This window comes from Callospermophilus lateralis, chromosome 1 (assembly GCF_048772815.1).
Source record: "Callospermophilus lateralis isolate mCalLat2 chromosome 1, mCalLat2.hap1, whole genome shotgun sequence".
Classification (NCBI taxonomy): domain Eukaryota; kingdom Metazoa; phylum Chordata; class Mammalia; order Rodentia; family Sciuridae; genus Callospermophilus; species Callospermophilus lateralis.
In genome coordinates, this window is record NC_135305.1 from 170,463,341 (window position 1) to 170,524,288 (window position 60,948).

At 43.7% G+C, this 60,948-nt stretch overlaps 1 protein-coding gene across 1 annotated transcript; it reads right to left on the reverse strand.

Moving 5' to 3' along the window:
- Nucleotides 1-46,419: 46,419 nt before the first annotated feature.
- Sntn (sentan, cilia apical structure protein) lies at nt 46,420-60,671 on the reverse strand. The gene is given in 5 exon segments (XM_076856229.1): nt 46,420-46,578; nt 50,643-50,782; nt 57,277-57,311; nt 60,495-60,508; nt 60,510-60,671. Coding segments are annotated over 5 exon segments (510 nt in total).
- Nucleotides 60,672-60,948: the final 277 nt, after the last annotated feature.

Consider the following 60,948-nt stretch of genomic DNA (forward strand, 5'->3'; position numbering starts at 1 on the left):
TATCTAGAGCAAGAAACAACAGATGTGGTTTCCTCTGGCCAGTTCATTTCTAGTGAGCTGGTCGGCTTCTGTGGACTGGAAACCTGGGTGTTTTTCTCACCTCATTACTTTCATTCATTCTCCACGACCAGCCGTGTCCAAGTTCTAACAGTTTCATCCCATAAATTCCTCTTGGATCTTTTTTTTTTTTTTTTTTGTCTTCTCCATCACCTCTGTCCTATCTAGATCATGTCTTTGTAGCTCATCAGAATTATTGAAGCAACTTCTATCTGACCCCCTAATCTTCAATCCCCCTGCCCCGGCTGCCAGGGAACCACCAACACAGTAACTAAAAACTAAAACTCTCCAAAGTCTCCCCATTATCATCTGGATATGGTTCAAATTTCTTAAAGAGATTTTCAGTGACCCTAGAGTGACTCCTTTCCCTCCTAAAGTACCCCTGGCTTGGGAATTAATTCCCCCTCCCTCTCCCCCAGCAGGGACTATATTGTCCTGGGTTGATGTCCTGGCTTTCACTGACCAGAAGGGGCTCTTCCTCCCTCTGCCCGCCTGTGTTCCTGCCCCCCTCCCAAAGCATGTCCTCACGTGCATTACTTGGCTCCTCCAAGGGCAGGATTAAATTTCCAAGAAATATTCTTTTTTTTTTTCAGCACAAGGCATTGAACTCAAGGGTGCTAAACCACTCAGCCACAGCCCCAACCCATTTTATTTTTCTTTTTCCTGAGGCTGGCTTTGAATTCGCTATCCTCCTGCCTCAGCCTCCTGAGCTACTGGGATTACAAACCTGCGCCATTGGGCCCTGGACAATTTCCAAGAATTTTTCGAAGGGAAGTGCCTGTGCAGAAGGAAACTGGGAGGGATCTGGTGAAGTTTGCAGGGACCCCAGGCTGCAATGCAAAATCTGATCCCTAGGGCAGGAGACAGGGAGCGGGTGTCGAGAGGCTGGGAGCACCCTGCCTGCCTAGCAGCCTCAGAAGTTTCAGATCAGACCTTAAGGAGGTGCTGAGCCAGTGGGCTTGCAGGAAGGGCCTGCCTTAATATCCCTAGCTACTGGGTCACCTGAAGGGAGCGGCTTGGGGGCGTGGCCTCGGTGTGATTGCCAGAGCGGACTTGAGAGCTGTCGCTTTCCGCAGCTCGGGAGGCTGAGGCAGGAGGATCAAGGCTACCAGGGATCTCTGTAACAGGAGGTCTGCAAGACCACCGCATAGACCAGGTTGTGTCTCCTCCTTTAGATGTCCTCTCCCCCATCCCCAGTCCCTCCTACTGGCCTCTTAGTCTTTCATGATTGCCTTTTGGTTGGTTTGTTAATGTAACAATGAGCACATTTAATGGGAAGGATGACATCAGAGATGACAGAGGTGCTACCACATATGTCAACCCGGGTGTTGCTGGGTGGGTTTGCAACTGGAGATAGTTGAGAGATTGTGTGAAGCGACCTTTATAAATACTGAAGAGCATGTTGAAAACCTCTGAGACAATCAAATTTGGGGATTTTATTTAATGTGAATATGACTGATATGAAATGAAAGAGTTTATTCTTTGTATTAACAGGTCACATTTATGTTTTGGATGGACAGAAAGACATTTTGTGGAAATGGCTCAGATCAGGGTAAGGAACACTTTTTTTTTTTTTTTTTTTTTTTAAAGAAAAGATGTAGAATCTTTTGAAAAGAAAGAAAGAAAAAAATGAAAAGCAAGGAAAAATACTCATGATTGACTTTTGATAGCACTGTTTTCATTGAATTAAGATTTTTTTGGCTTATTGGCCTTTTAGGAGGTCTTTAAAACTAAGGATCAGCTGGGCACCATGGCACATGCCTGGAATCCCAGCAGCTCAGGAGGCTGAGGCAGGAAGATGACGAGTTCAAAGCCAGCCTCAGCAACATAGCAAGGCCCTAAGCAACTTAGTAAAATCCTGTCTCTAAATAAAGTATAAAAAAGGGCCTGGGACGGGGCTCAGTGGTCGAGTGCCCCTGAGTTCAATCCCTGGTACCCTCCCACCAAAAAAGTGCTTCTTCCTTTCCCAGAATTCTGTTCTTATTGCAAAGTTGTAGCGGATGTTGTTGGTACCCTGCCCATAACTTCTCCACACTTGACTTCACAAAAAGATCCTTCCTGTGACATTCTGCAAATCTCTGCCTGAGGCTTTCCCTGGCTGGGAGAGCATGCCCAGAATAAGCCAATAGCAAGGAGGGGCTGCAAGCAAGGATGAATGGGGAGCTGGTGAATAAATACCCCAGCTCCCTGGCTTCTGAGTTTGGGGAGCTGGAAGGCATGTTTTACCTTGTGTCTTTTGAGCCCCAGTAGCCCATGCTTGATAATATACCCCTAGTGCTTTCCTTTACCACTCCCCACCCACATTTCTGGGGCTACCTCCCAAGTAAACCACTGCACTTGAATCTTTGTCTCTGGGCTTGTTTCTGGGAACACAAACCAAGATGAAACTCTGCTTCAAGCGTCACCATATTTCATCTACATGTCTCATTTGTCTAAGTTCCCTTTTGAATCTGAAGGGTAGAAGGAGTAGAAGGTAGAAGTGAAGAAAAAAAAATGAAGGTCAAGCAGGCTAAGTAACTAGCCCAAGGTCACTGTGCTCCTAAGTGGGGGGCTGGAGTCAGGGTGCTGCTCAGCTTGGCTTCGGATTTCACGTTCTTAACCCCTTTGCGTCATATGGACAAAGTCCTTACCTAGACCCAGATTGAACCAGGCATTGACTTTGGGCTTATTGCTATAGCTTTCTCACAGGGCTTCTTTTATTTATTTTTATTTTTTGAGGGGTACTGGGGATTGAACTCAGGGGCACTTGACTTCTGAGCCACATCCCCAGCCCTATTTTGTATTTTATTTAGAGACAGGGTCTCACTGAGTTGCTTAGGATCTCGCCATTGCTGAGGCTGGTTTTGAACTCGTGATCCTCCTGCCTCAGCCTCCAGAGCCCCTGGGATGACAGGCATGTGCCACTGCACCCAGGTACAGGGCTTCTTTTAGTTGGAAGATGCACATGTCTATTAAGTGGCAAGTGGTTTGAAGTGGTAAGTTCACTTGCCATGTAGGAGTAATGCAGTAAATGGCTCCATTCTATAATTGCAAAATATTAGAATTTCAAAATAATATAATTGCAAATAAATTATAATTAATAAAACTCCTCATGAAATTTGGTAAGTTCCAGAGTGTCCCGTTTTATGTGTTTTGCCATCACTTTGCACATGACGCAGATGCATCATCTTGAGTTGTTGATTGCTGTGGCTGGATCATCACTGACCCCCTCACTCTTGAAAATGTATTTAGTTCTCAGAAAGGAAAGAAGCCAGGTGCAGTGACCCACACCTGTGATCCCAGAAGCTCAGGAGGCTGAGGCAGGAGGATCTCGAGTTCAAAGTCAACCTCAGCAACTTAGTGAGGCCCTAAGTAACTCAGCAAGGCCCTGTCTCTAAATAAAATATTAAAAAAGGCAGGGGATATGGCTCAGTGGTTGAGCATCCCTGGGTTCAATCCCTGGTACAAAAAAACACAAACAAACAAAAAACAAAACTAAAAACAAAACAAAGCAAAACAAAAAAACCAATTAAAGAAAAAACAAACAAACAAACAAAAAACCCCAAAAGCAGATCATTTATCACTTGGAAGCCTACTTATATCATGTATTTTTTTCTTCTTCTGATTTTTCTGAGGCACCCTCAATAAGCCAGAAGGCTTACCTTTAATTCAAGTGGCCAATCTGGAGATCTCCCAAGGTGAGATTCATACACCAACACATCTCACCTATGAAACCTCCTGTCTCAGAGTTCTCTGCAAACAACCCTCTTGACAGTACTGGTTCACTGTCCTAGAGGATGGGAGTTTGTTCTCTTTTAGGAGGGTTACCATGTTCAGGTTGCCATGTTTACTGACTTAAGGTTGTTCATAATATTCTCTAATTATTGTTTCCATATTTATTTTCTGGATCCTGTTGGTTGCCCACATGGACAAAACTGTGTTTTCTCTCTTACTCTTGATGAGACTTGCTAAGGGTTTATCAGTTTTGTTGACATTTTTGGAGAATCAACTATTAGCTTTATTTCTTTCCTATCATTTGTCAAATTTCCTTTTCACTCATGTCCAAAATTTTCTTTGTTTCTTTTCTAGTTCCTCCTTTTTATTTACTTTGCATTTTTTTGCTAGAGTCTTCAGGTAGAATATTAGGTCATCGATTTCATAACATTTTTGCTTTTCTCATAAAAACATAAGGCAACAAATTTCTTCATAAGCACTCTTTTAACTGCATCTAACAAATTTTGATATATTGTATTTTTGTTTCCTTCCAATTTGAAATATTTTCTAACTTCTCTTGTGATTTCTTGTTTTGACTCATGCATTATTTAGAAGAATGTTATCTATTTTCCAAATATTTCTATTGACTTCTAATTTAATTCTGTTGTAGTGAGAGAACGTGTTTGTAGGAGTTGAGTCATTTTAAATTTATTGAAACCCTTTATATTCTATTTTCATAAGTGTACAATATACTCTTGCAAAGGATTTCTATCACGCTATTTTAAGAAATATATTTTTTTGGCACCAGGGATTGAACCCAGGGGCCCTTAACCACTGAGCCACATCCCAGCCCTTTTTTATATTTTATTTAGAGTCAGGGTCTTGCTAAGTTGTCTAAGGCCTTCTAATTGCTGAGGTTGGCTTTGAACATGAGATCCTCCTGCCTCAGCCTCCTGAGCTTCTGGGATTACAGGCATGAGCCACTGTGTTTAGCTCCTGCTAATTTTGGATGGAGTCCATAAATATCAATTAGGCCCAGATGGTCAAAGATGTTGTGCAGATCATCTATGTCTTTACTGATCCTTTGCTTAATTGTTTATCAAGTGTCGGGAGAGAAGCATTAACATCTCCTTCCATGTTATAAAATGATGGACTCTTACACATAATTCTATCTTCTTTTTTTCGATAATAAGCATTTACTTCTCACGGATCTGCATGAGAGGTCTGGGAGGTGTCTGCTGACCTCAGCTGGACTTGCTCGAGTCCTGGTGCAGAGACCGGCTGATGGAAACTCAACGGGCCTTGGCTCCCTGACGGCTCTTCACGCACTTCTCTTTGAACTTGGACCTGAGCACAGTCAGGTCAGGTTCTTCTCCTGGGGAGGGCACAGGTACCAGAAAGTGAGTGGACATCTACTGTGAGCCTAAAAGCTTGGGGATGGATCAGCACGCTGTCTCCTCCACTGCTGGTTACTGACCCAAGCAAGTGGCGCGGCCGCATCGAGGGGTGGGACACAGCGCTCAAGTCACAACAGGGCCGGAGGGAAAGTGCGCGCAGAGGTGCTGTCACTCCTCCTTCTGTCTCATTTGTCTGGAGGCTTGTTGTTCACACCTCAGTGTTATCATCTGGTGATCGCTGTTTCTTCCTAATGCATTGATCCTTTTAAAAATTTATTTACTTATTTTTGTTCTTTTTGGTTATACCTGGCAGGAGAGTGACATGTTTTGACCTATCACACACACATGGAGTCTACCTTCCCATTCTTGTGGTTGGACATGACGTGGAGTTTCCCTGGTCGTGTGTTCACATATAAACATGGGAAAGTTCTGCCCATTCATTCCACTGTCTTTCCCATTCCCATCCCCTCCCTTCCCTTCATTCCCCTTTGTCTCATCCAATGAACTTGTATTCTTCCCCTCCCTGCTTTTATTGTGGTTTAGCTTCTACATATTAGAGAGAACATTCTGCCTTTTTTTGGGGAGGGGGGATTGGCTTATTTTACTTAGTATGAGAGTCTCTGTCCATTTCCATGAAAATGCCATAATCTCGTTCTTCTTTAATGCTGAATAATATTCCACTGTGTAGATGTACCACATTTTCTTTATCCATTCATCTATTGAAGGGCACCTAGGTAGTCCATAGTTCAGCTATTGTGAATTGAGCTACTATCAACATTGATATGGCTGCATCACTGTAGTGAGCTGATTTTAAGTCCTTTGGGTATATGCTGAGGAGTGGCTAACTGAGACAAATAGTGGTTCCATTCCAAGTGTTTTGAGGAATCTCCAGACTGCTTTCCAGAGTAGTTGCACCAATTTGCAGTCCCACCAGCAGTGTGTGAGTGAGCCTTTTCCCCACATCCTTTACAATATTTATTGGCATTGATCCTTTCATATTATGCAGTGCAACTTTTTGTCTCTGACAATACTTTTTGTCTTAAAGTCTGTGTTACCTGATAAAGCTACCCTAGCCTTCATATGCCACCATTAGCATTGTCTATATTTTCCCATCTCTGTAGTTTAACCTATATGTGTCTTAGTATTTGAAGTGCATCCCTTGCCAGATGTGGGGATGCATATCTATCATCCCAATGACTTGGGAGGCTGAGGAAGGAGGATTGCAAGTTTGAGGCCAGCCTCTGTAATTTACCAAGGCTCTAAGCAACTTAGTGAGGTTCTGTCTCAAAATCAAAAGTGAAAAGAGCTGAGGATGTGACTCAGTGGTTAAGTGCCCATGGGTTCAATCCCTGCGTATCAAAAAAAAAAAAAAAAAAAAAAAAAAAAGGTACATCTCATGGAGACCACATATACTTGGTTCCATTCTGACAACTCTGCCTCTTCATTGTAGTTAATATTTAGGTCATTAAGTTTTTATTAAAGGTATTTAAAGGACTCAATGTGGGTTAGGTATAGAACCCAGTAAATGTGAGCACTTGTACTTATTACAAAAAATTCAGTAAGCTTTGATAACTATATCTTTAGAACTTTTTTTTATCCTAAACAATAACTCTTCATTTTTCTCCTCCTGATAACCATGATTCTACTTTTATCTCTATGAATTGACCAATCTTGGTGCCTCCTGTGAGGTGGAGCTTAAAATACCTGTACTTTTGTGACTCATTTATTCATTTTCTATGTATCTTGGATCTCAGTTGCTCATCAGCTGTGTGATTGGCAAATATTTTTTCCCATTGTGGGGGCTGACTTTTTAGTTGATTGCCAGTGTCCTTTGATGCACAGAAATAGGCCATGAACATTTAGAGTACTTATTAATATCATTTGACTTACATTTTTAATTTCAATATTAATTCCTGTGATTCCTTTTTATCTTTCATTCCTGTTTCTCCTTTTCTGTCTTTTAAAAAATGTATCTGAATATTTGTTAGAATTTGATTATAATTTATCTATTGGCTTTTTAGCTATATGTCTTTGAATTCTTTTCCTTCTTTTTATAATCATCATCATCATCATCATCATTTTGGGACTCAGGGATCCTTTATCACTGAGTTAGGTCACTAGCCCTTTCCGTATTTTAAAAAAAAATTTCATTTTGCAACAGGTCTCCCTAAGTCGCTGAGGCTGGCCTTGAACTTACAATCTCCAGCTTCAGCCTCCCAAGTTGCTAGGATTACAGTTGTGTGACTGATTTTTTTTTTTTTTTAGTGGTTCATCTGTGGATGAAAATATATATTATTAACTTTTCATGGTGTACTTAATGTTATGTCACTTTCAGTAAAATGTAGAAATCTTTTCATTATATAGTTTTACTTAATTTCTCCCACTACCTTATAAGCTATAATTGTCAGATTATTTCTCCATACACTGTGAACACCTCAAGGCATTATGTTTTTCTTTAATCACTTTTCCCCCACATTTTTTGTTGGTGCATTATAGATGTACATGATAATGGGATTTCTTGTCACATATTCATATACGCACACACTATAACAAAGTAATCTGCACAATATCACTCCCCAGCACGGTGTCCGTCCTTTAAAACCTCCTTGAGCATTTCTTATAGTGCAAGTATTTTAGGAGTGAATTCTGTGTTTTTTTTTTTTTTTTAATACCTGAATGCATCATTCTTTTGATCTTATAATAGCAAAATACTGTCCACACAGAATTCCTTGGTTTCGGTCTTTTTTCTTTCAGCCCTTTAAAATGTTCCATTTTCCCAGCCTCCACCATTCTTGTAAGGAAATCAGTGCAATTTTGCATTTTAGTTGCTCCTTTTCCCTTTTTTCCCTCATTCAAATGACTTTCCTTCCTGCATCTGTGGTATCAATGTTGTCTTCTTGCCCTGTAATATTCTAGCTTGTTCTTTTTAGTAGCCTCACAATGAAGGGTCTGAATCTAGTTGTCTTTGTATTCTTCCTGTTTGGAGTTCAATGAGCTTCTTCACTGTGCAGATTTATGTCATTGACTGTTTTGGGGGAAGTTTTGGTCAATATTCTTTTAAATGACATTTCTGGCCCATTTGTCTTCTCTATGAATCCAATGACACAATCACACCCTTTGATATTATCCCACAAGCCCCCGAGGCTCTGTTTATTTTTCTCTCTTTTATTTGGGTTGAGTCATTTCTGTCTTTCTTCGGATTCACCAAACCTTTCCTCTGTTGTGAACATGCTAACTGCTAATGTTAAGCCCATATGCAGTGATTCTTTTTTCAGATTTTATATATTTTCTTTCTAGAATTTTCATCTGGTTCTTTTTATTTCTTCTATGTCTCTGTGACAACTCCTAATGTTTTATTCATTTTGAGTATATTTCCCTTGTGTCATTGAACATGGTTATGAGAGCTGCTTTGAAAGTCCTTGTCTAATAATTCCAACATCTAGGCAATCATGAGATCGACCTGTGTGGTTCTCCTTTCCTTGAGAAGGGGTTATTTTATCCTAGTTCATTAGATGTCGTATGATTTTGGATTATATGCTGGACATTGTGGTAGGTGTTGTGGAAACACTGAATTCTATTATGCTCTTCTAAAAGGGTTACTATTTTTATTTTAGAAAGCCATTAACTTGGTTAGATCCGAACTCTAAATTCTCTCTACCCTTTTGTAGGTGTGGGAAGTTCAAGTCAAACCAGTTCTTTTAAAAAAGAATTTGGTACCAGGGATTGAACCCAGGGGCACTTAACCACTGAGCCCCGTCCCCAGCCCTATTTTGTATTTTATTTAGAGACAGGGTCTCACTGAGTTGCTTAGCGCCTCGCTTTTGCTGAGGCTGGCTTTGAACTCATGATCCTCCTGCCTCAGCCTCCCAAGCTGCTGGGATCAGTGGTGTGCACCACTGCATCCGGCTCAAACCAGTTCTTTTAGCTGTTTTTGGAACCTGCTTTTTGTTTGTCCCATGCATGTGTGGTTTATTGCTTTACCAGCAACTTGGGTAGAGTTTGCATGCAGGTTTCAAGACATCCTTCTTTGAATATCTCCTTTCCCAGCAGTTATTGTTGCCCTCTTATTCTTTAGTCCAGAAAGATAATTGGGTTTTCTATTTGCATTTTGACCACCCGTTAGTAAGCTTTGGTGACCCCGGGGGCTAAAGCCATAACAGAAGAATCTCACTCCATATCATTCTTCCAAGTTTTGACTTCCCCCCTGAGTCCGACATTTGGTTCCCTTTAGAGATTTCAAGTCACTGTGTTTCCTTTTTCTTTTTCGGCATTTTGCCAAAGGTTTACAGTTCTCATCTGTAGGACTTCGGTCTGCTCGGAGTTTACTCTGCCTTACCAGAAGTAGAATTCCAGATAACTCATCAGGATTCCTAATTTCAGAGGTTGCTGATCCAAGAAAGTGGCTATCTGATGCTTTGTCTGATCATTTCAGAGACACAGAGAGAAACAAATGTCAAATAAGCTCTTTGGGATGTCAGTGTGGGACATTAAGTTCATGGTAGAAGGTGGAGGTGTTTGCCCCAGGCAAAGAGGGTGCATTACGTGTGGGTCCACAGGGATGTTGGCACCCTGCACAGCCCCAAGAGATGTCACTCACCCTCTGGTCTGCGCGGAGTTGTGTGGGGACAGTCGGGTGGTTGTAGCAGCCATGAATGTCCTCTATTAACTATAAATAAATCAGAAGTGACTGTGGGGGGCACACCTGTCATCCCAGCATCTCAGGAGGCTGAGGCAGGAGGATCAGGAGTTCAAAGCCAGCCTCAGCAACTTAGTGAGGCCCTCAGCAACTCAGTGAGACCCTGTCTCTAAATCAAATACAAAAAAGGGCTGGAGATGGGGCTCAGTGGTCGAGTGCCCCTGGGTTCAATTCCTGGTACCAACCAACCAACCAACAAACAAAAACAAAAAGCGAGGGTCACTGAACACAGGTGCTCCTGATTATATGTAGAACGATGTCTGTGAAGTGCATACAAGGTCTCTGCTAACCTCAAGCCTCCTCCATCCTCCTAAATCCAGGATTATCCATGATGTCACACATCTACCATCATAATTGAGGTTTTTGACCTGTGGACCTCTATAATGGTAAAAACTTTCTCTTTGCATTTGTTTCTGATAATCCAAAGCGCTCATGTGTTTCTCAAAGATATTTGGAAACATCCCCTGACCCCTGCAACAAATCAGATGTTTATCATTACCTTTTGTTTAAATTCAAATTTCTTAAAAGATGTGATTATGCCTTAAGATGTTATGAACTATTAAAAAAAGACTTAAACAAATAGTTTTACAGTCATGTAATAGAAAAGCTGATTTGTATAAGTTCTGCCACATGAGTCTTAATTCTTATTTCTTTTAGTAACTAAGTCCTGAAAATCCCTTAGAAGATGTTGGGAGGAAAGATATGGAGGCATTTAATATCTGAAACCTCCTTGTTCAAATACAGGTTAGTTATTCACTAGCTGTGTTATGTCAGGAAAATTACCCAACCTTTCTGAAACCCAATTTGTTTTTCATTCTCTATTATTTACACTATTTAAATTATTTTTTCATTAAATTTTTTTTATATCAGAAATGTCTTTAGTAGAAAGCTCTTACATTTGTACTGTTTTTTTTTTAAATTGTCCCTTTTAGATATATATATATGACAGTAAAGTGTATTTTGGCATATTATATATACATGGAGTATAACTCATTGTAATTAGGATCCCATTCTTATGGTTGTACAAGATGTGGAGTTTCACAGGTTGTGAAACATAGGAAAATTACATCTGATTCATTCCACTGCCTTTCCTATTTTCATACTCCCTTCCCTTCATTTCCCTTTGCCTAATCCAATGAACTTCTATTATTCCCTCCCTTCTTATTATGTGTTGGCATCTGCATATCAGAGAGAACACTCAGCCTTTGGTTTTTGGGGATTGGCTTATTTCACTTAGCATGATATTCTCCAGTTCCATCCATTTGCCAGTAAATGCCATAATTTCATTCTTCTTTATGGCTGAGTAATATTCATTGTGTATATATACCACATTTTCTTTATCCGTTCATCTATTGAAGGGCACCTAGGTTGCTTCCACAGTTTAGCTATCGTGAGTTGAGCTTCTATAAACATTGATGTGGCTGTATCACTGTAGTATGCTGATTTTAAGTCCTTGGGGAATAGGCTGAGGAATGGGTCAAATGGTGGTTCCATTCCAAGTCCTCTAAGGAATCTTATTTTTCACCTATTTCTCCATTGTTACAAATAACATTTGCTTATTTGAGAAAAAATATGAAAAAAATAAAAATAAATGGGGGAATGGGAATAGGAAAGACAGTGGAGTAAATGGGACAGAACTTTCCCATGTTCATATGTGAACACACGACCAGGGAAATTCCACATCAGGTCCAACCACAAGACTGGGAAGTTATGCTCCAGGTATGTGTGTTATGTTAGAATACACAGTACTGCCAAGAATATCTAAAAAGAACAAAGAGAAGATAATAAAAAAGGAAACAACTATAGCTCTGAACCCTAGTGCTCATTATGGTTATCACTTGGCATCCTGTATGTCTATGCAAAGAGACCATGGTGGGACCCCTATACAAATAAAACTGACTTACAACTTACAGCAAGCCATCCAGAAAGTCAGAGCACAGCATTTGCAGCAATTGGCCCCAAGTGACTAAGACTCAGTCAATAACTCTCGGCTTCTCCAGTTTTTGTCTCTCTTTCCAGCTTAGGGCCAGATGGAGGAGACCAAATGTGCACTCCTAAGCAATTACAAGAGGATGGCCCATTTCTAGGCAGCCTGATTCCAGTTTCCCTGCCAACAGTCTCCAATGGGGGCCACACTCAAAGCCTTCCCGTGCCCCCGCCTGCCTTTACTGTCTGTCACATGCACAGGATGCTGGCTGACTCTCTGGTGCAGCAAGTGCTGAATAAATAGCCTTTGCTTGTTTTCTTTTGGGTGGTCTTCAGTTTTTGCCACAGTAATTTTTTTTTTTTTTTTGGTACCCTGGAGTAAACTCAGGGGTGCTTAACCACTGAGCCACATCCCAACCCTTTTAAAATTTTATTTAGAGACAGGGTCTTTGCTGAGTTGCTTAGGGCTAAGTTGCTGAGGCTGGCTTTGAACTTGTGACCCTCCTGTCTCAGCCTCATGCGTGGTTGGGATGGCAGGCCTGCACCACTGCGCCCGGCTATTTCTACAGATTGTTTCCATAATTGTGTTTCCATGGATAGTTATTCATCCCACTTGATCATTTGGACATGCCCCATTATGTAGTTTTGGCGTCCATCTGGTCTCCCTTAGTGAAATGCAAAAGCAAATATGTCCTGGAACACCTCCTAAACACTGGGTGATACCAGGCTGCCTCCTGATGCATCTTCTGCTCATCACCTTGCTCTGTTTGGTCCTGGACTTCTCTTTCCCACCTATAAAATGGATAGAGTAATAGCAGGAGTATAGGATGGTTGTGAAGAATTCCAGTTGGATCTGTATGGCTCCTAGCAGAATTCCAGACCCAGGATAGACACTCCGTGGGCGCTAGTCCTGTCTGCGCAATGCTCAGGGTGCTTGGTCTAATGGCTCCCATCATCCTCATCCTCCCCATCCCAGATCCGGGGGCTTTCTCAGGCTCCCCAATCTTTCCTGCTGGGGTCAGAACAGTCCCTGTGCCCCAGGAGGGAGTCCAGCAGGCAGGGATCAAGAGCTGCTCAGGCTGAGCACTTGGGGACCTGTAAACAAAACACCAATAGGGTCTCTCCTTGTTGACATGGCAACCCAACTCCCAACTCCCAGCTCCCAGCTGTCAGGCATTCAGGAGACTTTTACCACCTGTACCTGGTTAAGGACTCTCAGCTGGGGGAGGGGTGGTGGCCAGCTAAAAGCGCTTGTTCTAGAGGCTTCTTAGGCAAACCCAAAGGGCCCCTCTTTGAAGCTTGGTTTGGGTGCACTTTTTTATTTTCCTCTTCCAGCCTCAGCAGCTGCTTCCTGCAGGGCCGTAAACAATATCTGCCACAGACCTTTTGTCCTGAGCTTCCGCCTGGCTAGCTTTCAAAAGCTTTCTCAGCCTGGGCTTCAGCCCCTTCTGAGACACAACAGGTGAGTGACAGCCTTTTGTCCAAAACATAAGTGACCGGGAGATAGAAATCAGTTCTTAAGGAGCAATGTGATGCCCTGAGGTCAGAGACAAATAGTCTGGAGTCCAGTTACCCCCAACACAGAGCATGACTGCTGGCCGTCTGAAGCAACTAGATTCACCCTCTCTGTTATTCCTTCAATGTTAGAAAAAGGTTCTGATTTCTTTGTGCAAGGGCTAGACAGTTGTCTCAGGGTGACTCTGTTTGATGGTTGTATGGGAGTCAGCTCCCTGTTACTGTAACAAAATACCTGAGATCACTTATAAAGAGAAGAGGTTTTAGTTTGACTCACTGTTGGGGGTTCTAGTTCATGACCAAATGACCCATTTGCTTTGGTCTATAGTGAGGTAGCCCATGTGACAGAAGTGTCTGGCAGAGGAAACAGTTCCCTGATCAGCCAGGAGGCAAAGAGAACCGGACAAAGAAGGGGCTGAGCATCCCTAATCCCCTTTAAGATCACACATGCAGTGACTTAAGAATGCCCCACCTCTTAAAGGCCCACTACCCCTCCCAATAGTGCTCCACTGAGGACTCAATCTTGAATACATAAACTCTTGGGGGATATTTAGCATCCAAACTATAGCAGTGTTACAGGTTGTGCACTGCACACAGCTCCCGACACAGGGGTCAGATGGGGAGTGAGATCCTGCTGGTCCATCACATATCACTCTGGCATGTTGTCTTGTTCCAAAGTGGGATCTGTTTTCATGACCTTGAGTCTGCACGCTGAATCTCAGTGTTGCTGGCCTTGACCAACCCTAACATGGCCAGTCCCCAGCCCTGGATAAACACCAAAATGTAACATAGCTTGCTGGAAGTCTTGGCAGGGGAACCTAACCACAGTCATTTAGGGGCCCGCCCCTACACTGACCTTTGACCCTCCAGGAACTACTGCAAACCTGGCACCTCGTTGGCACTAAATAAATACTAAATGAGTGAGCAAATGTTTTCTTTTTTCCTTCTCGTCCTTCAACACCTGTTATAATCCAACACGGATAATTGGCAGGTTAGTGTGGATTTCAGTAAATTGCTCTGACCACCAGGTATTTGCAGCTAAACCTTAGCTATAAGAGTAGAACGGAAACAAACTGTTCCATTAAAGGGATTGAGCCATTAGCACATTAGCCTGTGACCCAGACCTTACCAAGAATTTTGAAAACAGCATCCTGTGAAAACGGCTACTAGCTACTGTGCAACTCGGGTTCTGAGATAAGCTCACTGCAGGAATTATTTGTGGTCTTCACAGTGATGCTCCAGGGGAGGTATTCTTACCCAATAGATGAAGACAATGAAGTTCAGAGAGGTTAAGAAACTAACTCCAAGTCACACAGTTACTTTTTATCTTTCTCAGCCTTCTAAGTCCCCATCAGTATGTGAATGTCTGCAAGAAAATAGCAGAGTCCCATTTTCCAGAAGAATAACATGTCCCTAGAACAAGTGTCCTAGTCTTTTTTTCCTCACATGTTGAATTTCTCCCCCACCTTTTTTTGGGGGGTACCAGATTGAACTCAGGGGCACTCAGCACTGAGCCACATCCCCAGCCCTATTCTGTATTTTACTTAGAGACAGGGTCTCCCTGAGTTGCTCAGGGCCTTGCTAAGTTGCTAAGGCTGCCTTTGAATTCTCCATCCTCCTGCCTCAGCCTCCCCAGCCACTGGGATTACAGGTGTGCACCACTGTGCCAGAACCACATGTTGAATTTCTGAATATCAGCAGTTACATGGCCGAAACAGATTCTCGTCTGTTAGAAATATATTAAGCTTTTCTCCCAAATGTTTTCCTAGTTGTACTCAACTGATTTTTCTTCCATCATCTAAAAAGAAACACAGACAAATTTCTGCTTCAATAGCTGCACCTGAAGCCTGAAGAAGTTTAGCAGGAGAGATGCATCCTTTTGACTAATCAGCCTGACATTTCCCCATGTATAAGAAAGGGACTGAATTAGACTCCTGGGTGCCTGCCTGGCCCCCTATTTATAAACATGAAAGTCTGTCTCCTGTGGAGTCCAGTCTGGCAATATTCCCAGCAAAGTAAGAAGGTGCAAATCGAGGATTAATTCCCAGCCCTGTTACTAGACCTATTACTGAATAGACTTTAAAATCCAATTATAAATTATAATGCAAAATAACATATTCCCAATTCTCACAGCACCTCAGGGACTGGAAGAGATAATTTACCTGGGAGTTATTTACATTTATTACTTCTTGTTTTCATAATACCAAATACTTCCAATTTGTTATTTAAGGATTCTTAATTTTTTTTTTTTTTTAATTTAAGTTTTGGAACCATGGATTGAACCCAAAGGTGCTTCACCACTGAGCTACATCCCCAGTCCCTTTTCTTTTTTATTTTGACACAGGGTTTTGCTAAATTGCTTAGGGCCTTGCTAAGTTGCTGTGCCTGGCCTCAAATTTGTTAGCCTCCTGCCTCAGCCTCCTGAGTTGCTGGGATTACAGTCATGGGCCACCATACCCTGATATAACACACACACATACACACCCCAAATCTATGCTCCATGAGGTATCAGCTTAAGGAAATGAGGAGTTTGCTTTCCATGTGAGAGACAGAGGGGTTCTCTAGCAAAGGTGCAGCGGGGCTCACTTATTGCTTTTACAGTGTCTTAATATTAGAGGAATAGTTAAAAGCCAGACTTTAAAAAAAAATGAACACTTTCCCCCTGCATATGAAAAGCAACCAACCAAACAACCATGAACAACTTAAAAAATTTTTCATTTGAACACTGAAATAAAAAAATTAAATATGTATAATTACACCAATAATTACAACCTTTAACATATTTGCCATGTTTATATGTGCAGTGTATTTTTTAAGTGCTAAGCATTAAGCTGTTTTGCACTGATTGATGCATATTAAGCCTTTTAGCCACCTCTGAAGATAAATTATATTATTATCCACAATTTATAGATGATAGACTGGCACCCACAAGGAGTGCCAGTGGGGGACTCAGATCCACCTTAGCAGTCTGGTGCTCAGTTTCTTTTGGTACTGGAGATTGAACCCAGGGGTGCCTAACCATGAGCAACATCCCCAGCCATTTTTATATTTTATTTAGAGACAGGGTCTTGCTAGGTAGCTCAGAGCCTCGCTAAGTTGCCAAGGCTGACCTCCAACTTGCAATCTTCCTGTCTCAACCTCCGGAGCTTCTGGGATTACAGGGTGTGCCACCATGGCTGGCTTGGCGTTCGGTCTCTGAGCTCAGTGTTTTCAACGTCATCCAGGGATACATTTCCATGTAGGCATATAATAGATGTCATGTTGATGGTATATATTGTAAATCAGATGCAATTACTCTGTGTATGCAGCTTAGTGTTCCTGTACTACTACATAATTTCTCAAGTGTACTTATTTCTTCACCCCATTAAATTGTTTAACAAAACTCAACTCCGTCATTTTAAACCATGACAGTTGGGTCTATTTTTATTTTGTATTTTATATATACATAATTTTGGGCACTGGGGATTGAACCCAGAGGTGCTTAGCCACTAAGTCACATCCCCAGCCTTTTTTTGTATTTTATTTAGAGACAGGATCTCCTGAGTTGCTTAGGGCCTGGCTAAGTTGCCAAGGCTGGTTTTGAACAGCAGCTGAGTTACTAGGATTATAGGCATGTGCCATCCAGCTAGATGTGTTTTTTAGAAAACAAAATACCAATATTGCACTTTCTATCATGCCCCCAAACAAATTCCAGATGAATTTAATTCTTTTTACCAGTTATAAACAAAATTAAGAAAATTATCAGTGAATCATCTCACCTGAGTTTGCATCACACTCCAAATATTTTGTAGCTCTGTTACCTGGGCAAGTTACCAACCCCTCTGAGTCCTTATAAAATGGAAATGAAATTGTTTTTAAGTTAGAGGGCTGTTAAAGGATTAAAAAAAAATTATCTCTGTTTCTCATTTAGCAAACGCTCAGTAAATTTTAGATATTGTTATATGTAGGAACAGAAAAAATTTGTCCATAATTTTAGGGGCTTAGGAGCACCTCCAACAGCAAAGACTGACTGTAACCCATTCTGCTTAACACTCAGATCTCAACCTCCACCCTATCTTTATGAGAGGTTTATTCTAATTGGTATCTGATGAGGAACTGCTTTTATTCCTACATGTGACTTGGGGTGAATTGAGCCAGCTTTAAATTAAGTTCAGAAATGAGAATATTGTCCTCTTCTCAACTTTTTTTTTTTCCTTATTATAGAATCATAAATGAGAGGTTTGGAGTATGAGTCTGCATATTAAGGAGAGGCAAAAATCTGATTTCCATAACCAGTTTTCAATCTCCAAGGAAAAAAGCTTGCATAATTGCTAAGTGGAACCGGTGGGTGAATTCTGTCCCAGAATCCCAGCCTAGATGCAGCCCAAATCACCTACCCAAATGAAGCTAGAGTTGAGATTCACTGAGGGTGGCAATACTCAGACGTTTGAAATTTGATCGGTATCCTGGATGGCATATCTGCATGTAAATCCTACTGTGTGTTTAGCTTGCTGAGATCTGAATGATAAACTCAAGACAGGAGCATCTCATCAAAGAAAAACAACATGTGGGAGGTTTTTCTTTTTTTTTTTTTTTGGGGGGGGGGGTACCAGGGATTGAACTCAGGGGCAGTTGCCACATCCCCAGCTCTTTTGTATATTTTCTTTAGAGACAGGGTCTTGGTGAGTTGCTTAGAGCATTGCTAAGTTGCTGAGGCTGGTTTTGAGCTTGCGATCCTCCTGCCTCAGCCTCCTAAGCCAGTGGGGGTCACAGGGGTGCCATGGTCCCCAGCAATATGTGGGAGATTAATGAAGTGATGGGCAGATCTGAGAAACTCTAGAGGGTTTTTCCCAGTAATTTTAAGCATGTATCCCAGGGTTAAAGGAAACTTTTGAGATGGCTAATGGTGGCAAACAATTCTTCATTTGCTTGTTTTTCCTCTGTGTGTCTTCTTTGGAGAAATATCTGCTCAAAGTGCTAGTCCTTTATTTTTTAGCGGGATAGCTTGTTTTTGTTATCACTCACTTTGAGTTCTTTGTATGTTATGGACACAAGTCCTCCATCAAATGTACCTGCGTATGGTGAGCATTTTCTGCAATTTGTTGTTTTGTTTGCACAGCAAACTTTTAAGGTTTGAGAAAGTTCGCTTTATCAATTTTGGAAAGAAAAAAAAACAAGAACTTTGAGATGTGTACAGTTTGAGGAAGAGCTGCTTCACCAATCTGCTGATAGCCTAAGAGTGCTATGCTTTGAATGTGCTACGGAAAAGTTAGTAAATTGGAAATTTCATCCCCAAATTCATGCTAATGGTATTTGGAGGTGGTGATTTGGGGAAGTAATTAGAATCAGATGAGGTCAAGAGGGTGGGGTTCCATGATGACATCAGTGGTTTTATATAAAGAGGGAGAGACACCCGAGCTGGCATGCCTGCTCATTCTCACCAGATGATGTCCTCTTCTGTGTTATGATGCAACTGGAAGGTCCCCCTGCAATGCCAGTGGCTTGCTTTCTAACTTCCCAGCCTTGAGAACCTGAAATCAAGTAAACCTCCATTCCTTTTGTTTGTTTGTTTTTTGGTACTGAGGATTGAACCCAGGGGCACTTAACCACTGAGCCTCATCCTCAGCCCTTTTTATGTTTTATTTTGACAGAGGGTCTCACTAAGTTGCTATGGCCTTAATAAGTTGATGAGGCTGACTTTGAACTCACGATCATCCTGCCTCAGCCTCCTGAGTTGCTGGGATTACAGGTGTGAGCCACTGTGCCTGGCCTAAAACTTAATGTTAATTCTTTAGCATCAGAGAATCTTAAAGTCACCTGTTAATTCAACTGTAACAGTTATTAGCTCCTAACACCAGGCATTTACAACATGCAAAGGAAAGACACTATATAGGAGAGGTGCAACACATGTTTTATGGTTTGGATGTGAGGTGTCCCCCAAAACCTCACGTGTGAGACAATGCAGGAAGGTTTACAGGTGAAATGGAGCTTTAACCCACTCAGTGAATGAATCCCTGATGGGATTAGCTGAGTGGTGGCTGGAGGCAGGTGGGTGTGGCTGGAGGAGGGGGCATTGGGGGCGTGGCTTTGGGGTCTCTATTTGTCTCTGGAGAGTGGAGTCTCTCTGCTTCCTGATCACCATGTGAGCTGCTTCCCTCCCCCACACTCTTCCTCCATGATGTCCTGCCTCCCCTCGAGCCCTGAGGAGTGGAGCCTGCTGTCTAGGGACTGAAACTGTGAGTCCTCTAATAAACTTTTCCTCCTTTACTGTTTTTCTTTTTCACAGTAGTGAAAAAGCTGACTAAAACGGCAGTCCATATTTTTACTTGGTAAATCAAGCGACTCTTAACATCACCGGAGAAGGAGAATCTAAGGGATTCCTGGAGAAGGAGATGAAATTGTAAAAAGCTGTCGACTTATAATGTGTGAAAGGTAATAATTGGTAGTAGAGTGTGGATCCTGGGGTTCTTTACTTCTTCTTCCCATGTCTCAAAGCGAATCTGGAGGCTTTCCATCTTCTAACTGCTCAAGAAAGTTGACATTTCAACTCAACTGTTGGAATATCTGCTTGGTGCCAGGTATCATTGGTTTATTACAATCAGTTGCGATTTTGTCCATGACTCAGCATTTCTCTGAGGTAGGTGTTTTCATTTTATGTACAAGGAAACAGAATTGGGAAGAGTTGATGTGATCTTCCAAAGTCCTCGTGATTGCCATAGAGTCAGAATCCAGACCCAGATGATTCGGACCTCAAAGCTCAAATACTGCTCTAGGTTACTTCCGAGTCCAAAGATGAGATGGATATTTTGGGGAATTCACTTGGAAGATTCTCAGTTGGAGTCAGCGTTTGTGTCTTCCTGAACTTCTGGGTTTGAACTCTGTGACCAGGGTGCTGCCATATTTCTCTGTCACCAAAGCGATGTTGAATTAAGAAGATGCTTCTTCTCTGATCAGCATGGCATGGGAAGGGGCCAGGGAAACAAGTTGAGTCCTATTTTCTGGATCTGGCAGCCAGTCAGGAGAAAGGGTTTTGCTCGGGAAAATGGAAATCTTGCAAGTCCTGGAGGTTGTTCATGTGGTCTACAAGAGCATGGATTTTTTTTTTTTTTTTTTTGGAGCACATATCATAAGCCACTTCTGGCTGTGTGACTTTGGGCAAATTAATTTTAAAACGTCTCCGCTTCTGCTTCTTCATGAGAAGCATGGTTTAATATAACTATTGGAGGTGGAAATTCTACTGAGAAAATGCCCATCGAGGCATTCCCTGAGGGCACAGTGCTCCAACATGGTAGCCATCATCACCATCACCATCGTCATGGTCATTATCTTTCTTATTACTATTATTAAGAGACTGGAGGAGAGAGGCAAGATGGCCGTGAAGGGAGTGCAGTAACTCCGTGTACTGCGTCACTGTGAGGGAAAATGACGAGTTAGAACGGCTAAAAGCTATCTTGTTAGGAATTTCCAGCAAAATTGGGGTGCTCCAAAACCTAGTGGAAGGATTTTCATCGCACGAGGATCAGCTTCAGGGGCTCAAACGCGAGCGATCTGTCCGTATGGAGCGCTGCTTGTTCGGCAGATCACCCCGCGACTGGAGTCTGCGGCGTGCGCTGGGAAACGACAGGCTGGTGGAGCAGAGATACAGCGATGCTGATTCTGCGGGCTCCTGCCAGCTAGGCATTTGCTGAGCTCGGAGCTGAATTCTGGGTTGGAGACGGGGGAAGGAAACGGTCCAGTTCGGTTCTCCACACCGGTCAGACCATGGAGGAAGCCAGCGGCCACCATCTTGGAGAGCTGATGTCACCATCCTTGTTTTCGACTGATTGCAGCTCTTTCAGCTATAGAACAGGTAATTTCAGGCTGACAATTGTCTGCATCTCGCAGACAAATTGCTCAGACTTAGTGCTAAATAACCTGCGGAAACTGCTTCTTGGAGCCTGCTCCTATCAGAACACGCACTGAGCCCGGAGTGGCGGAGTTCCGGCTCCCGGAGCAGCTCTGGCCCAGGGCTATAGAACCCGCGGAAACTGCTTCTTGGAGCCTGCTCCTGTCGGAGCATGCACCAAGTCCGGAAAGGCCGAATTCTGGCTCCCGGAACTGCTCTGGCCCAGGGATAAAGAACCAGTGGAAACTGTTTCTCGGTCTGGGTCCTGCTGAATACTGTGGAGGCCAGAGGGGCGGAGCAGAGCCGCCGCCGGAGCCTGGACAGGCCCAGCGACCCGCCGGCGTGGTGTTGCGTCGCCCCGGCTAGAGCGGGGGCCGAACAGAGCCGCCGCCCGCGCCCGGAACAGGTCCAGCGACCTGCCGGCGTGGTAGTCAAGAAACCCCGGAGGCGGCGCTGGTGCAGGAGCCGGCGGGAGCCGCGCGGCGCGGGACTCCCAGCTACCGCTCCCACCAGTGCTGACAACTGAGGTCTCTTGCACCGACTCGCCTCGGCGTGGGACTCACGGCTACCGCTCCCACCAGTGCTGACAACTGAGGTCTCTTGCACCAGATACAGGGGCGTGGCTACCAGAAGGTAAGCAAATTGGCTGGGGGTTCTCAGCCCCAAGCTCTACAAACTTAGGGCCTGAGGGAGGCAAACAAGGAGAGTGTGCCCAGGCACTAATGAAACAGCTGCTCTACGTGTGTGCAAGGTAGGCGGAACTGTGAACACCGACAAAACAGGCCCAGTGGACCGCCAGATACATCGCTCCGGTTGGGGGAGGGGCAGAGCCGCCGGGCGCCTGCAAGGTAGGCGGACCCACTACCCACCAGCAGAACAGGCACAGCAATCCACAGAGCGGCAGAGCCACCCCCCCCGAGCCTACAAGGTAGGCAGACCTGCGACCTACCGGCAGGTCAGGTCCAAAAACCTGCGGAGGGGCACAGCTGCCCCACGTGCCTGCTAGGTAGGCTGAACTGTGACCACCAATAGAACAGGCCCAGCGGCCAGCCAGACACATCGCCCCACCCCGGTTGGGGGAGGGGCAGAACCGCCGGGCGCCTGCAAGTTAGGCAGACCTGCGAATCACCAGCAGATCAGGCCCAGTGACCCGCGGAGCGGCAGAGCCACCCCTGCGCTGCAAGGTAGGTGCACTTGCCACCCACCAGCAGGTCAGGCCCAGCAACTCTCGGAGGGACACAACTGCTCCACGCGCATGCAAGGTAGGCGGAACCGTGACCACCGACAAAACAGGCCCAGTGGCCCGCCAGATACATCACCCCGGTTGAGGGAGGGGCAGAGCCGCCACCAGCGCCTTTTAGGTAGACCGACCTGCAACCGACAGACAGAACAGGCCTAGCGGCCAGCGGAGGGGCAAAGCCGCTGCTCACGCCTGCAAGGTAGGCGGACCTGTGACCACCGAAAGAACAGGCCCATCGAAAGTACAGGCACAGCGGCCTCCGGCGTGGTAGGCACATTGCCTCAATTGAAGGAGGGGCAGAACCACCGCCAAAGCCTGCGAGGGAGACGTTGCAGCTATACAAGAGCAATATAAATATATAGGGGGAAAAAATTAATAACACAACAGTTTCACCAAGCAGAAAGAAACGCGATCAGTATGAAAAGACAAGGAAAGAAAGGACCACAAGCAATGCAGGTCAATTCAACTTTAGAAGAGGTGATATCTGCAGCAGATGGAATGTCAGATAAAGAATTCAGGATATACATGCTTCAGATGATCTGGAGTCTCAAGGAAGACATTAGACAGCAAAATCAGACAATGAAAGACCACTTTGACCACTTCGACAATGAATTACATAAACAAATCCAAGAAGCAAAAGATCAATTATACAGGGAGATAGAGGTTATAAAAAACAAACAAACAGAAATCCTGGAAATGCAGGAAACAATAAACTAACTTAAAAACTCAATTGAGAATACTACCAGCAGAGTAGAACACTTAGAAGATAGAACATCAGACAATGAAGACAAAGTATTTCAACTGGAGAAGAACATAGACAGCTCAGCAAAGCTGTTAAGAAACCATGAGCAGAACATTCAAGAAATATGGGATAACATAAAGAGACCAAACTTAAGAGTCATTGGGATACAGGAAGGTATTGAGGTCCAAACCAAAGGAATGAGCAATCTATTCAATGAAATAATATGAGAAAACTTCCCAGACTTGAAGAATGAGACAGAATCCCAAATCCTAGAAGCCTACAGGACGCCGAATGTGCAAAATCATAAGAGATCCACACCTAGACACATTATAATGAAGATGCCCAACATACAGAATAAGGAGAGAATTTTAAAAGCTACAAGAGAAAGGAAGCAGATTACATTCAGGGGTAAACCAATCAGGATAACAGCTGATCTTTCAACACAGACTCTGAAAGCGAGAAGATCCTGGAATAACATATTTCATATACTGAAAGAAAATGGGTTCCAACCAAGAATTGTGTATCTCGCGAAATTAAGCTTCAGGATGGAAGATGAAATTAAAACCTTCCATGATAAACAAAAGTTAAAAGAATTTGCAGCTAGAAAACCATCTCTTCAAAACATCCTCGGCAAAATATTAGAGGAAGTGGAAATGGAAAATATCAATGAAAACCAACAGCGGGAGGTAGTACAGTAAAGGGGGGGGGAATAATCAAAGAGTAAAACAAACCATGATTAGTAACATAAATAAACAAATATGGCTGGAAGAACAACCCATATCTCAATAATAACCCTAAATGTTAATGGCTTAAACTCACCAATTAAGAGACAAAGGCTAGTAGAATGGATCACAAAACAAGACCCAACAATATGCTGCCTTCAGGAGACGCATTTGATAGGAAAAGACATACATAGACTGAAGGTGAAAGGTTGGGAAAAATCATATCACTCATATGGACTTCGGAAACAAGCAGGAGTGTCCATACTCATATCAAATAAAATAGATTTCAAGCCAAAGTTAATCAAAAGGGATGAAGAGGGACACTACATACTTCTCAAGGGAACCATACACCAACAAGACATAACAATCATAAATATATATGCCCCAAACAATGGTGCAGCTATGTTCATCAAACAAACTCTTCGCAAGTTCAAGAGTCTAATAGACCACCATACAATAATCATGGGAGACTTCAACACACCTCTTTCACCACTGGACAGATCTTCCAAACAAAAGTTGAATAAGGAAACTATAGAGCTCAATAACACAATTAATAACCTAGACTTAATTGACATATATAGAATATACCACCCAACATCAAGCAGTTACACTTTTTTCTCAGCAGCACATGGATCCTTCTCAAAAATAGATCATATATTATGTCACAGGGCAACTCTTAGACAATATAAAGGAGTAGAGATAATACCATGCATCTTATCTGATCACAATGGAATGAAATTGAAAATTAACGATAAAAGAAGTAAGGAAAAATCATGCATCACTTGGAGAATGAACAATAGGTTACTAAATGATCAATGGGTTATAGAAGACATCAAGGAGGAAATTAAAAAATTCTTAGAGATAAATGAAAACACAGACACAACATATCGGAATCTATGGGACACATTGAAAGCAGTTCTAAGAGGAAAATTTATTGCTTGGAGTTCATTCCTTAAAAAAAGAAAAAACCAACAAATAAATGATCTAATACTTCAACTCAAAATCCTAGAAAAAGAAGAGCAAAACAACAGCAAAAGAAGTAGAAGACAAGAAATAATTAAAATCAGAGCTGAAATTAATAAAATCGAAACGAAAGAAACAATAGAAAAAATTGACAAAACTAAAAGTTGGTTCTTTGAAAAAATAAATAAAATCGACAGACCCTTAGCCACGCTAATGAAGAGAAGAAGAGAGAGAACTCAAATTACCAGCATACGGGATGAAAAAGGCAATATCACAACAGACACTTCAGAAATACAGAAGATTATCAGAAATTATTTTGAATCCTTATACTCCAACAAAATAGAAGATAGTGAAGGCATCGATAAATTTCTTAAGTCATATGATTTGCCCAGATTGAGTCAGGAGGATATTGACAACCTAAACAGACCAATATCAATTGAGGAAATAGAAGATATCATCAAAAGACTACCAACTAAGAAAAGCCCAGGACCGGATGGGTATACAGCAGAGTTTTACAAAACCTTTAAAGAGGAACTAATACCAATACTTTTCAAGCTATTTCAGGAAATAGAAAAAGAGGGAGAACTTCCAAATTCATTCTATGAGGCCAACATCACCCTGATTCCTAAACCAGACAAAGACACTTCAAAGAAACAAAACTACAGACCAATATCTCTAATGAACCTAGATGCAAAAATCCTCAATAAACTTCTGGCGAACCGGATACAAAAACATATCAAAAAAATTGTGCACCATGATCAGGTAGGATTTATCCCTGGGATGCAAGGTTGGTTCAATATACGGAAATCAATAAATGTTATTCACCACATCAATAGGCTTAAAAATAAGAACCATATGATCATCTCGATAGATGCGGAAAAAGCATTCGACAAAGTACAGCATCCCTTTATGTTCAAAACTCTAGAAAAACTAGGGATAACAGGAACATACCTCAATATTGTAAAAGCAATCTATGCTAAGCCTCAGGCTAGCATCATTCTGAATGGAGAAAAACTGAAGGCATTCCCTCTAAAATCTGGAACAAGACAGGGATGCCCTCTCTCACCACTTCTGTTCAACATAGTTCTCGAATCACTGGCCAGAGCAATTAGACAGACGAAAGAAATTAAAGGCATAAAAATAGGAAAAGAAGAACTCAAATTATCACTATTTGCAGATGACATGATTCTATACCTAGCAGACCCAAAAGGGTCTACAAAGAAACTATTAGAGCTAATAAATGAATTCAGCAAAGTGGCAGGCTATAAAATCAACACGCATAAATCAAAGGCATTCCTGTATATCAGCGACAAATCCTCTGAAATGCAAATGAGGACAACCACCCCATTCACAATATCCTCAAAAAAAATAAAATACTTGGGAATCAACCTAACAAAAGAGGTGAAAGACTTATACAATGAAAACTACAGAACCCTAAAGAAAGAAATAGAAGAAGATCTTAGAAGATGGAAAAATATACCCTGTTCATGGATAGGTAGAAGTAACATCATCAAAATGGCGATATTACCAAAAGTTCTCTATAGGTTTAATGCAATGCCAATCAAAATCCCAACGGCATTTCTTGTAGAAATAGAGAAAGCAATCATGAAATTCATATGGAAAAATAAAAGACCCAGAATAGCAAAAACAATGCTAAGCAGGAAGTGTGAATCAGGCGGTATAGCTATACCAGACTTCAAACTATACTACAGAGCAATAGTAACAAAAACAGCATGGTACTGGTACCAAAACAGGCAGGTGGACCAATGGTACAGAATAGAGGACACAGAAACCAATCCACAAAATTACAACTATCTTATATTCGATAAAGGGGCTAAAAGCATGCAATGGAAGAAGGATAGCATCTTCAACAAATGGTGTTGGGAAAACTGGAAATCCATTTGCAACAAAAAAACTGAATCCCTTTCTCTCACCATGCACAAAAGTTAACTCAAAGTGGATCAAGGAACTTGATATCAAATCAGAGACATGGCGTTTGATAGAAGAAAAAGTTGGCTATGATCTACATACTGTGGGGTCGGGCTCCAAATTCCTCAATAGGACACCCATAGCACAACAGTTAATAACTAGAATCAACAAATGGGACTTACTCAAACTAAAAAGTTTTTTCTCAGCAAAAGAAACAATAAGAGAGGTAAATAGGGAGCCTACGTCCTGGGAACAAATCTTTACTCCTCACACTTCAGACAGAGCCCTAATATCCAGAATATACAAAGAACTAAAAAAATTAGACAATGAGATAACGAATAACCCAATCAACAAATGGGCCAAGGACCTGAACAGAAATTTCTCAGAGGAGGACATACAATCAATCAACAAGTATATGAAAAAATGCTCACCATCTCTAGCAGTCAGAGAAATGCAAATCAAAACCACCCTAAGATACCATCTCACTCCAGTAAGATTGGCAGCCATTAGGAAGTCAAACAGCAACAAGTGCTGGCGAGGATGTGGGGAAAAGGGTACTCTTGTACATTGCTGGTGGGACTGCAAATTGGTGCGGCCAATTTGGAAAGCAGTATGGAGATTTCTTGGAAAGCTCGGAATGGAACCACCATTTGATCCAGCTATTCCCCTACTCGGTCTATTCCCTAAAGACCTAAAAGAGCACACTATAGGGACACTGCTACATCCATGTTCATAGCAGCACAATTCACAATAGCAAGACTGTGGAACCAACCTAGATGCCCTTCAATAGACGAATGGATTAAAAAAATGTGGCATTTATACACAATGGAGTATTACTCTGCATTAAGAAATGACAAAATCATAGAATTTGGAGGGAAATGGATGGCATTAGAGCAGATTATGCTAAGTGAAGCTAGCCAATCCCTTAAAAACAAATGCCAAATGTCTTCTTTGATATAAGGAGAGTAACTAAGAACAGAGTAGGGACGAAGAGCATGAGAAGAAGATTAACATTAAACAGGGATGAGAGGTGGGAGGGAAAGGGAGAGAGAAGGGAAATTGCATGTAAATGAAGGAGACCCTCAGGGGTATACAAAATTACATACAAGAGGAAGTGAGGGGAAAGGAGGAAAAATATAAGGGGGAGAAATGAACTACAGTAGAGGGGGTAGAGAGAGAAGAGGGGAGGGGAGGGGGGAGGGGGGATAGTAGAGGATAGGAAAGGCAGCAGAATACAACAGACACCAGAATGGCAATATGTAAATCAATGGTTCTGCAACTGATGTGATTCTGCAATCTGTATATGGGGTAAAAATGGGAGCTCATAGCCCACTTGAATCAAAGTGTGAAATATGATATATCAAGAACTATGTAATGTTTTGAACAACCTACAATAAAAATTAATTAAAAAAAAAAGAGACTGGAAATACTGAACTACCTTATTCTGGAACTCTGACTCTTTGGGTTGCTTAATCCCATATTTATTAGGCATTTTCCCTCCCACCCCTCTGCCCTATCTAGAGTTCGTCTATTTCTCCTACGCTCCCCCTCCCTACCCCACTATGAATCAGCCTCCTTATATCAGAGAAAACATTCAGCATTTTTTTGGGGGGGGGATTGGCTAACTTCACTTATCATTATCTTCTGTAACTCCATCCATTTACCTGCAAATGCCATGATTTTATTTTCTTTTATTGCTGAGTAATATTTCATTGTGTATAAATGCCGCATTTTCTTTATCCATTCATCTACTGGAGGGGCATCTAGGTTGGTTCCACAGTTTAGCTATTGTGAATTGTGCTGCTATAAACATTGAAATGTCTGTGTCCCTGTAGTATGCTGATTTTAAGTCCTTTGGGTATAGACTGAGGGGAGGGATAGCTGGATCAAATGGTGGTTCCATTTCCAATTATCCAAGAAATCTCAATACTGCTTTCCATAATTTGTACCAAGGCCTGGGACAAGAGGACCAGGAGGAACTCAGAGCCTGGTGCAGAAAGCAATACCACCACCCACCAACAAAATCAGACTCTATGGCGTGCGAGATGGCACTGTGGGCTAGAATAAGGAGCACAGAAGAGCAGTCCTACAAGCGATGAAAACTAGCTTCAGCTGACTCAAGTCAAAAAAAGTGACTATTGGGCTCTGTCAATTGAGAGGTACTGGTGATCTTTTTGTTGTTGCTGTTGTTCACCCACCTTGCTGAGGAGCCATCTGTTTGCTATCTTGGTTTCATGCCATGGAGCATCCAGGAAAGTGACCTCCTCTATTCCGCCCTCTTGAAATCCCAAAGAGTTTTAATTGAATAGTTTTTTGGTGTGTATTTAAAAGTACTTATTCAGAAGTCAAGGCCGGAGATTATTGAACTACCTTGCCAAGCTAATAATAGAGTGGGAGGCGGGTGAGAGAACCCCGCAAATTGTTCTTAGAAAAACTCCTTCTCCAGATTGCATGGCTGTGAACAATTCCACAGGTTGCCTTTGATCTTCATCCCTGTGAACACCACTGGGTGAATCTTGCTGCCCTCCAACAGGACAGGAGCCTGGTGCCTGCACAACATCACTGCCAATTCGTCTCTCTGCATCTCTCCACTCCAGTTCCTTGTGCATTGCTTTCCCTCTCAGGCATCTCTCTCCAGGTGAACATTTCACTGGCTCAAGGATCTACTGAAAGAGAAGGTCATTTTCCAAAGAGTCACAGCAACTTATTTATCACTGATCCTTTGGCCTGAACTAGATGCATGCCCATCCCTGAACCAATCTCTGTGGGTCCAGCTCAGATTCAGGGAGCATGGTAAGCCTACCTTGTACTGGTGGACCATCTTGTCCATTTTCAAAGGGAAACCAAGGTCTGGTCATGAGAAGGGGAGATGGATACCAGGGAAGCCAAAGGAGATGTACACTCCTAGGGTGGTGGGAAGGAAGCTAGGGAAAGGCTTTTCATGAGGGGACTCCAATTTAAAAGCACAGAGCCATAAAAGTGTGTTGTGTTTGAAGGACCATACAGAAAGCTGGAGCAACATCCTCTGGAGAAGGGACATTGGAAGTGTCCTTCCACTGGGAACAGAAAGGTGCAGATGTGTTTTCAGAGAATTTTATTTTTCCAAGTGCTGTAGCTTGGTTTTTTTTTTTTTTTTTTTTCTTTGAGCCTCCTTTGGTCCATCTGGGTGGGAGTATCAACTCCAGTTTTCTCACCTGTAAAATGTACATATTCACATCTGCTCTGGATGTGGTACCAAGGGCTCCCCATGGCTGCTGGGGGCTTCATCACCCCTCACTGGTCCTTACACTGTCTATGCTTTGCCAAGACCCCTTAGCCCATTTGAGAGTGATAGCTGTGTCACATGGGAGCCTTGACTGGTATAATAGCATAACTAGTTGGGGCTAAGTGCAGTGGAATTAGTTCCCCCCAGATGGTGTGTCTTTGGACAGAGCCCTGATGCATATTCCCTAAGCATGTAGAAAGTTCTGCCAAATAATAATGGCATGAATTTCTCAACATGTTGGCCAAAAGTCAGTAGGAGAAAGAAATGAATCGCTGGCTATTTGTCACGATCAGGCTGTCCAAATCGAGCCCCTTCATGATTTGTAATACAGAGTCGGCTTCAACAGGAAGCATTTATTTTAGCTTCATCATTCCATCTTCTTAATGATGTTTACTTTGCAAAATGCTTCTCATAATTTCCCTTGCAACGGCACCCTCCTCTCAGCATACTCTTTTGTGCTAACAGCACAAACAGTTCAGAGATTCTCAGTTTGTTGGGAGAGACATGGCTCTCAATTGTCCTCCGAAATGGGACTTCTGAAACTTAACTGTGGGACAAAACGAGGACCTGAGAAATAGCGCAGGGAGATGAATCAATGATCTGCCCACATACAGACAGATCACTATGGTTGGCTCAATGACAGATTACACACATAACATATTGTCATATTTGCATGTATTGTCATCTATAGATGCATGGTAAGCTGTGTCATCTAGGTAAGTATCATCTATGACGTTTGTACCATGATAAAAATCATCTAATGAAGCAAAGCATGACTATGTGTGTCTACTAGAAAGTCAAGGAATATGTCCCTATAATTAAAGCATGACTAAATGTATCTGTAGAAGGTCAAGGTGAAGCCACCTAATAGCAGCATTCAGAGGCCACTGATTCCATCATCCACCCTTCTTTTCCTCCACCTATTCACTATGTGCTCACACTCCTCCCCCTCCCTGTTATCTACAGGATCATTGGTTTAATCCAACCAGAGGCCTAAGGCAAGGTCACCTGTTCAGGAAGTCTACAAGATCAGTCTTCCAGGGCACAGAACAGGGCAGAGAAGAGCCAGGATATCTAGGGCCATAAGCCAGGATGAGCACAATACCTCTTCCCATTCCCACCACTCATTTTAACCTTGGAAATAACAGTCACTGGTCAAGACCCAGTGTGGATGCCAGCTCACCCAGGATCCCTCCCCACCGTGTCCCCCATCCAGGATCCCTCCCTGCTGTGTCACTTATCTGTGTGAATGTGCCGAGTCATTTCTTTCTCAGGATCTTCTGGCCACTTCTCATTTTGCTCTTTGGCACAGTCAGTTCTGCCTGCCTTAATAGAATACTAGGGACCCCGTCACTTGACAATTATTTCTCATGATTTTGGAGGCCGGCGAGTCCAAGATCAATGTGCTGGCGGATGTAATATCTAATGAGGGCCCGCATCCTGGTTTTCAGATCACCCTTTCTTGAATCTTCACGTGGCTGAGAGAGAGATTCTCTGTCTCCTGCTCCCTCCTGGAGGGGTGCTCACCCCATTCAGGAGGGCTCCATCCTCATGACCTACTTGCACCCCATCCCCAAAGGCCCCGCCTCTCCATAGTGTCATCATGGGAGTGAGAGTTTCAGCACATGGATTTGAGGGGATACAACAGTTCAGTCTATAAAGCTGCACTGTGTTGACATAGGTGTATCTTAGGTTGGGTTCCCCTCAAAGCAGACCCTGAAATGAATTTGTTTGCAGAGGTGATGTTTTAGGAAGTGTTCCTAGGAAGAACTTGTGGGAAAGTGGGCAAGCAGGGAGAGAAGGAGGCCAAGCTAAGTATGAGTCAATGGGGCAGGAGAGGTGTTGTGGTATGGGTGGGAGGTGTCCCCCAAAAGCTCACGTTTGAGACAGTGCAAGAAGGTCCAGAGGAGACATGACTGGGCTGTGAGAGCCTTAACCCAACCAGTGAATGGACCCCTGATGGGATTAACTGGGTGGTGGCTGGAGGAGGTGGGTGTGGCTGGAGGAGGGGGCATTGGGGGCGTGGCTTTGGGGTCTCTATTTGTCTCTGGAGAGTGGAGTCTCTCTCTGCTTCCTGATCACCATGTGAGCTGCTTCCCTCCACCACACTCTTCCTCCATGATGTCCTGCCTCCCCTCGAGCCCTGAGGAGTGGAGCCTGCTGTCTGGACCTCTGAAACCGTAAGCCCCCAGATAAACTTTTCCTCCTCTACAATTGTTATGGTCAAATATTTTAATCATAGCACCAAAAAATCTGACTAAAACAGGAGGACTGCAGCCATTATTTATCTGGCCTCAGAGTTGCCCTTCCCAAGGGCAAACAGCAGATGAGCTGGACTCGCACGCAGGCCTGTGGTGGAGGACTTAAGGTTTCCTGTGGTCTTGGGCAGAGTGGCTCTGGCAGCCTGTGGCCAGAATCCAACATGGCAAATGCAAGTAAAGTCTTTTGAGTGTTGAGGGATCAGGTGGACCCCAGTTCCAAAGGAATCCAAAAGGGTGATGTGAATTTCCAATGAATTGTATACACGCGGCTTCTCTCCTTCTTGGATACAAATCCTTTCTAGAGACTGGAGTGTGCTTTGTAACTCCATACCTGATCTTTTAATTCGACATCTATCACCAGCACTGACTTTGTGTCTGTGAGCCAGTGGACAGCAATCAATCAGAAGGGCCCTGGGCTTGTTTAAAACTGTGCCATCACCATTCCCAATTTCTTTTCTTATTCTCCTTCTTTTATTTATTTATTTATTTTGTCTCAGGCATTGAACCCAGGGGAACTTAAACACTGAGCTACATCTGTAACCTTTTTTCTGTTTTTGAGACAGGATCTCACTGAGTTGTTTAGGGCCTTGGGAAGTTGCTGAGGCTGGCTTTGAGCTTTCAATCCTCCTGCCTCAGCCTCCTGAGCCGCTGGGATTACAGGAATGCGCCACTATGCCGGGACTGAATTTCTAAATAATAATCTAATAAGGAGTCTTGCATTTTTGTTTTGAACAGAACCTCACAAATTATGTCACCAATGTATTTTTATTGGGTGAAGGGACGGATGCATGGCGTTCACTAGGTGGCTAATAAATGTAGGCTGAGTGGAGGTATCGGAGGAGCTGTGTCCTGAGGTCTTAGACCTCAACGTGGAGGCTGGAGTGGCTCCTGCTCTCTGACCTACTGTTCACCTTCCTCCTCCTCAGTCTTTACACCCTTCCTGGGCCCTTATGGGGAGGGAGTAGGAGTTGTTTATTTTGAGCTATTTGTCTTTCTTTTGTATAACACAGAACACTCTTGGCATCAGACAGCACTATTTTTGTTTCCCCGTCAGAATAATTAAATTTAGGCTCAGCTGCTCTTCCTCCATAGTTAGGCTGCGGGGAAAGTTGAGATAACAGGCTGATTCCCAGGGCGGACTAGGGCAGGGTTGCTGGTCTGGAATACATTTACCCTGGACGCACTTGGGGAGGAGGGTGTTAAGACTTTGTGGTGAACAGGGCAACCACAACTGTGTGTCCTAGAGCCAGCTGGGGCTACAGGAATGACCTTGACCAAGGCTCAGCCCGCTGCAGCTCATGGGCCAAATCTCGCCCACTGCCTGATTCTGTAAGCAAACCTTTATGACAAGACAGCCCTGGTCATTTGTTTGCACGTTGTTGTTGTATTTGTTTGGAAATACAACTTTGGAGTTGAGCAGTTGTGACAGAGGCCCTGTGGCCTCTAAAGACAAAATTGTTTACGATCTGGCCCATTATAGATTAAGTGTGTTGACCCCTGACCTAGAAAAGGAATCCTCACACATTTCTTTTTTTATATGACAGTAGAGTGTATTTTGACACATTCTACATACATGGAGTATAGCTTATTCTAATCAGGATCCCGTTCTTGTGGTTGGACGTGATGTGGAGTTTCCCTGGTCGTGTGTTCATATAGGAACATGGGAAAGTTCTGACCCATTCACTCCACTGTCTTTCCCGTTCCCATCCCTCTTCTTTCCCTTCATCCCCCTTTGTCTGATCAATGAACTTCTATTCTTCATCTCTCTTCCTTGTTGTGTGTTAGCATTTGCACATTAGAGAGAACATGTGACCTTGGCTTTTTTTGGGGGATTGGCTTATTGGAGATCCAGGGTATGGGTATATGTCCTTTCTCCCTCCCTTTGATTCACTTGCTTTAGACAGAGTGCACTCAAGGTGCAGGTGAAGGGAGCAGCTCCAGGCTCCTGCAGCAGCATTTGACCCAGTTATCCCACTCCTTGGCATACACCCAAAGGACTTAAAATCTGCATACTATAATGATGCAGCCACATTAATGCCTATAGAACTCAATTCACAATAGCTAAGCTATGAAACAACCTATAGGCCTTTCACCAGATGAATGGATTAAGAAAACGTGAATCCTTACTGTAAGGTTAGCATAATAGTCTTCAGTTCCATCAATTTACTGACAAATGCCATAATTTCATTCTTTTTATGGCTGAGTAATATTCTATTGTGTATATAGACCACATTTTCTTAAAGAGCACCTAGTTGTTAAAGAGCACCTAGTAGTTCCATAGCTTAGCTATGGTGAATTGAGCTGCTATAAACATTAATGTGGTTATGTCACTATAGTATGAGGATTTTAAGTCCTTTGGGTGTATGCCAAGGAGTGGGATAACTGGGTCAAATGCTGGTGCAGGAGCCTGGAGCTGCATCCCTTAACCTGCACCTTGCGTGCACTCTGGCAGCAGTGAATCAAAGGGAGGGAGAAAGGACATATGCCCACATCCTGTCTGATTCTCCACTGCTCACCTTCTAACCACCTGAGAGCACATAGAACTAGACTCCTGTCCGTGCTCTACCCAGGCCTACCTGACTAGGGCTGTACTTTCTTGGAAGAAAAAGATGATTCCTTTTTTTTTTTTTTTTGTTTCATGATCTCTGATTGTAAATCATCTCCCAAAGGAGAGAACCATGAAGCTTCATAAGAACAGGTACTGCTAGGCAGGTGTCTAAGACGTCATGGTTCTTGAATGTTTAGGACGTGCAAAGCCCTATCTTCAGTGCTGGTAATCAGGAGAGGGGTTTTCTCTTTTTGATCTCCCCTCTAAGAACCTAGAAGAGGGAGCAGGGAGTATATTGGAAGGCAATTCTAGGAAGCAAAAGGGGGGAAGTTATGTTGAATCCAGGAAAGAAAAAAGAGCGATCCAGGTGTATTAGTGCACAGGCTGCCACACGGACCAGGGGGCGCAGTCCAATGGGGGCTTTCTGGGGAACTTCCTTATGATCTTAGGGTGATGAAGCCTGAGGGAGCTCCCCAGTGACTCCCCTCCTGCACTGGTGGGAAGGGGCCCTGGGAGTTTTAACTCTACGGCAGTTTGCACCTTCCTGATATAGAGCCAAGCCCCTCAGGCTCCAGAGAAGAGTGGCATGTGCACCGAGGCAAGCGATTGTCAGTGTGCCCGAGGTAGCACAGTTGTCCTCCGGTGGGTGTGCTAAGAGAATGTGTGTTGGGCTGGGGATGGGGCTCAGTGGCCGAGCGCCCCTGAGTCCAATCCCCGGTACCCCCCTGCGGCCCCCCAAAAAGAGGATATACGTTGGGCATCAGTATCATTGCTGTGGAGGTGACATTCAAAATGCCTAACAACTTAGATGGCACAGACAGACCAATCAGAAGAGATGCCCGCTGTGACCATCTCCTGAGGACATGCCAATGAAGACACGCTGACCATCAGCCCTGCCAGGGATACAGGGATAAATAGGAGTCTCGTTCCCAGGCTGGGATTCTTCAAGAACAACTAATATGATTTCAACGAAGACATACTATTCCAGAGCTTTTGAATCTTGTCCAGAACAGTTAAAATAAATATCAGAAGCAATGTCATCGTCAAGTTGGTATTGTGTGGCCTCAGGGCATAGAGAAATGCCTCCCACACCTCTTAGCCTCATAGAAAACCCCATAGTTACCTTTTCCACATAGAAAGGGCAGAATTGAAGCAGCGTGTGGGCAGCTTCACCTTGCAGGGACTAACCTCCTTCTCAGTGTGCACACTGGAGTTTGTCCCTGGTTGAACTAGCACAATGCAGGACTGTTTTGAAGACCTTGGAAGCAAGCTTTCAGTTTTCAAGCTTTGGTGTTATTGGGAAACAGCTGTTCCTTGCAAAGGGGACCAGCAGTGCTACAGTGCAAGGGAGTTTCCACAGACAGTTTGCTATTCAGTTTTAATGGGGCTTTAGGGAATTGACCGACTTCCTTCCTTCCTTCCTTCCTTCCTTGCTGGGATTAACTCAGGGGCACTCACCACTGAGCCCCATCCTCAGCCCTATTTTGTATTTTATTTAGAGACAGGGTCTCACTGAGTTGCTTAGTGCCTCAATAAGTTGCTGAGGCTGGCTTTGAACTCACGATCCTCCTGCCTCAGCCTCCCAAGCCTCTGGGATTACAAGTGTGCACCACCACACCTGACCTTCCTCTTTTTTTTTTTTTTTTTGGTATCAGGTATTGAACCCAGAGGTGGTGTTAGTCACTGAGCCACATCCCCAGCCCTTTTAAATATTTTATTTAGATACAGGGTCTCATTAAGTTGCTTAGAGCCTCAGTAAGTTGTTGACTTTAACTTTGAACTTGCAATCCTCCTACCTCAGCCTCCCAAACTTATGGGATTACTGGCATTTGCCACTGGGGATTGAACTTTTTTTCTTGGTACTGGGGATTGAACTCAGGGGTGGTGTTAGCCACTGAGCCCCATCCCTAGCCCTATTTTGTATTTTATTTAGAGACGGGGTCTCACTGGGTTGCTTCGGCCCTCGCTAAATTGTTGAGGCTGGCTTTGAACTCACGATCCTCCTGCCTCAGCCTCCTTAGCCTCTGGGATTACACCCTGTTCAGTTGGGAATTGACCTTCTTGACAGTACCACTTTCCCATTGTACCCTGGGGGCACCTGGGTGCCTATGCTTGCTAAAAAATATCACATTCCTATTCAAAATGCCTGAGCAAAGCAGCACATTAGAAGTGCAGTTTCTTCAGCAGCACGTTCAGATTCTAACTGGGAGACTCTGAGGACAGGGGCTCTCAACTGTGCTGTGACTGTGCTCCTGAGAAGAGCTAATCTCTAGCTTAGTTGTAAAAGGCATCCAGGGGTCAGAAAAACCAAGCTCACTCCTAGCTGATGGCCCCAGAGATCAGACATAATTTCCATTCCTTACCTTTGCTCTCATCCTGATTTCAGAGAAGGAGCCATGTGTGGGAAATCTAGCAAAGACAGCTCCTGAGCAATGAGCCCATAAACATGCAACTAATTGTCTTCACGATTCCACACATGCTTTCCAGGGGAATCAGAATTCTTTCCTTAAAGAACAAAGTGTCAGAGAAATCGAAGATCCTTTAGAAACCGGTGGCTCTCCTTTTCCTGGCCTTTAATTTCACTATTGATTTTCATTAAGCCCTCCAGAAGCCCCCAGCATACCTGCAGCTTTCTTTCCTTCAAAGAGACAGATTTTGCAAAGGCAGACAGTTCCAGGCATTCACAGGCCACTAGACACACTGCAGCCCCACAGCCAAGGAGAAAGAGAACCAAACAAAGCCCTAGTCCTGCTCTGAGGCCTTGCCCATGCAGGTGAGAGGTCCAGAGATTCCCCAGGATCAGCCTGTCCTCCCTGGGGGCTGCGAATCTGTCTGAGTGCACCCTTGAGGCAAAAGGACAAGAAACTGGTGGAGGAGCAGATGAAGTTGGTGAAGATCCTTTGAACAGAAAGATAAATCACCGAATTTCAAAATGATTTTATCTGATAACTAAAATTTTATCTTATAACAAAATGATTTTATCTTTATAACTAAAAATGTGCTTTGAAACAATGGCCTGGCTGACTGAGCTTCAAAATCAATAAGAAACAGGAGTGTCGGGCGCCATGGTGCACACCTGTAATCCCAGAGTCTCCGGAGGCTGAGGCAGGAGGATCGTGAGTTCAAAGCCAGAGTTTGAACTGAGTTGCTGAAGGTCTCACTGAGTTGCTGAGGTCCTTGCTGAGTTGCTGAGGCTGGCTTTGAACTCATGATCCTCCTGCCTCAGCCTCCTCAGCCCCTGGGATTATGGGCGCGTGGACCACCATGCACAACACTCAAGCAAAATTTTTATATTTTCCCTTTCACCTCTTCGTTTGGAGGTCTCATTCACTCATTCTTTGGTTCATTTGATATTCACTCAGCACCTACTATATACCAGGCACTGTTTCAGATGTCTAAGACAGCCTGGGCTCTTTCTTTTCAAGGCCCTAGAAGACAACAGAAAGTGACCTCTGTGGCACTTTGGAAATCCACATAAAGCACATCTTCATGTTTTGAACCTCAGAAGCTTGGAGAATTTCTCATCTTTTCTCTTCCTCTCCTTCTGACATTCCAGGGACATTAGCTGGTGACTGATGTCTAGTGCTGGGTGTACTTGGGTGAATCTACCCACTGCCAAGGTCAAGTGGGAGTCAAAAGGAACAGAAGAGACGACTTTTTTTTTTTTTTTTTTTTTTTTTTAAAGGATTAGAGTTCATCCATGGGCACATTAGATCTTGTTGTGATTTTCTTTTGAAAAATGTTGGTTTGCCCAAAAGAAGTGGGATGGGATTTTAGAGAACATCTGGTCACAGGGCCCCATTATACCAGATAAGGAATAATATGGGAGTTGGAGAGGAGAGAGCAGGAGTGAACCTGGGAATGGAACCTGCTTCCCCCTCCACATCAGCGTCGATACCACGGCACCTGGCACACGTCAAGGGTCTGATGCTCTTTTCTCCCTGCTTCTGGGGCCTTCTTCCCACCATATGTGGGCAACAGGACACGTGGATTAAAATATTCCATTGCCTTCCCCCAGAGGAATAAATCCTTGGAAAGCTGAATTAAAAGACAAAGGCAGGCAAGGCAGACCATTTTATACTAGACTGCATTTCTTTTTTCCTGTATTGGGGATTGAACCCAAGGATGCTCTACCAGTGAGCCACATCCCCAGTCCTTCTTATTTTTTATTTTGGAACAGGGTCTTACTAATCTTGCTTTGGGACTCACTCAGTTGTTGAGGCTGGCCTCAAACTTGTGTTCCTCCTGCCTCAGCCTCCTGAGCTGCTGGGGATTATAGGTGTGTGCCAACACACCAGGCTTTATTGCATTTAAAAAATACTTTTCTTGAATTGATTCCTTTGGGCTCTGGACCTGTGGAATTCTTTTTCTTTCCTCTCCTCCTTGTTTTAGAGAATAATTTGTTGTAATTCAGTATGAATCTTAAATGTCGGACAGGCTGTCCTTAAGTCTGCTCACGGCATCGTTGAAAAAAGTCATACTGTGGCATGCAGCAAGCCAGGGTTTCAGTGCTGGGTGTGATCTGTCACTTATTGCCCTGTGTCTCTGGGCAAGCCACTCAACCCTGCCCAAATTACATTCTCTTTGGTGAAATAGAAAGGATCATACCAGTCTCCAAAGCCGTGCAGGGAATTAAGTGGCAGACTGTACCGTGATACCTGAGTGCCACGGATCCTTGGGGTGGGGCAGCCGTTGATTAAGGGCACGACAATAGGAATTTGTTTAGAATTAGACAAGTGGCCTCTGGAAGTCTCACAGCAATTTTTAAAAGAAAAGAATCTCCTTTCTCATTCAAAAACATGTATTTAGAAATTATAAGATTAGGCAGGTACAGTGGTGCACTCCTGTAATCCCAGTGTCTCGGGAGGGAGGCTGAGGATGTCAAGTTCAAAGCCAGCTTCAGCAACTTAGCGAGGTGCTAAGCAACTCAATGAGGCCCTGTCTGTAAAGAAAATACATAAAAGGGTTGGGGATGTGGTTCAGTGGTTAAACACCCCTGGGTTCAATTAAAAAAAAAAAAGATATAGTTTATATTTCATTCAGAAAAGTGGGTGACTTTGTCATCACAGCTCATGGTGGCAGGTCTGGGACCAGAGTTCAAGTCTCCTCCCTGTCTGCTCACTTCTCTAGGCCAGTGACTTCTCTAGGGATGTAGCTACCCAGCTTTATACTCTCCATACTCGCACTAAGTAGGAGAGATAAAGATCATAAAGAGTTGGTTAAAATTTGTTTTGTCTTCAAGTAAGTATGAAAAATTTCCATAGTCACTACTCTTTAGATTCAGAATTGTGGCTGAAGTATTGAGAACTGGTAGTGTTGTAGGGACAAAGGAGGCAAGGCACTGAACATAGCAGGAAACAGTTTTATTTGGCTGCAGCCAGGTTCAGAGGGCACAGCTTTTGCTGTAATCAATTAATCCGCCAAACCCCGAGTTCAGACTTTTATACCCAGCATGTAAGAGGAGGGCTCAGAAGTTCCCAGTCTGTAGAAGTTCACATAAAAGCAGCTTTTTCTTTCACTGTTGTGGGTGAGTTAACCCTTCAAGGACAACACCTGAGAAGGGGAGAGCTTCTTTCCTCCCCCTGCCAGCTGTTACCATGGAGCCCGTTTGTAACTTATCTTAAAAATGTAGACATCTCTGTGAAGCCCAGTTCAAGGCCAGAGGCCTTGTTTGCACATTTCTTCAAAGTACTATACTGGATATGTTTGTGAAAAACTAGTAAGGGGGTGTTCAGCACCTGGAGTGTCTTCCTGGCCAGTGGCCAAGTAAAACAGGGTAACAGGAAAATAGGAAGTTTATCTACATTGGACTCTTTTGCTGACAGTCCTAAATTCAGCCATGGTGAAGAGGGCTTTTCTGTGGAGAAAGGGGGTGCCAGGAATGCATGGTGTTGCTCAAGGAAAGTTCTTTTTAAAAAGTGAAGTAACAGCATAACATGCTAAAAAAAAATAATAATAAAAAAAAATAAAAAGCTCAATGCCATGCCATCTCATTAATTAGATTATTTAAATTTTATCCCCAATGGATCAAAGAGAAATTTGAGTCCATGTATCCTACATTGAAATTGCAGGAGAGGAGATCATGCTAGCACATGCCTATAATCCCAGCAGCTCAGGAGGCTGAGGCAGGAGGATCACGAGTTCAAAGCCAACCTCAGCAACTCAGTGAGGCTCTAAGCAACTCAGTGAGACCCTGTCTCTAAATAAAATATAAAAAGGGCTGGGGATGTGGCTTAGTGGTCAAGTGCCCCTGGGTTCAATCCCCAGTACCAAAAAAAAGGGAAGAAATTGCAGAAGAGAAATCAGATATAACCATATAACCATCACTCTTCCAGGCCCGAGTCACTGTGTCCTCTTGTCTGTGGTCTGGGCCAACCTTGGCTGCATCCGGAGCTCTGATCTCCCCGAGAGCTCTCATTCACTCTGCCTGTCTGTGCCAAGGTGAGCTGAGGAACAGGGCCCCCCTGCTTTCTTCCCAGCTCTCTCCCTGCGTCTCACAAAGGTCTATTTAAAGCACAGATTCTCATCTCACACTTGAACCCACTTTTAGATGCTAAAATAAAGAAAATTAGGGGTTCTAGGACCGAGTTCGTTTCTGTCATGCTTAGCAAATTGCACGGGTGCCACGGCACTTGTCTAGGAATATCTTGGCTGTAATTAATCACAGGAAGACTTCCCAGGAAGACTCAGGTTAGTGTCTTCTATGCAGTGACAGTGACACTGCACAAAAAGTTTCACTTGGGATAACAAAATCATCCCACTGAGACACTTTAGCTGGGCTCGTCTCTGAGAAGCAAATAACATGGCCCATTTCATCCAAGGGATGCATTTATTCCTGAAGAGTTTTACAATTTCCTCAGTCAGTTTCTCTCCAGGTTCTGTTTTCCTCCTTTGAGAATCTGCCTGCATCATCTCTGAGGAGTTGGCTCCCAGGGGCGGGCAGGTGACTGTCACCTTGACCACATGTGACTGGGCCAGTAGCTTTCCCTCCTTCAACTCTTTTTTTTTTTTTTTTTTTAAGAGAGAGAGAGAGAGAGAGAGAGAGAGAGAGAGAGAGAGAGAGAGAGAGAGAGAATTTTTTAATATTTATTTTTCAGTTTTCGGTGGACACAACATCTTTATTTTTATGTGGTGCTGAGAATTGAACCCAGTGCCCTGTGCATGCCAGGTGAACGCTCTACCGCTTGAGCCACATCCCCAGCCCCCCTACTTCAACTCTTGCCAATCTCATTCTCTCTCCTGAGGGTTGGCATGGGGGCTGCTGAGATGCTCCTGAAAGTTTGTTGAACATTTAATTAAAAAAGATCTCCGATCAAAATGTTTTACTTGGCTCTTGTGTGAAGAAGCAGAAAGAACTGATGAGAAGCTAGAGGTGTGGGGGGAGTGCAGAATAATGACCACATGCAGAGAGATGTTGAGAACCAATTCATTTCAGAGATACTGAAACACCTTGGCTTTGCTTTCTATTGTCATTTCCAATATTTTATGGATATTCATTGGACTCTGTGCCCTTGACTTCCATTTTACACTCTTGTACCTTGTTTATAAATACACCTGTTCTCTTTCTCCTTTGGTGTGTGTATAACTGGAGAGAATTTATTTATTTTGGATTCTGACATTTTGACTTCTTTTGAATATAAGTCACTTTTTTTTTTTTCAAGAAAAGAAACAGAATCAGCCTAAGGATGTGGTCCTCCAGGGATCCAAGCCAAGTCTTGAGATCTTCAGCAGAATGACATGATAGCACCAGGGGCTAGTCGTAGGTAAATAGCAACTCGAAATAGCAACTACTTATCTTTATTTTTTCATTAGAGAACAGCCAAAAATTTAGTCTTTAAAGGTATTGGTGTGGATCCATCTGTAATATTTTTTACTTTGTTTATTTAGTGATAAGATCCAGGAATTTTTTTTTTAAGCCACAGAATAAGTTTTCAAAGTATAAGCACTGTCTCTGATAACCAATTGTTGGCCAGCTCTGATCTGATTTCCCAAGAGGCTAGCCTGCATATAATTGGGGTCATTCTATCCTTTGTAGATCAAGATGTTCTGTCTACGATGCCTTTAAAGATTGGACTTTGGCTGTTCCCAAATGCAACCCAGGGATCCCGAGACAGTCCCTCCACAGCCTCACCTGTGACCATCAGTAACATTTTCAAAATGGCACCTTTCAAAACAGAGTGGAGCTCATGGCCCTATGACTAGGTCCTAGAAGTTCCAGGATCTAGTGTCTTAACACCATGCTCCTTCATTTATCTGTCACTGATGCTTCAACATGTACTTTTGCTGCTTTCATTCTTTGCTAAAATAGATTCTATAATTGATATCTTCCTCCGAAGATCGTGACTTTCCATCTGGGATGGATTTTTTTTTTTTTTTTTTTGGAAAATTCTTCCTGGGTAGTCCTGAGGGGTTGGAATAGCTCCAAGATTCTCCAAGACTCACACCCTTGGCCAGTCTCTCTTTCTTTTTTCCCCCTTCTCTGAAAGTTGTGAATTTGACCTTTTCATTGGTCACCGAGATTTCCATATTCGGCTACTTGTGACTGAGACACAAAGGGCTTCGAGAGGGAGGACAGCCCACAGAGTTCTATTTGAGGAATGCCAAATGGTTCTCTGGGGCCCAGCTGGTATTGCTGTCACTCGCACGGTGCCTGAAATGTGCACGGCTATTTTTGTCAAGTTATAATATTATTGCTCACAATAAAATCTAATATTAAAACCAAATCAACATTGCCCTCGGGGAGGACAGAAAACTTTCAAAGCTGCTACTTGTGTGACTGGAGGAAAAAAAAATCAAAAGTTCTGCCCTTCAGTTTCCTCATCTGTTAGATGGCCCTAATGATAAGACCTACTTCACTAGCGTGTTAGCGGGTAAAGTGAGTTATGGTTTGTCAAGTGTCGAGAAAAAAGTGACCTGTACAGAGTGTCATTCTGGTGTTTGTGAGAAAAAAGAAGAAAAATTTCCTCTGCTTTTCCTTCCCACTTGATGCCAGGCAAACAGCTCAAGGCAGGAAGACTTTGAAAGATGGCCATAAAAAATTTTCCGGAACTTTTTCTTTTTGTACTTGGAATTGAACTCAGGGGTCTTTAACCACTGAGCCACATCCCTAGCCTTTTTTTTTTTTTTTGTATCTTATTTAGAGACAGGGTCTCACTGAGTTGCTTAGGGCCTCGTGAAGTTGCTGAGGCTGGCCTTGAATTCTCCATCCTCCGGGCTCAGCCTCCTGAGAAATTGGGATTACAGACTTGTGCCGCTGTGCCTGGATCCTTTTTTTTCTTCTTTGATTAAATTGTTGAGTTTGAATGCTTCTATTAAACACACCTGCCTCCTGCTAAAGTGGCCCTAGAGTGGAAAGTCTGGAACTTTACTTGGTCTGAGCTCTTGGACAGAGGTTTGAGGTTTGCAGAGGAAAATGTCAATGCGTTGAGTTTGGGTGGGTTTGGAACTCTGCTGCATGTGGTAACACCTCACCAGATGCAAAATTATTAAAAGTTGTTGTCTGTTTTGAAAGAGTTTTGCATATGTGTGCGCCCTGCAGGGTTGGTCTGGGAAAAAAATAGAGGTGAGAGAAGGACCTGAGAAATTACCATCATTTTTAAATGAAGCAAAGTTTGTCTCCCCCTGAAACAAGGAGATTCACTTTTTTCCTGAAGTGACATGTCTATGCATGTGTCTAGGGTTGTGCTCCAGACCAGCCTCCCCCAGCACCCAGACTAGTGGGGCAGCTGTGGTGGGCCATGTTGCCACTGATCATGGCCCAGGGACTCGGAGCAGAGGGTTGCACCCAGATTCTTAAAGAGCCTACCCAGCTTAAGTGTCCCTGGCCAGAGCCTCGGCACTCTGCACTCTGAGGAAGCAGAGAGGTGCCATCCCCCTATTGTTTGGTAGAAAAGGGATGGTTTGGTGAAGAGCACATGCTGCCATCTTTACATGCATGGAGTCCTACCAGCTATCGACTCCTGGAAGGTAAAGGCTGTGACTCATCCTCTCTCTTTTTCTTTTTTTGGGTGGGAGGGTGCTTACCCACTGAGCCACATCCCCAGCCCCTCTTTTGTATTTTATTTAGAGACAGGGTCTCACTAAATTGCTTAGGGCCTTACTAAGTTGCTGAGGCTGGCTTTGAACTCGAGATCCTCCTGCCTCAGCCTCCAGAGCCGTTGAGATTACAGGCATGCGCCAAGGCATCCAGCTCTGCCTGTCTCTAAACACCAGCTTATAGTAAAAGTGAGATAAACCTGAGGTGACAGGCTCACTGTGAAGCTTTGTGACGACCAGAACACTTACTTGGTCTTCCCTCCCCTGGTGCTGGGATCTTGACTGTGGCGTTGGTTATCTGGGTGACCTGAATCCTCATTGGCCCACTGTGAGCCTCAGCACCTGCGGCTGAAAATGTCCTTTGTAAAGATGAACCAAAAAGGCGTGTGTGAAAGCCCAGGTGTGTTAAGCTTGTGACTCTGGCTGTTGCCTGGTGCCATCTCTGGGGGCCTGTCTGTGCCTGTCAGCAGCTGCTAGTCTGCTCCTCTGAGACCTGTGGTCCCCAGGCACATCCCTACATGAATAAAAGCCTTTGAAAGGGTCTGTCTGGTTGGTGGAGGCCTTGATATGTGTCTCTCTGTGTGTAATTTATTTTATATATATGTATTTTTTTATTATAGAAGGACACAATACTTTTATTTACTTATTTGTATGTGGTGCTCAGAATCGAACCCAGTGCCTCATACATGCTAGGCAAGTGCTCTACCCCTGAGCCACAGCTCCAGCCCCTGTGTCTATGTGTGATTTAAATGCAGGAATGCAGGAGGTAGTCAGGGGGTGGTGTGGGTCTTTGGAAGAGGACCACTTTTAGATCATAAGGTTGGTTAAACCATCTTGTTAAACCATGATCAGATGACAGAGATGGTATTGGGGGTATTAATTTTAAAGTCAGGCTTACTTAGGGGTAATTCATAATCACCCTTCTCAGGGTGCAGTGCTAAGAGATTGACAAATTCCCTTGTGCCTGTTTGTGAACGATCTCATTTCCCACCATGTCCCTGGCATCCAACTGTTTGTTTATTTTATTATTATTATTATTATTTTAAATAGAATATCAGGAAAGCTTTGACCTTTGAACCCAGGTCAGATAATAAGCTCTTTTAGCATCCTGTATCCCTTACTGTAATTATAACTATGTTGTATTTGGAAAGAGTGTTCATTGTCCATCTTTTCTGCTGGAGACCTGTCAGGGTGCCTGCAGGAGGGGACTGTCTGGTCATTCTTCTGTATCCTTGGCAGCGTCACCGAGTAAATGCTCAACAGACATCACAGAATGAATGAATGAATGAAAGAAAGACTCAGTGTCTATGAGAAAAATGCTCTGTGTCACTGTGGACTTAGCAAAAGCAGTTGGATAGTCATGTATCATGTTGTAAAGCACGGCACACAAGTAAAGTATGATCCAAACGTCTCTGACGAGTTATACGAGTCTGAATATCAATAATCAGAACCATCTGGGATTCAGGATCAGTATATTCAACCAATTACAAAAAGAAGGGAAAAAAATCTTTGATCATTGGACACCGTGCTCAGACGTTATTTTATCTACCCTCATCTTTGAAACTGTCACTTGTCATTTTTCGCACTCCAAATATCTTGTAGTAGATCTGACATGACGGTGACACTCAGGAGCAAGATCATGAAGTCCTCGAAATCAAGCTTATTTTCTGTGTGCTCCTCCAGCTCAGAAAGGATGTCTTGGTAGTTTGACTTGGTTTCCTGGCCCTGTGAGAAGAAAAAGGAAGGAGGAAAAATCTCATTCATTGTGAAAACCTTGGGTTTACAGATAATAAGCGCAGATGAATGTTTTCAATAGATAACATGCAGGTTGTCACCCGTATTACCAAAGAATGGCATGAAATCTCTTCTTGGGCTGGGCCTGGTGGCGTACGCCTGTAATCCCTGCAGTTTGGGAGGCTGAGGCAGGAGGATGGCGAGTTCCAAGCCAGCCTCAGCAATGGAGAGGCCCTAAGCCACTCAGTGAGACCCTGTCTCTAAACAAAACACAAAATAGGGCTGAGGAGGTGGCTCAGTGATTGAGTGCCCCTGAGTTCAATCCCCAGTACCCACTCCTCCAAAAAATCAGTTTGTGGGTTACCTCATTTGATCCCTGCAGGGACCTTTCTGAATATGTACTATCATTGTGCCCTCTTCTGATGCTGTATCAGAATTCAGTGATAACGGAGCGACTCTGCCTCAAGCTAAGCAGCTTTGGGTATGGAGCTAAGATGTGTGCACTTGGCTGTCTGATCCTAGAGCTCTGGCTCTAAAACCTGCTGCGCTGTCCTGCCCTTTTCTTGAACACAGACGCCGTTGCGTTTTCAGATTTTCAAACTATACCCTCTTTTTTATGGGAGGCCTCCGTTATGTCTCTGCCTGACCTGTAAGACGGTCCTGCAACACAGGAAAAACGATGCCGAAAGAAAGCAGGTACCGGGGAAGCTTGTTCGGCATTTAGTTGGATCATAGATCAGATCCAAGTTTGTGGTCCTCATAAACAGACCCAAGGAAACTATCTGAGTAGCATGTGAGTGGAGAGGCTTCTCAGGGTCAAACCCCTGGATCAATAAAACATAAAAGTCCTTTGGTTCTTCCACCCAACTGTTCCCCTTGACCTCAGCCCATGTGCTGGCTGCTCAAAACCCTCTCAGGAGGAGGGAGCGCTTCTGGAATGATGGGGTGCTCCCTCTGCAGGCCAGGACCCTGCTTTATCAGCTTTTTCCCTGCTGTGACTAAAAGACCTGACCAGCACAACTGCAGAGGAGGAAAAGTTTATTTAGGGGCTCACAGTTTCCGAGGTCTCAGTCCATAGACAGCAGGCTCCATCCCTCAGGGCTCGAGGGGAGGCAGGACATCATGGAGGAAGAGTGTGGTGGAGGGAAGCAGCTCACATGGTGACCAGGAAGCAGAGAGAGACTCCACTCTCCAGAGACAGAGACCCCAAAGCCACGCCCCCAATGCCCCCTCCTCCAGCCACACTCACCTGCCTCCAGCCACCACCCAGTTAATCCCATCAGGGGTTCATTCACTGGTTGGGTTAAGGCTCTCACAACCCAGTCATGTCTCCTCTGGACCTTCTGGCACTGTCCCATAAGTGAGTTTTGGGGGACACCCCACATCCCAACCATAACACACTGGTGTAGGGAATCTCACAGAGCTGGGCTGTTGGGTCAAGGTAGCATTCTGACATCTCTCTATAAAATTGAACTGTCACCGTTGATCCTGAGACTGCCTGGGATGAACTGTCCACTGGAGTCCCCTGAACTATGGCCCTGCTCTCTGGTACCTCTCGTCTCAAGCAGAGGACAGCATGCACTGAAGCCTAGGCATGTCCACTGCTGGCATGGCTTAGTCTTGGGTTTAGTCTGCACCAAGGGTCAGGAGGCGGAAAGTCTTTCCTAATGACTGCTTTTAATTTTTTCCTTTGATATTCTCAGAGGGATCATCAGTGACGTCAAGGTGATGATCCGCTAAGTCTTCATTTTCATGCTTATTAAAAGCCCTCTGAAGCCTTTCCAAGACACCAGCTAGGAAGCCTTTTTTCTCTCTGAGGTGTGCCATTTATTTTAGCCAAAGATAGAGTGAATATTACATGATTTATTCACACCTCTCTTCTTTAAAGAGTCCCCCCAAACTTTTCAATCTCTTGTCAAATTCTGCCTAATATTTCTGCCTAAAAATAACATTTCCTTAAAAAACAATGCATCTATAATATAGAACATTTAGGAAAAAAAAGTTTTTATGTACTTTTTATTTATTTATTTTTGGGGGGGCTGCAGATTGAACCCAGGGTTGCTTTACCACAGAGCTACATCTTCAGCCCCTTTTATTTTTTCATTTTTAGATGGGGTCTCACAGAATTGTTGAGGCTGGCCTCCAACCTGAGATCCTCCTGCCTCAGCCTCCCAAGTAGCTGGGATTACAGGTATGTACCTTTGTGCCCAGGTTGAAAAATGTTTTTAAAAGAATGAATATAAATATAACCCTTACCCCATTACCCAACTATGGCTAACCCTTACTAACATTCCTGTCATTTTTATGTGTACTACACTACACACACACACACACACACACACATACACACACACTTTTGAAATAATCATAGGCTCATAGGAATTAGTACCCTAGAACTGGCTTCTCCCAGTGGGTAACAACTTATATGACTTAGTGCACTAAAACAATATATGCATATGGGTATATGTACATGTACATACGTGTGCATTACACATAAAGAGACTAGTTATCTTTTTAGTGTATCAGAACATGTATAGAAACTTAGAAACATCCTCTACTTTTTTCTACTTACTAATAAACATTGGTGGTTTAAGCACACAAATCTTTTATTCTTACATATTTTCCCTTGGCCAGTCTTACCCAAAGTATGAACACGTACTCATGATAGAAGGTGACGCAGTTTCAGATGATACACGATTAAAGGTTAAGTAAGAATTCATAGTCATCTAGATTTTTTTTTAACTCTACTCTTCCATTTTTACCCACTGAATTCACATTTTTTGAATATGATAAAGTAGTCTTATAAAATGAACGTATGTAGACATAGAGAAAATGTAAAGGAAAAGTTCAAAGTATTTGAAGATATAGGCTGTAGACGGATGTGGAAATAAGATGGCATTCAAATGGCCCAAGTGTGAGGCATATGCCCCTCAGTGGTGTAGGTTACTCCCTTTAGGTCTGTGACTGTTTATATACTGCCAATTCTTTTTTGGGGGGGAGGGGATTCAACCAAACGGTGCTTAACCACTGAGCCACATCTCCAAACGCGCCCCCCACCACCACCACTTTTTTTTTGAGACAAGGACTCACTAAATTGCTGAGGCTGGCCTCTAACTCACAATCCTCCTGCCTTAGTCTCCTGAGCCTCTGGGATAACAGGTGTGCCCTGCCAGGCCTGGGCCAACTCTCACTTCTGCATCAAACACAGCTCTCTCAACTCATGCATCCTGTGGTTTTCTCACTTGAAACTTTCTTGGATGTCTGAAAATTGACATATTCTAAGGGAACGCCTTCCTTTACTTCCTCCCAGATAGATAACCCCTCTCACCTCAATTCTGCATATTCTGCATCTTTCTCTTTTCTGGGAAGAGATCCGGCATTGACTTCTTCTCCAACTCAAAACTGGGCTGTCATTCAACTCTCACAGCCAATCATCCCATTCATTCTGTCTTCCAGATGTCCCCTCCCTCAACTGCCCCCCAGCTCCTGTGATTTCTTAGACTTGGAAAACCATTTCCAGTTTCCTCCAGCTCTTAGGCTGTGTGAGATGAGTAAGATTTGACTTTTCCTGACCTCTCTGGTTTTCCACCACACCACTTCCTACTTCCCACCCGCTCCTTACCAATTGCTCACTCACCTTCCAGGTTCCTGATCTGCCCCAGGGACTTTGCACATGCATCCCCTCTGCTCAAAAGCCATCCTTCCCACTCCTTGCCTGGCTAGCTCCTGATGGCTCTTCAGACCTTAGCTACACCTTGGTGTTCCAGGAGCCTGCCTCTGACCTCTCGCCCCAACACAGTTTTACTCTCACTCCCTGCTCTACTCCTACATGTCTTGTGAACATTCCTAAAGATGGTTTCAGTATATTTCTGGATCATTTGCTTGTTTATTGCCTGAACTTCTGTGCCCCACTCACTGTCTGGCAGCCAGTAGGTGCTCAATAAACATCTGCTGATTTCAACAACTTGATGGAGCCTCGAGCTGGGAGTTGGTGGCTCTTTGGGCCAGCTGTTAAGATGTGGCTCCTATTTATTCATGCAGGAAAATTCTCTTACCTCTGTGAAACTCCTAAATTGAGTTTGCAGCAGATTTTTGGCAGTAGCTTTTCCAAGTTTGCCATCAGGGTCAGAAGAGTTTCGGAAAATCAAAGCGGCGGTAGCAATGGATTTTTCCAGATCTGAACCCTTTTTTAAAGCTGTGAGGAAAGACATGTGCATTGAGGTCGGCTCTCTTGGAAATGACTTTCCCCAAACAGGGGGATATTTGTATCTTCCAAGGATACTCTGGGCAACAGATTTGGGAGGTGTACATCAAAGACACAATCCCTGGTCCTTTGCCCCCTATCTGGGAGCTGGATACAGAGGTTCCTGATCCTGGATCTTTAAACAGTGCAGAACAAAATTTCCCTTAGTAGCATTTAGAATTGGTAGAATTAGTATGATACTTAACACCTGCTTACTCGGTAACCTTGGGAAAACACCTCACCTCTCTACGCCTTGGTCTTTCTGAGTTGTAATTTCATTCAGTTACTTAACATACATTTATGGAACACCTACTATGTGTTGGGCTCTGTTTTAGACGGCTTTCTTGCAGCTGTGACTGAGAGACCTGAGCAGAACAATTATAGAGGAGGAAAAGTTGATTTGGGGGCTCAGGGTTTCAGAGGTCTCCGTCCATAGACAGCAGGCTCCATCCCTCAGGGCTCGAGGGGAGGCAGGACATCATGGAGGAAGAGTGTGGTGGAGGGAAGCAGCTCACATGGTGATCAGGAAGCAGAGAGACTCCACTCTCCAGAGACAAAGAGAGACCCCAAACCCACGCCCCCAATGCCCCCTCCTCCAGCCACACCGACCTGCCTCCAGCCACCACCCAGTTAATCCCATCAGGGGTCCATTCACTGGTTGGGTTAAGGCTCTCACAACCCAGTCATTTCTCCTCTGGACCTTCCTGCACCGTCTCACACGTGAGCCTTTGGGGTCCACCTCCCATCCCACACCATAACAGGCTCAGCCTTTGAGGTTAAGGATATCTCCCTTAATAATACAGAATCCCACTCTTGTGGAATTTCTGTTCTGTGTCAGGCACAGCACCCCTTTAAGTACAATAAAGGAGAGGACTTCCAGGACAAGTCCTCTGATACAAAGGGGGATCAGAGGTCTTGCCCCCAGTCAAGGTGGTCTCCCAGCTGGTGGGTGTGGCTTGACCTCCTTGACAGGGCAGCGCTACTTTACTCCTTCCTAGCGGGTGGCAAAGTGAACATGGGAAAATGCACCAAGTACCATAAAATCAGCTCCAGACTCTGAGCTTTTCAAGTCACCTTTGTATCCACTCCTATAGAATCTGTGCAGAACTCTTTATAGCAGCTCAATCCTTAACCTCCACAAATAGAAAGCAAATCTCCACAGGGCCAAGGGTCCTATCCCGTATCCCCAGTGAACAGCACAAGTATCTGCTAATAAATGCTACTGAATGGATCAGAAAAAGGTAAAGAAACACAGAGTCTCATAGCTTTCAGCAAAGGTCATGGGCCACAAGCAGAGGTTCAAAGAACCATGTGTCATGGGAATAACGTGGCTTCTGTTACATAGCTGTGTGCTTGGTCCTCCACCAAGTACTCGGCACAGGAGGTCCCAGAGCAGATGTGGTCTCTGTTCCCGTATGTCTTATGATCTAGTGGTCAAATAAATAAAGATCAAGAGGATGTGTATGTCTGTTCATAGGTGTCTGTTCTTTACTTCTGTTTCCACATATGTATCTAGCATGTGTATATATATATATATATTTGCAACTTGTGATGTATGAGACTAACGAAATCAAGAGACAGAAACACAGTTATAACTTGGGTCTGGGAAGAAAACTACTGAGATAGATAGATGATCTGGAAAGCCCATATGAGGAGATTGATAAGGAAACTTATAGAATGAGAAGGAGCCGCCATGTCAAAGGTGTGTGGGGGTCAAGGTGGGGTCGGGGCTTTGCTGAGTGTTTCGACTCAGGGAGCTGCACAGGTGAAGGCTTGTGTCAGAAGGTCTATTGTGCAAGAGCCGAGAGAAGACGGTTGTTTCTGGAGTCTAGCAGCGAGAACAGTGCTTGCCTGGGACGGGTAGGCGAGGGCTAGATTGGGCAGGGCCTAGATAGGCTGTGTGAAGCAATCAAGGTTTTCTTCAAGGGGGAAGAGAAGGCAGGGAAGAGTTTAAAGCATATAAAATTTCAATGAAAGGTGAAGGAAACTGGGTGTGATGGTGCACGTCTGTAATCCCAGTGGCTTGGGAGGCTGAAGCAGGAGGATTGCATGTTCAAGGCCAGCCTCAGCAACTTGGGGAGGCCCTGTCTTAAAATAATATATAAGAAAGGGCTGGGGATGAGGCTCGGTGGTTAAGTATCCCTGGGTTCAATCCTCAGTACCAAAAAAAAAAAAAAAGAAAAGAAACTGAAGGATGGGGGAAACGTAAGAATTCCTTAAGAGGTCAATACTTGTTCTGTAGTTTGCACCAGTTGATTTACAAATTAATAATCCAGGATAACTCTGCCAGGCTTTAGGATGGGATGCTGTCCTGGGTCTGAGGATTTTCTTGGAGGCAGTCGTCACTGGCAGTGGATTTTCTTTACTTCTTTTTTCATTTTGGTGGTCTGGGGTTTGCCCAGGGCCTCTCACATGCTAGGCAGGTGCTCTACCACTGAGCAAGGCTCCTGGCCCCAAAGCAGTGGATCTTCATGCTGAGAGTTGGGTTTGCAAAGCATGATAGGGACCTTCCTTGTTTACTACATGTTGGGGGTCTTTAAACATGATCTTATTTAATGCTTCAAAAAACCCACAGAGGTGGGTAGTATTTGTGCCTCGATTTTACATATTAGAAACCTGGAAATGGGAGGTTAATCTTGAGCATCGTGAGTCCACACTGCTGAGAAGTGATAAACACAGCCCTTGAAGGTCTTTCTGGCTTCTAGGCTCATAGAACCATCAGCCACTTTAGAACATCTGTTTGCAGGTCCCGTGGGAATGGAAGGCGCCATTTTCCCAACCCTCCGGTCAAGTTCAAGTGTAGCTGTGCTCAGCATTGGGACTCCGTCTGGACTTGCCAACTCATCCTTTTCCTACATCTCTTTGGAAAGACAGCATGCATTCCCCCCCACCCCATAAACTAGCATATGTTCATGGTAAAAACAGAAGTAGGAAATATTTAAAATAAAAAATAACCAAGAGCCCTGGCTGTCCTACTCACCCTGATGATATTTTGCAAAGCGTTTTAGTTTCTTGTTTTTAGGGTTCTTTAATAAACCCAGCAGGTTGCCTCCAGACTTCTTTGCTCTCTGACGTGTAGACTTGTGAACTGGTGTGTGAAGGCATATTGCAAAGGTCTGAGTGCAATTAGAAGCATAAGGGATTGCAATTTCTCTGCTGGCGTCTATCTTTTTTTGGAGGGGGAGGGGTACTGGGAATTGAAATCTGACACTCAACCACTGAGCCCCATCCCCAAACCGATTTTGTAATTTATTTAGAGACAGGGTCTCACTGAGTTGCTTAGGGCCTCATTAAGTGGCTGAGGCTGGCTTTGAACTCGTGATCCTCCTGCCTCAGCCTCCCAAACTGCTGGGATTAGAGGTGTCCTCCGAGGTGCCCAGCTCTGCTGGTAACTTTCATTGGCTGCCTTGATTCTGGATGGGGGACAGCAGGGAGGCTGCTCAGCTGGGTTACTTCACTTGATTCTCTTCTGCTATTTCCCTCATGCATGTTTTTTACTTTGATACTGTTGGACTGTGTGTGGTTCTCTGAATATCCTAACCCTCCCACAAGTATGTATCAGTAAGTATTTGCTGCCGAGCCCTGTGCTAGTTCTGGGTGTAGAACAATGAACAGCATCCGAGTAATCCCTGACTTTGGGGAGCTCATGTTCTGGTGAACCATAGTAATGAATGATTTTGGAGCCCAGACTCTCCACACCAGTCACTGCTCTCTGGGATGGATGTCTGTCATTCCACTGATGGATTCTTATGTGAGTCCTACAGGGTAGGGTCCTGGTATCATCCACCCTTTATAAATGAGAAAATGGAGGCACAGAGAGATTAAGTAGATTACCCAGAGTCACACAGCTAATCTGGTTCCTCACCCCAGCGTACTCTGCCTTGAGGGTTTGTTTATTTTTGGGGGTGCATATTCTGCAGGGCTCTTTACCACATTCCCAAATAGGGTGACATATCCCTTCTTTATGCTTCTATAGGTCCCTAAATGTAACTTCTCTATAACCCTAATGCTGTTTGTCAGTCTATTTTTTTAAAAAAATGTTTTTATTTGTTCTTTTTAGATATTCAGGACAGTAGAGTATATTTTGACATATATACATGGAGTATACTTTATTCTAATTAGGATTCTGTTCTTGAGGTTGTATAAGATGTGGAGTGTTTATCCATTTTAATTGTCCTCTAGATCTGTGCTGCCCAAAAGATATATAATATGAGTCATAATCATATTTTAAGTTTTCTGTTAGCCACATTAAAAGAACTAAAAAGAATCAGATAACATACTTTTACTATTTATGTACATATTTTTGGGTACCAGGGATTGAACCCAGGGGTGCTTAACAACTGAGCCACATACCAGCCCTTTTCATTTTTTATTTTGAGACAGGATCTTGCTAGGTTGCTTAGGTTAGGGTTTTGCTAAGTTTCCAAGGCTGACCTCAAACTTAAGATCCTCCTACCTCAGCCTCCCAAGCTTCTGGGATTATGTGCACATGTCTCTGCAACTGGCTAATAATGTATTTTATTTTGCTTGATATATGAAATATTATAAATTCAACAGGTCATCAATATAATACATTGAGAGATTTTATAAGTTTTTTCCTGCAATTTTTTTTCCTACTAATTCTCTTAATTCCACATCTGAATCCAAAGTAATCACCTTTCCAGTGGTCAGCAGCTCCATGTGGCTTGTGGCTACCATACTGAACACGGCAGCCCTAGACTGTGTGATCCCTGAGGGCAGTGACCACATCTTTATTATCTCTGCATCTGTGCCCAGGCCCTGAGTGTTGTGTACACATGTTAAGCTGAGCTGACTTGAACCTCAGAACAATCCTCTGCCTCTCCCTCTTCCCCTGAGCTGGAACACAGGACACTAAACATCATGCCTGAGTCAGATCCTAACACTTTAGTGTCAGAGAAGCACCACTCCTGACGTGACAAGCTGTCGAAACACCTCAGTTGAGAACTTTTCCTAATGTCAGTTACTTTTGCAAGTGAGTAAATGGAAGATCCATAGCAGAGAAGCCATTTGCCAAAGCTCATGGAGGTAGCATATGGCTGAATGGACAGTTAGGAATGCCTTTATTCTCTACTCTGGAGGCCAAAAGTTTCCCAAGGACTCTGGTGCTTCCCAAACTTTTCACTCCAAATCTGCCGTAGGTGTTAGAGGCATAGACATATAGCTACTCACCCTACACCCAAATGCTCAGGCAGGCCAGGGCATAAGCCAAGAGAATAGCGCTCAATTCCATGATCTGTGCACGTTTGAATAAACACACATTCTAGGAAGATGAGTCATGTTTACCCTGTGGTTTGTTAAGGCATGAGATTACATGTGGTTTGTTTAAGGAGTCTGGGGCTAGGAATGGTGTGTGTGTGTGTGGGGGGACGGGGCAGGGGAGAGGTTAGTGGGGTTTAAATAGTTACAATCCCCCTTCAACCTTCCAGGGGGAAAAGTTGTCTTTAAAATCTGCTGGAACAATTCTCAAAAGAGCCTGGAGGCTAGATGTGGTGGCACACACCTGTGATTCATCAGCTCGGGAGGCTGAGGCAGGAGGATCGAAAGTTCAAAGCCAGCCTCAGTAACTTTAAGGAGGCCCTCAGCAACTTGGTGAGACCCTGTCTCTAAACAAATTAACAAAAAAATTCCAAAAGGGCTGGGGATGTGGCTCAATGGTTGAGCACCCCTGGATTCAATCCCTGGTACCAAATTAAAAGAAAAAAAAAAAACTGTCTAGAATTGGGTACCTTTTAGAAATAGAAACCACGAGTCTGTTGTGTTATGATAGTGCAAACAGTATTTACATCAAGGGGGAGATTTGTTTAAATAAAAACCTCAAGACTCTCTTCTGGAGAGAGTGGCCAGCCATCTAGGAAGAAAACCAGCTGCAAAGGAGAAACATCCAGCTGTGCTTCTTCCTCTGTAAACATGTTCAGCCACACATTTCGGGATGAGCGTGATCCAAGTGTGTGAGTGTTTTCTTTTCTGTTGCTATTTATCCATGAGACATTTTACCCATGCAATTGAATTTCAAGGGCAAATAGTTCCACTTTGGAAGTTGGCCACACGGTTGTCACTCAATGACCAGGTAGCCGAGAGTCGGTCACATCCTGAGTTCCTCTGAGTGTTTGTAAGTCAGATGCTCAGAGTTCTCCTCTGAATATCCTGAGGATGCTGCTCGTGGGGAAGCTTTTGGATATCATAGGAAGAAAGGGGATCCATCAGGGAGACATAGTCTACTCTTAGCTTTGCCTTTAATGGTTGGTCTCACTTGGGGAAAATCATTCCTGTCCCAAACCTTTCAGAAAACCTTCATGAATGTTCGGTAATGTATCTACAGGCTCCTTCCATCTCTGGTATTCTTGCATGGGCTACTGTTCTAACTCACTCTGGGCATGCCATCATGGTAGAGGGGAAACCCACACATCAGTCACCCCACACCTTACCTTTAATTGAAGCCAGTTGCTTGGATATTGAAATGCTGCCAACAAAATGAAAGAAACGTAATGATTCTGGGACTCAGCGATATTGATATGAGCATCTAAAGCAAAGCAATACAACGACTGGAAAATCTCTGCTTCTCAACGGATATTCACTGAGCATTCTAGGGCTGCAGTTGACTGTCGACCTGAATCCTTTGTTCTCCTGCATGTCATCTAGAAGTACTTGACCGTGGCCATACCCCAGCCACACATCCCTGTCTTCCTCAGAGTTAAGTGGCCATGTGGCTGGGGCCAAAGAGAAGAAAACACCTTCTGCTTTAGTCAGGTTTTTGTTGCTGTGAATCAGAGATAAGAACAATTTTAGAGGAGGAAAAGTTTATTTGGGGCTCACGGTTTCCGAGGTCTCAGTCCATAGACAGCAGGTTCCATTCCTTGGGGCCACATGTCTGGAACTCCCAATCTGAACTGTCATATGAAATAGAAAAAAAAAAATAGATTCTTGCTCTGTAAAGACTTTGGAGTTTCTTTGTTCTAACTGGTTAGCCTACCTAACTAGAAGAATCCTGGGCCATGGGAATATATTGGATCATGATAGAGACCTGTTCCTTTGGGGCTTCAAGTCCACTGCAGAAGACAGATACTAAAGAAGTAACTCCATAAAGAACAATAATGGAAAAGCACCCATGGAGAGCAGGGAGGGCGAGGCTTGTCTGCAGGCAGGGTGTGGCATTTTGCCTGAGTCTAAGGAATCAGTAGGTGAGGACGGGGCAAGAGGGTTTCCTACAGAAGGAACAGTGTGTGCTAAAGTGTTAAGGTGGGAGAAAGTGTGGCGTGGTTGAAGGACCGAAGGAAACACGGTGTGGTTGGAACCTGGAGAAAGCAGTGGAAGATGAAGTCAGGAGCCAGGGCCAGGGAGCAGGCTGAGCTTTGGAGATCTGTGGTTATTATCTCAAGGGCAATGAAGTACAGGGTCAGGTTTGCACTTGGGAAATTAGTTCACCTGCTAATCAGAGGTGGGTCGGAATCCGGGCACAGGAGGCTGAGGCAAGAGGATCACGAGTTCAAAGCCAGCCTCAGCAACTTAGCAAGGCCCTAAGCAACTCAGCGAGACCCTGTCTCTAAATAAAATATAAAAAGGGCTGGGGATGTGGCTCCGTGGTTAAGCACCCCTGGGTTCAATCCCTGGTAACAAAACAACAACAAGAACAAAGAGGAGATTGGAAAAGGGTCCAGATTGTTGGAGGTAGGAAGATGGAGATGAATCTTGGTCCTTTAAAGACGGCAAATCAAAGTCTGATGCTCATTCCCTGTGACTGGCATACTTTTCAAGAAAGCCAACGAGAACAGTAGAAGTTGGTCATAGTTTTGACATTTCTTCTAGAGGGACTTTCAGGTTCAAGGTCTGGTTTTTGACATTGAGAAGTTGAGGCACCATTACCTTTAAGGGGCTTCACTTTTCTCACTTGTAAAATTAGGAAACTGGATTTTATTTCATTTCCTCATTTTTTTTATTGGTACATTTTAGTTCGGCATATTGATGGGATTTGATGTTATATATCAGTACATGCTGGAGCCTGGTTCTATGATGTCGAGGGCCCTTAATATTATGGTGAGCTCCTTTTGATTTTAGAAAACCTCTGAACCTCTATTGTTACCTCCTTCATAGGAAGAACAAAAAGCCATCTTTTACTTTTCACAGCCTGCACTTGTAACATGGCCTGTTATTTTCTATTGCTGTGATTGATTTTCTGTCTCTTCAATTGTCTGGGGTCCTTGAGAAGCCAGCACTCTACAGTTTATCCCCACACCTCCCACCTGTTATGGTTTGGATATGGAGCAATCCCCAAAGGCTTCTGTGTTCATGCAGGTGGTGAAATGATTATATTATAAAGGACATAACCTCATTAGTGGATTAATCCATTTGATGGATTAATAATTTGAATGAACTTCTGGGTGGTAACTGTTGGCTGGTGGGAAGTGGGTCACAGGGGCGGGGGGCCTTGGGGATCATATGTTTTGTCCCAAACTCATCTTGCTCTATTTCTGGGCTACCTTGAGCTGAGCATGACATGTGCCTCACTCAGCCTCAGAGCAGTGGAGTCAGCCAACCATGGACTGAACCTCTGAAACGGTGAGCCCCAAATAAGCTTTTCTTCCTATAAGTTGTTCTTGTCAGGTATTTTGGTCACAATGACGAAAAGCAGATGAACACATTACCTCTTGTCTAGCACAGTATAGAGCACTTAATTTTCAGATGCCCCAAATGGTTTTGGGAACTAAAGTTGTAATATTTTACTAAGGAGATGGAATTACAAGATAAAAAATATTTTCCATTAAAAAAAGAATAGTTCATAAGAGAAACAAATTAAAATTACCACTTTTTACCTATCAGATTGACAAGAAAACCAAAGGTTTGGTAACACAGTCTATCAGGGTTCTTGTGGGAAAGCTGAATTCACACATGGAGAATAAACTAGTGAAACACCAGGGGAGGGCAAATTGGCAGCATCTCTCAGAGTCACCAATGCATTGACCGTTAGCCCAGCAGTTCTCCTTTGGGAAACATGTCCTACTGATATATGTGCATCCATGAAGAAAAATGACACATTCAAGATGATTCATTTTGGTATTTTGATACAAGATTGGAAACAAATGTCTAACAATATGAGACTAGTTAAATAAAATATGTGCATCTGTCAAGTCGTATACTATGCAGAAAGAATGAGAATGTTAAAATGATGCAGAGGTTCTTGAGATACATTACTTAGGGGGGAAAAGCAAGGTATGAAACAGTAGTTTCTGTATGTAACTATTTATGCAAAAACAGTTTCTATGTGCTTATATTTCATTAAAGTAACTCTGGAAGGATAAAAAAATTCCATTTATTTGATCTAAGTTTACACATTTGAATCATGTGAAACGATTTCTCTCTGTCATGGATAATTTGGAAGGATATGCTGTACAGTTAAGATCATTACCCCAGTTGATTCACAAATGTTTCTCTGAAGACAAAGATATTTGTGAAATTGCAGACTCTTTTCAGTCTATAGTCAAAGCTGCAAGTTCTCTTTGTTTTTCCAATTCAATTTAAACCTGGATTTGGGTGGATCACAGGCACCAAACTTTCAATATCTCGGCTACCAAGCTATGCACATCAACTAGTTGGAAATATATTTGCAAATGTAAATGAATTCAATAAAAGAAAGTCAAGTGCCACTGACCTTTTGGGCATTTTCCTTAGGTGCTAAAGTGGATGTTGGGGTTGCTGACGGATTGGACTCCTCTTCCAAGTGGATTGCTTGGCTCTGGGTACGGTGTGGACAGCCACCTTTCCTCTGGTCCCTTGTGTGTTGGCCTTTCCTAAGCAACAGCCACTTGTCCACTGTTACTATTGACATTTACTCCATGACAACTACCAAAGGCACTTCTTGAAGAACTTTTGCTCAGGGTCACGGTATATGAAGACACCAAGTCATTTATGTGTTCAAAAAAGGTTTGGGGCTAGACACTGTCCAAGGCGCCAGGGGCAGGACGGCAAGAGCAGACACAGCTCCTGACCTCAGGGAGGGTGGTGAGGTGACCAGCGTGATCATCAGCTTTTCACCACTGTGACCAGAATACCCTGCAAGAACAACTCAGAAGAGGAAAGGTTGGCACTGGCTCATGGTTTCAGAG